Source organism: Diabrotica virgifera, chromosome 2 (assembly GCF_917563875.1).
Source record: "Diabrotica virgifera virgifera chromosome 2, PGI_DIABVI_V3a".
In the NCBI taxonomy this organism is placed as follows: Eukaryota; Metazoa; Arthropoda; class Insecta; order Coleoptera; family Chrysomelidae; genus Diabrotica; species Diabrotica virgifera.
The window spans coordinates 149657719-149729807 of NC_065444.1; the positions used below are offsets into that span (position 1 = coordinate 149657719).

The 72089-nt window shown below is 32.9% G+C and overlaps 1 protein-coding gene across 1 annotated transcript; it reads left to right on the forward strand.

Annotated features, from left to right (window-relative positions):
* The first annotated feature begins 37815 nt into the window (after positions 1 to 37815).
* On the forward strand, positions 37816 to 41245 carry LOC126879672 (uncharacterized). The gene is made up of 2 exons (XM_050642859.1): positions 37816 to 40362; positions 41119 to 41245. Exons 1-2 carry the CDS (start codon positions 38140 to 38142, stop codon positions 41191 to 41193), a joined length of 2298 nt encoding a protein of 765 aa, XP_050498816.1. The 5' UTR covers positions 37816 to 38139; the 3' UTR covers positions 41194 to 41245.
* Positions 41246 to 72089: the final 30844 nt, after the last annotated feature.

The following is a 72089-nucleotide window of genomic DNA, read 5'->3' on the forward strand; positions in this document are numbered from 1 at the left end:
AAATATGATCAAATCTTATGGGAAAAATGACTTTTCAATCTCACTAAATCCTATAATACCTTCAGATATCATAATTGACCTTGAGTGCATCGGTCACTATTTGTCAGAACCATTCAAACTCATGTTTAGTGATCTAAATCGGTGAAATCGTTTTTAAGTTATCGAGCTCCAAAAGTATAATACACTTAAAAGACGCTAAACTTTAGCGGATAATCCGAGTTCATTTGCCAGTAATCCCAATATTTCAATCTTCCAATTTCATCCATTTCAATCTACTACGAGTAGAAAAAAGAATGTGTGTGTACTTGGTACGCACGTAAGAAGTTATACTTCTATTATAATATAATTTCAACGAAATAAATATACCTACTTAACAGTTACAATACAAAAAATTAACAATAATTACCAAAAATGAACCAAAACTTAACAATGCCAAATATTAAAAAAAAAAAGAAAGAAGTATGAATCGTCCGGGATTTGAACCCGTAATCTCGCGATTTTTTGATCTCTGGTCCAATGCTCTACCAACAAGGCCATCAAGCCGCATGCTACTTACCTTTCACATATACATAATTATACATCACGGTGAAAAGTGAAATATACAAATAGATGTTTTATTATTTTACGCCCAAAGAAGACTAATTAAAGACACAAAATTATAATAAAAAACCTTTTAAACCACCTTTTTCAAATTGCGCAAATTGTATTATTAATATTAATGTTAATAAATGAAATATAAATATTTTGACGTTTCACAATTCGACAATTCACTTTTAACTGCAGTGCCTTAAAAATTTTAAAGCACTAGTGCCTTAAAGTAGCATTTTTAACGCTCCTATGGAGTCCTAAAAATTTCATTTTTAACACGTTTGTAGAAAGATATATTTAAAAACACTAATATATTCTTTCCACACCTTTTCTGGACTGATACATACATAAATTAAAACATTTTGAAGTATAACTTCAAAAATATCATATGAAAACTATTTAAAAAGGCAGTATAACTATGAACTAACCTTTGTTGTTTCTCTTCCCACAAATTTTAAAACGCAACAACCATACATAACCAAACCGTCAACCGTCCAAACCACAGCTGCGCTACAGCTGCCATATTGGATAATTTTTGAGATGTCATTTGAACATCTAATCAGAGCCAAGTTATAATGCGCATGCGCCCGGATCGTAGGTTTTAACATATAAAAATTCACCCTCATATCGCGCGTAAAGAAGTATAACTTCAAAAAAAATATATTGTACGTTTGATGGACACAAAGGTTTATATTTTAAAAAAATATATTGTTTAAATGTGGTATCCAGGGTGACCAGACGTGATCGTATAAGAAATGAAGACATACGTGAAAGGTGCTGTGTTGGAAGGACCTTAGACATACTAAACGAAACAGTTATCGTGGTTCGGACATATTGCGAGAATGAGTGAAGGTAGAACTGTAAAGAGGCTATGGAAAGCGGCATCTGACAACAAACGACGAAGAGGCAGGCCAGCAAGAACGTAGAACGCAAATATTGGAAAGGCTTGCGTAAAAAGAAATATTGGTTGGAGAGAAGCAGAAAGACTAGCTACTGACCGAAAGGCATTGAGACGTCTTTCTTCACTTACCTCGACACCGTAATGTACAAGAGGACGGCTTAAGTAAGTAAGTATATTGTTATGGCTGGGATATGAACTCGAAATGCCCTATCACACGTTTAATGTCGTAACCACTAGATCATTTGGGAGATAATGCGACAAAGGCGACCATTTCTATCGCATAATATGTAATCAAGAAATATTAGATTTAAGTTCATATATAATTTATTACAAACTTTGAAGAAACTCCTTATACAAGAATGAATATTATACAAGAATAATTAGTGGCGCACACAAAAAAATAAGTGGTAAAAATTAGTGGCGCACACAATATTCTAGCTACAAAAAAATCTGAGATAAATATAACGTGGCGCAAAAATGTATTTTCATTGTTAGTTCAGAGAAATAAGGAAAAAAATATCATGTTGGTGACACAACCCACATCCAGGCCAAAACCAAATTTTTTGAGTAGTATGGACATCTATATTAATAACTTATATGTTTCCTGCAGCCGATTTTGATGTATACGTGTTATAAACAAATGAAAATCAAAAAACGGTAAATTTTCGCTTTTTTCGTCTATAAACAAAAAGTTAAGTATTTTAAGCAAATTTGAGGGTGAGAAACTCATAAATCGTATAAAAAACTTCAATATGACGTTCGCTGAATATGTCTCTCCTTATTGGTTGCTTAGAAAATTGCAAAATAAATCATAAATTTTGAGTTTTTATAAATATTCATTACTTATGTAAAAATTAACTTATAACGTTCTCATTAAACAGAATGTTAAGACTTCTGGTGCTTAAATCATACCCTAAATTTCAAAGCAATTGGTCAAATAGTTTAAGAGGTATTTAATTTGTTTATCCCAAATTATTTTTTTTGCAACGCTATAAGTCAGAAAATGATGAAGTTACACTAATACTATGGATAGTTTATGAAATAAGAAGATTTATACTATCATTTAATTAAAAAAAATGATAAAAAATAATTCTAAATACCGCAAAATTATTTTGCAAAAACTTGTATATTAAAAACGGGGGGGGGGGGGCTAACTTTGTCCCGAATTGTCCTAGGACAATTATTGTTTTTCTTTCTAAATGTGTAGAAAAATTAAGTCATTCCAAATACGAAAAAATAATTTTTCTACGGGTAACGGTTAAAAATTTATTCTAATTGTTTATAAGTAAGCAAAAATTCGACGTGTTTTTGCAAAATAATTTTACACTGTTTAAAATTACTTTTGTCATTTTTTTTTAATTAAGTCAATAGTATAAATATTCTTCTTCCATAAACTGTCAGAAGTCTTACTCTAACCTCATAATTTTCTGACTTACAGTGTTGCAAAAAAATGAATTTTTGATAAACAAATTAAATAACTTTTAAACTATTTGACCAATTGCTTTGAAATTTAAAATATAATTTAAGAAACAGAAGTCTCAGCAATTCGTGTAATAAGAAGGTTCTAAGTTAATTTTTACATAAGTTATGAATATTTATAAAAACTCAAAATTTATGATTTATTTTGCAATTTTCTAAGCACCCAATAAGGATAGACATATTGAGCGAACGCCATATTCAAATTTTTTAGACGATTTATGAGTTTCTTACTCTTAAATTTGTTTAAAATGCTTTTTGGTTATAGACGAAAATAGCGAAAATTTACTGTTTTTTTGATCTTCATTTGTTTATAACTATGTATATCATCAAAATCGGCTGCAGGAAATATAAAGGTTATTAATATAGATGTCCATACTACTAAAAAAATTTGGTTTCGGTCTGGAGGGGGATGTGTCACGAGAAAAATCTTATTTCTCTGGACTATGTGATGGAAAATAAAATTATAGTTTTATTTGGAATATTCATTTTCTGTATGGTACTTGCTAAATTTGAAGTAAAACACGCCACAAGAGAAAACCTTTGATAAAGTTTGCAGTTTGAGGCTTTTTGTGGCGCGTTTTACTTAAAATTTAGAATACTATGAAAAAATCTTTCAAAAAAAAAATTATAATTTTATTTTCATAAAAATAAAAATACATTTTTGTGCCTCGTAATATTCATATCAGATCTTTTGTAGCTGGATATTGTGTGCGCCACTCATGTTTACCGTGTTTAGCGGTTTTTTATCCTTGTCTATACATATAGACCTGGATCCCGCGTACCAAAAAAAGTTGATTAATAGCAAGCTGAAAATTTGTAAATAGCTTAACGGTGTCTAGTCGGACAAACTTTGATGTATGGGAACACTGGAACAGGGAAAGTTTTGATTGTGGAACAGGTTAAAAATTTGGAATGTCAGACTGGTTAAAAGTTTGGACTGTACGAAAACGTTCCATGTATTTTGTCGGACAGAAGTTCCAATTGATTTGTTACCATTTCATTAAACGCTCATGCAAAAATCAGACTGGTGTTTATCACCAACTAGGCATTTTAATGAGAGTAACACGAAGAACAAGTCAAATGACAGGAATCATGTTGGTTAGTAGTAACAGTCTGATTTTTGCACGAGAGTTTAGTGATAGGGTAGAAAATCAATTGGATGTTCTGTCTGACAAAATACATGGGACGTTTTCGTAATCTGGCTTTCCAAATTTTTAAACTGTTCCACAAAATAAAACTTCCCCTGTTCCAGTATTCCCGTACATCAAAGTTTGTCTGACTAGACACCGATAAGCTACTAACAAATTTCCAGCTTGCTATTGATCAACTTTTTTTGGTACGCGGGGTGCAGGACTAATACATTATTTATACAACTACATAAATGTATATAAATTTCTGTTTGAGATTCGTTTGCTATCAATGACAGGTCAAAATAAATAAAGCCGTTATATCGATAAATGGTGCAAGGTTACTTTCCTTAAGACCTAAAAACAGCTTTCCAATAAATATATAAATTGCACTCCAAATAAAATAGGCATTGGTGTTTATTAATACGACCAGGAAATGCACTCAACCAAATGATATTCTATTAGGGTCAACTCTACGATCTGGTCATGTGTATACTTTATATAAATTAATATTCCAGCAACACGAGTGAATATTGGTTAACGTTTAGCCACTACGTACTACTGAAATAATTTTAGTAATTTATTTTCTATTATGCTTCATAGCAGATTTGATTAAATTTTATGAAAATTAGGCATCAGCCGATATATCGAAATCGATAGTTTTGTTTGTAACTATTATAAAAATTTGGAAAAAGGACTAATGGGTAAAAAAATTATTAAAAGTTATTTATTGGAATCTGGACATCCTACATATAGTAGTAAATTGTTGCAATTAATGTTTTTTTTTTTTTTTTTTTTTTTTTTTTTTTTTTTTTTTATTGAATTAACGTGTCTCGATTACAATGATCATTGACACAGGTACAATTATACATTATTGAACAATACATACATACAATTAATACATAGACACTAGTGATTTACATTACATGAACATTTATATTTTATTGAAAATATTTATGCTTCTTAGGTAGCTTATGGTGTGGAGAATATCAGTTATCGAGTTTAGTGCTTCATTCAGGCTACTCTTTAGTCCATGAAATCGTCGTTCATGTTGATATTTTGGGCAATCGAATAGGATATGTTTCACTGACAGCTGACATTGGCAATATTGGCACATAGGAGGGTCTTCAGAAGCCATTAAATATCCGTGGGTTAGTCTGGTATGCCCAATTCTCAGTCTTCTAAGTACTACGGTTGATTTTCTGCAGAGATTCGGCGGTGTAAATGTACCAATATTCGGTTGAATTTCTTTCAGTTTCGAAGGCAGCCTATCCCAATGGGTTTGCCAGCAATTGCCTGTTAAATGTTTAAAATGACATTTTAAATCTTTGTCTATTTGGATACATTCAGGATCACTGGTTGATGATAGTGCTGATGTGGCTGCGGCGTCTGCTCTTTCATTTCCCTGAATACCTACATGGGAGGGTACCCAGATGATTGTCGGGAAGACTCCTTGAGAGGTCAGTGAGTTAATTGAGTCATGGATGGCTTTAACAATTGGATGTCTTGGGAAAATATTTTTTATGGAATTGATAGATGCTAAGGAGTCAGTGCAAATTGCTGGAGATGCGTAGTTATGTGATAAAGAGTTTATTGCGTGAAGTATTCCTACTAATTCAGCTGTATGAATGCTGCAAAATGATGGGAGGGTCGATGTTTTGATGATTTCTGTTGACGTTGTGACTGCACAACTAACTCTGCCATTATTCTTGGAGCCATCAGTGTAGATTATTAGGTCAGAGTGTAATTGGCTAACAATATTTAGGAACATGTGTTGGAGAATTAACGGATGAGTTTCATGTTTGGGATATTGACTTAAGGTAGTATTTATTTTGGGGATAGTTTTATTCCAAGGAGGAACGGAGGAGATCTTATTGGGGGAAGTAGCTGTCAAGTCTATATTTTGTAAAAGCGGTGAGAGTAGCTGTCGAATCGTGGGTAGTTTGCCCGAAGTAAGAAAAATATTTTCTTGGGGGTTAGCTATCAAAGAATGTACTAAATTACTGGGAGTGGCTGATATCCTAGCAGCGTAGTTAAGTAGTAGCTGCTGGCGTCTGACCCAAAGTGGAGCTTCATCAGCTTCAACGTGTAAACTATCTGAGGGACTGGATCTGAATGCTCCCAAGCATAGCCTCAGAGCACTGTTGTGTATCGGATTCAACTTCTTTAAATCAGATTTTGATGCAGTCATGTACAAAAAACAACCATAATCTAACCTGGAACGAATCAGGGATCTGTATATTATCAGCATCATTTTCTCTTCTGCTCCCCATTGATGATGTGCAAGTGTTTTCAAGATGTTTAGTTTACCAGCACAGTTGTCCTTTAGATTTTTTAAGTGTATTTTCCAATTTAACTTCTGATCGAATACTAGCCCCAAGATTTTATGATGATTTACTGTGGGTAAAGCAACATCGTTTAGATATATTTCCGGGTTATGAGCACTTGATTGCTTTCTGGTAAATCTTAGAATTTTAGATTTTGAGTTGGAAAGTTTGATGCCATGTTGTGTTGACCAGGAATATACGTTGTTTACAGCGTTTTGAATAAGATTTGATGTACTGGATATGCTTGCTCCACTACAGTAAATAAGTAGATCATCAGCGTATAGTAGAGCTTTTACCGGTTGATTAACTTCTTCTGAAATATCATTAATTGTTAAGTTGAACAGAGTTGGACTTAAAACAGAGCCTTGAGGTACACCATTGAGTTGTTCGAGAACATGCGACTCACTTCCATTTATTCTAACTTTAAATTTACGGGCATTTAAAAAGTTATCTATGAATGCGTAAATATTGCCTGTAATATTATTATCGATGAGTTTCTGTAATATTACATTCTTTGGAATATTGTCGAAGGCGCTTTCAATATCGAAGGCTGCCACAACTGTATCATGTTTCTTATTGAAATTCTCGGTTATATGATTTTGTAGTAATACTAAATTGTCCATTGCGCTTCGCTGTGGTCTGAATCCCGATTGAACCGAGCTAATTATGTTATGCTTTTCAGAAAACCAGATAAGTCTATTATTGATTAATTTTTCCATTAATTTGCACATACAACAAGTTAATGAGATGGGTCTATAAGAGGATGGCTCTATTGAATCTTTGTCGGGTTTTTTAATTGGAAGAATGATTGATTGTCTCCATAAGTTAGGAAACTTTCCGTTGATCCAAAGAGAATTATAAAATGAAAGTAATTTTGTAAGTCCATTGATAGCTAAATTTTTGAGGAATATGGATGGTATATTGTCAGTTCCTGCCGCAGAATTTTTTAGCGTGGATATCGCAAAAGTAAGCTCTTGAAAGGTAAAAGGTGAATTTAAAGCGTGAAGGTCATCTGACAGATCTGTTGTAGAAGACATAACTTTATGGGGAATTAGACTATTTTTGTAGTGGTCATTTTTGCTTTTATTATGAAAATGAGTTGCCATGATGTTAGCAATTTGGTCGTCTTCCGTTACTATTGAATTATGAAAACTAAGGGCTGAAATTGACAAGTGTGTTGTTTTCCCATGCATTTGTTTGATTTTCTTCCAAACTTGACCGGAAGGAGCATCGACAGATATGGAAGATATATATTTATTCCAGCAGTCTTTTTTACTTTGTTTTATGACTCGTCGCGCTATAGCTTTTAGTTGTTTGAATTTGATCAGGTTTGCCTCGGTTCTGGTTCTACGATATTTATTTAATGCCGTTTTGCTTTCTCGGATAGCGTTCTTACATTCAGTATTCCACCAGGGTACAGTTTTTCGAGAAGCCGATATTGTGCATGTTCCAATGTGTGTTTCAGCGGCTAGGGAGATTAAACTCACTAAGGAGTCTAGTGCTGTATCAGGATCTTCTGACAGTTGTACCTGGTTGAGCTTGTTTTCAATGAAGTCTGAAAAATTTTTCCAGTTAGCTTGAGATAATTTCCATCTTGAAATTTTTGCTCTGGGTTTGCTGATAGAATTAGAAATCAAGATAGGAAAGTGGTTACTATCATAAAGGCAGTCCATTGTGGTCCAAGTTAGAAGTGGTGTTAACCTTGGATCACATAAGCTGAGATCAATTGAGGAGAAAGTACCACTAGAAATGTTGAAGTGTGTTTTGGATCCAGTATTTAAGATGCAGATGTTCGAGGAGTTTAGAACATTTTCAACGACTTTTCCTCTACCAAATGTTCTTGCCGATCCCCAAAGTGAATTGTGGGCATTAAAATCACCTACTAAAATAAAGGGGGCTGGAAGTTGATTAATTAAATTTATTAGTTCAGATTCAGTAAGATTGTGGGAAGGTGGTATGTAAATGCTACAGATAGTAATTATATTTGGGCACCAAAGAGTAACCGCAATGACTTCTAGTGTGGTAGTTAAGTGTACTTCTTGACAATAGTAGTCTTTAGAAATATATATCGAAGTGCCTCCGCTAGCTCTAATATAATTTGTTCTTAAAAAGTGATGTGCTTCAAAACCATTAAGATAACCCTTGTCCGTTTGCTTGAAGTTTGTTTCTTGTAGGCAGATAATGTCAGCATTGGTGTCCATAATTAATTGTTGAATACGTTCTAGACGGGGGTAAAACCCGTCGCAGTTCCATTGGATTAAATTGAAAATGATTACTTTATATTTCTGATGTGGCTGGACCTTCAGAGAAATGGTCTTCTTCGAAATTGTCCTGTGAGGATACCGAGATTATGCTTTCTGCGTCAGAATTACTTGAGCCTAGTTCCATTTTAATTTTTTTAATAATTCTAGTGAGTCGATTTTTGAGAGATCTATCTGTTAGTGATTTGTGGATCTTGGAAATATCAGAGAGGAGATTTTCTATATTTTTTGTAAACAGAAGTGCTTCACTCAGTGGGCTGGATTTACCGTAACAATTCTCTAAGAAAGCTATGAAGTTATCGACCGGTAACATAAAGAAATCTTTTTGGTAGTGGTATCTGATTGCATTCTTGGATTCCAAAGATATTTTGCAGTCATCGTGAATTGAAGAGTCCCTTTTGACTTTCTTTTTGGGTTGAGTTGCTTTTTTTGTGGCTTGCTCTGGTCTGATAAACTCTGAATTAGTTGGTTGTTCTATTTCTGACGAGTCAGATGACTTTGGTCTCTTTGCACCTTTTGAATCTACATCCATTTTTTGCGTGTCATTGGGAGTTTCCGAATTATGGTCTTGTGGAGCTACCGGTGGTTTGTTTAGACTTGCAGCTTGGGAAATATCAGAAGGAGGGGAAGGTGTTTTGTTCGAATTTTCTGATTGATTAGATTCAGGAGTGGAGCAATTTGATGCAGTGTGGCCAAGTTTTTTACATAAGAAGCAAATCATTTTATCTGTGGATAAAAATATTCTATGATCAAGATTGTCAAATGGAATAATCAGGGATGTTTCAAGTTCAGGATTATCATGGGGTGGCACAAAATATACTTGCCTACGGAAGGACAAAATATGGTTGTATTTATCTCCTGGAATACCAGCTCGTTGAAATGATATTGGAGAAACTAACTGAAGTCCTATATTTTTCAGGGCGGTCTCTAACATTTCATGTGGTATTGAGGGACATATATTAGATATGATCAGTCGTTTTGCTGGTGTGACTAATTTTCTTACTGACAGGATATGGCTTCCGATGTTAATAGTAGGGTTTGTGGAAATAAGCTGCTCAACTAGGTCGGTTTTGGTTAAATAAATACATATTCTGCTGTTTGAGATCCTTGAGGCGAAGCATATATTTCTTGGTCCGATAATGTCTCCTATGGATTTGACGTAGTCGTATAACTTAAGGTCTTCTTCAGAGTGCATCACTACGGCTTGCTGTTTGCTGGGGAAGGATACTTTCGGTGGTATATTTTTCTTTACTGCTGCTGTGTACGAAGTGGAAGGCTGTGAGGTGTTTGTCATTATGGTGGTATCTTCGGTTGGTGGACTCATATTTTTTTATTTAGGGTGCCCTCGTAGTCAAAAGCAACCCTAGAGATGATCTTTTATTTTTGGCTTCTATTTGTGTATATTATATTCAGCAACCAGTAATTACTCATCGTAATTCTGGCTGCCTATCGACAGCTGATTAGTTGTTCCAATAATAGGTTTGTTGTGATTATTGATAAGAGAAGCAAAAAGTTGTTTAGCAAATATGGTGTTGTGAATGTTTATATTTAGTGCCAGTAAGTGCAGTAAAACTAAATTTCACTCACCGAAATATCACCAGCAGGGGCACAACACAATAAATTCACTTCACTGTGACTCCTATCAATTAACATCAACTTTTTCTCCACCAAAACTGCAAAATATTACAGAGGTCGTCCAATGCGAAATAACTCGTTCTAGCTCGATTCCAATTAATGTTTGTTGGCCCAAAGAATCACGAATAAAATTAAAAGAATTAAGTATATAAAATTCTTAAGAAATAATTAATAAAGTATCATATTTCATTATAATGCTTAAATATAGGGTGAAAAATGCAAAATATGCAGGGTGTTCCATTAAAAACAAGATAAAATAGTTCCACCTTGTCAATATGAGTGGCCCTATTATATTTGAAAATATTTTTAAAGTATGATCCCGTATATGCTCCAACTTTTGCTCTAAGAGTTTTTTAATTTTAATTTTTTAATTTTTCAAAACACTCTCATCAGCGTCAATAGCTATTCAATCCATCGTCGGACGTAATCATCCCTTTGGTGTGACCATTCGTTTTTGTTTGTTTTTTTTTGCATTGATTTGTGACCATAAGTCCACCTACATAGCCTGAGGTCTGAGGGTCTTACTACTTCTCTTATTTGCTCTTGGTGGTCGTCATTTAACAGTTCCCCTCATACAACAGTTCTCTTCTATTCATCGTATATGTCCTGTCCAGTTCCATTTTAACAAGCCACTATTGTGAATTAGGTCTGTTACTGTGGATCGTCTTCTTACTTCTTAATTGGATTTGAGATCGCCGAGCTTAATGCTGGGCATTCTCCGTTCTATAGCTCTTTGAGTCACTTGAAGATTGTGAACTATATTGTTATTAAAAGCCCATGTTTCAGTTCCCTATGTCAGTACCGGAAATACGTACTAATTGACAGTTTTTTCCTTTGAAGTATTTCTCTTCTTCTTCTTCTTCCTTCTTGTATGTAGGTTTTAAAGCCTGTTTCTTCTTCAATATTAGCCTCCTAAATTGTTTAAGTTATCGCACCATCTTTTTCTTGGTCTGCCAATACTTCTTCGTCCATTTGGTGACTTATCTTGTGCTATTCGTACTATCCTATTCCCTGCCATTCTGCTAATGTGTTCGTTCCACTCCTGTTTCCGTTTTGTCACACATCCATTTATGTCTTCTACATTGCATGATCTTCTTATGTTGTCGCTTCTCTCCTTGTCCAACAGAATTTCCCTGATATTCGTCGGAGTATTTTCGTCTCTGTTTTTTCTAGTAGTCGTCTCGTTTTAGATGTGTCAGGTCTTGTCTCCACCGTGTATGTCAATATAGGTCTAATTGCTGCTTTATAGATTCTTGCTTTTGTGTTAAGTATTTTTGTAACTGAGATTTAAATACTATTTGTAACCTGCCAAATATTACCTATGCCAAGAAACATAATGTATATTTAAAGCATCCTTTACATTGGTCTGAGACACTTGGATTTTTGTTCAAAGAATATATTATACAACCTGGTCTTTTTGTCTGACCGTCTTCAAGCATAGGTTGAGTCTGAAATTTTTTTTTGTAATATCCTCGGCATGAGAGACAAAATAATGGAAGTCAGACTAATAAACAAAAGAATAGCTTACCTAAGGATTGAAGCTAAACAGGCAAACATATCCCTACTAAATATTTATGCAGCGACAGAAAATGCGAAAGAGGAGGAAAAAGATCATTTCTACCAATATGGAAGAAGAGCTAGAAAAAATACCAAAAGAAGATGTGATATTATTATTGGGCGATTTTAATGCACAAATAGGAAAGGAGGATTATATACAGCAAATAGCAGGCAAACATACAATACATGAGAAAACGAATAACAACGGGCACAGAATATGCAACATGGCGACACGAAATAATATGTCTATCAGCAGTACAATGTTCAAGCATCAAAGAAAACACAAAGACACATGGGTTTCTCCAGACCAAAAAACAGAGTCAGAAATAGACCACATATTAATATCAAAAAGAAGACAATCAAGTATAATGGATGTGAGAACCTACAGAGGTGCATGCGGAGATTCAGACCATTTCCTGGTGGTAGCAAGGCTGAGACAAAAGATGAAAGTAATGAGAAGGCGAAAAGAGAGGAATAAGAGGTGGAATATCAAAAAATTGAAGGTAGCAAAAGAGATACAAAACTATGAAGATGAAATAGGTAAAAGAATTGCCGCACTGAATAAGGAAAGAGAAGATGTCGAAGAAATATGGGGTGATATTAAAAAAGCAATTAACCACACGGTTGAGACTACATTAGGGACGAAGCAAATTACAAGAAAGAAGGACTGGTTCAATACAGAATGTAAAGAAGCAGTTGAAGAAAAGTAAAAGCACGAAATCAGTGGATGCGGACTGACAAAAATGAACATAGAGACATGTACGAGCAAAAAAGAAAGGAAAGCAACAAAGTAATAAGACAAAAAAAGAGAAAATTCATGGAAGGTCAGTTGGATGAAATTGAGGCGGAAAGTAAGACTCAGAACACCAAAAAATTCTACACAAAAATCAGAGAACAGAATAGAGGTTTTAAACCAAAAGTAAATTGAGTTAAAAATAAACAAGGGCAAATAGTAACACAAGATCAACCATATAGGAAAGTCTGGATGGAACACTTCAAGGAGTTACTGGCAGAAAATCAAACAGAAGAGATTACAGAAATGGAGGAAGGGTGGAAAAATAATGGAACGAAGGAGCCAACAGTCGAAGAAGTAATCGAAATAATTAAAAATAACAAAAACGGAAGAGCACCCGGGAAAGATAACATAAACAGCGAACTTATAAAACTAGGAGGAAAACCGTTGCATAGGGAAATACACAAACTGATAGTAAACATCTGGAAAGAATAAAAAATGCCAAAAGAATGGAAAACAGGTCAAATAATAACGATACATAAAAAGGGAAACCAACAAGAATGTCAAAATTACAGGGGAATAACATTACTGAGTACAGTATATAAGGTATTGTCAACCATAATACAAAGAAGATTACAGGAAGCAGCGGACAATAAGATAGGTCAATATCAATGTGGTTTCAGGAAAGGAAAATCCACAATAGATGCGATATACATACTAAAACAGATAATGGAGAAGGCGAACGAAGCTAACATAAACTTAGAAATACTTTTCGTAGATTTTAGACAAGCTTTTGATTCCATCAAACGAAACCAACTATTGGAAATATTAAAAACGCTACAGGTACCGCTTAAATTAAGAAAACTTATAAAAATGACGATGAGCCATACCAGAGCGAGTGTAAAAACGCAAATAGGGGAAACAGAAGAGTTCGAAACAAACAAAGGAGTGAGGCAGGGCGATAGTTTATCCACAACACTATTCAACATGACAATAGAATATATTACCAGAAAAATGAACAAAGGTACACTCAGAAATAAAGGAGGTAAAATTGTAGCATATGCCGATGACGTTGTGATAATGGCAAAAAAAAGAGATATATTTACGCAAATGGTAGAGGAACTCATTCAAGAAGGAAAAACAGTGGGTCTGAGTATTAACGAAAACAAAAAAAAATGTTAATATTAGGAAAAAATCCTACTAATAGAGAGGTTAAAGTAGGAAGATACAAATTTGAAGAAGTAAGTAAATATAAGTACCTAGGAGTCATGCTCTCAAGTGATGGAACAAGAGAAAACGAAATAAAAGAGAAAACATTGGCAATAAATAGAGCATTCCAAGCCAACAAAAAAATGATAAAAACCAAAATATTAACAAAAACTACTAAATTCAGGCTCTATGAAACGTTAATTAGACAGACATTAATGTATGGAGCAGAAGTGATGACAGTGACCAAGACAGACGAAGAAAATTTGAGAAGAACTGAGAGAAAAATAATTCGGGCAATATTAGGACCAATAAAAACAGCAGAGGGTGAATACAGGAGTCGAAGAAATAACGAAATAAATGAGGAATTGAAGGGGCAAGATATAGTCAGGAGAATAAAGAGACAAAGATTGAGATGGATTGGGCATGTATGGAGAGCAGGAGAAGAGGCGATAATAAACATAGTGACAAAGTGGTCTCCGGCCGAAAGGAGACAAAGAGGAAGACCGAGGTCCAAATGGCTGGAAGAGGTGAAGCGAGATCTAGAGGGCATGGGAATTAGAAATGCAGAAGGAAAAGCAAGAGACAGAAGGAGCTGGAACCGGATATGTAATTCAGTTTAAGAAAGAGAAGAATGGAGGACTGATCCACCTCGAAAACATGGATCTAGAGAGCCTGTAAAGGCGGCGCTACCCTCATGGGGGTGTTTTAGCCACTATATATAATATCCTCGGCATTATTTTTTATGTTACTCAATAATTCATATTTCTATTTTGCAGTTGTATATCTAACATAGCCCTTTCCAAATACATGCTTACCTTGTCAAAAACAATAAATGATAAACATTTCAGCTATATCAGTTTAGGATCCCGTTCTTTATTTTTTTTTTTTCTAAATTTGCTAATCTCTAAAATTTTTCACTTTTAAGTTTAGTACCATTGAAAATTTAATTGCGTGTTTGAAGTCGTATATAGTGTCTCGAGTACGAAAATGTGCAAATTTCTATAGATTGAGTGAGTTTGGTACGGCGCAGATAATTGGCCTAAGAGAAGCCGCACTTTTTCTTTTTGGAAAATTGCGAATAGCGTTAACAGAGGATTGGATAATGTGGTTAAATGTAATTGGGACAAGAAGACCAAACAAAAAGATCGAAGGGCACAGGGCGATACGTACTAATTGACAGTTTTTGCCTATGAAGTATTTTTCTTCTTCTTCTTCTTCCTTCTTTTATGTAGGCTTTAAAGCCTGTTTCTTCTTCGATATTAGCCTCCTAATTTGTATAAGATATCGCACCATCTTTTTCTTGGTCTGACTATACTTCTTCATCCATTTGGTGACTTATATCGTGCTATTCGTTTTATCTGCGATTCTGCTAATGTGTTCGTTCCACTCCTGTCTCCGTTTTGTAACACATCCATTTATGTCTTCTACATTGCATGATCTTCTTATGTTGTCGCTTCTCTCCCTATCCAACAGACTTTCCCTGATATTCCTCGGAGTATTTTCATCTCTGTTGTTTCTAGTAGTCGTCTCGTTTTAGATGTATCAGGTCTTGTCTCCGACGTGTATGTCAATATAGGTATAATTGCTGCTTTATAGATTCTTGGTTTTTGTGTGAAGTATTTTGTAACTGAGATTTAAATACTATTTGTAATCTGCCAAATATTACCTATGCTAAGAAACATAATGTATATTTAAATCCTTTTATGTATATTTACATTTGGAACATTAGACTACGAAAACGTTCCATGTATTTTGTCGGACAGAACTTTCAATTGATTTGTTACCCTTTCATTAAACTTGCATGCAAAAATCAGACTGCTTCCTATCACCTGTCATAATTCCTGTCATTTGACATATTCTACGTGTTGGACTTACTGAAATGCCCAGTTGGTGATAAATAATAGTCTGATTTTTGCATGAGAGTTGATTGAAAGGGTAACAAATCAATTGCAAGTTCTGTCCGACCAAATACATTGGACGTTTTCGTAGTCTGACGTTCCAAATTTTTAACCTGTTCCACATTTAAAACTTCTCCTGTTCCAGTATTCCGATACATCAAAGTGTGTCCGGCTAGACACCGTTAAGCTATTAACAAATTTTCAGCTTGCTATTAATCAAATTTTTTTGGTACGCGGGATCCAGGCCTATAAATTTGTGTGAAGTGAAAAAATTTATTTTTTAATTTGTTTAAAAAATTCTTTAAACAATTTTCCGACCGCAGCACCTCCCGACACCATTAGAATTTTTTATAAGGACCTCTTTTTGAGTAAGTTTGTGCAAAAAAAACGAATCGGAATAATAAGTTACCTAATTAGAGCAACGATACAGCCTACTCTAACAGAAAATAATTAACATATTATTAATTCATTTAAGTACCACTAATATACTTACTTACTTACTTACTTACTTACTTACTTACTTACTTACTTACTTACTTAAGCCGTCCTCTTGTACCTTACGGTGTCGAGGTAAGTGGAGAAATCAAACGTCTCCATGCCTTTCGGTCAGTAGCTAGTCTCTCTGCTTCTTTCCACCCAATATTTCTTTTTACGCAAGCCTTTCCAATATTTGCGTTCCACGTTCTTGCTGGCCTGCCTCTTCGTCATTTGTTGTCAGATGCCGCTTTCCATACCATCTTTACAGTTCTACCTTCACTCATTCCAACACCGCACCTTTCACGTATGTCTTCATTTCTTATACGATCACGTCTGGTCACCCCGGATACCGAACGTAAATGTCGAATTTCGCATGCTTGAATTTTACTACGGATGTTGTCGTTCACTGTCCACGTTTCACTACCGTAGAGTAGCACCGGCTCGTATACAGTTTGAAATACTTTCATTTTTGTTTTCAGGGTTACTTCTTTCTTCCTAATAAAACTTTTATTTAGTGCATAGTATAATTTTGTTGCACTCATTACCCTGCTCTTTATTTCTGGTTCTATATTTCCTTGTACATTCATTGTTGATCCTAGATACTCGAAGTCATCTACTTGTGTAGTGGTTCAGCTTTACATTTATATTTTCTTGAGTTTTCGATATTACTAAAGCTTCTGTTTTTTCAATATTTATTTTCGTCCCAAATTTATTAAAGGCTTCACTCCAAACATTCACATTCACTTGCAAGTCTTTTTCTGATTTTGTCACAATTACCAGGTCATCGGCATATATCAACTCTAACACGTAAACTTGTTGAAGCTTATACACCCCAACCCTAGTTCTTTTTAACTTATCCCTGCATTCTTTTGCAATTTCGTCCATTAGAGCGATGAATAATAAAGGACTCAAAACACCACCTTGTCTTATACCTGTCCTTGTGAAGAATTCTAGAGATGAGCGATTGTTCGTTCTTACATTATTACGTGTACATTTATACATAATCTTTATTGCCTGGATTAACTTCGGTTTCACATTTCTGCGGTCTACCACTAATATATTAGTTCTTTACCATAATTTTTCTTGGGTAATTCATAATACTTGGAATTTAAATTTTTATTATAAATATCTGATATGACATGTGTTCATATATTATTATAATAAAAGCTATTTACAACCATTAAGACTAATAGTATAATTCTCATTTTAGTAGTAAACAAATAGATACAACTGTTTATTGTTATAATTTTCACGACCGTTTAACTTATTGCCAGGTACAATGGGTACATAACAAACAAATTACATAAAATACGGCCAAATACTCCACAATCCAGTGAAATTGAACAAACAAATTATCTGACTGTACATTCCAAAATAGGTATTTCTAGAATACCTGTGTCACAGAGTAACTATTTGTATAAAGTACACTGAGAAGCATATTGTATATAGTATAAATAAATGGCATAAGAGCATAATTCGTTAACCTCTCTGTATATGAATCGGTGCCAATAATTTTATGAAAAAAAAAATATTCTTCATAGATTGTTACAATCTAAGATGAAAACATCATAAATCATATTTTATTAATCTTTGGAGGTAGGTATGTCAAAAATAAATTAACTTCAAATTTATAGGCATAAAAGGCAGATTTCGAGCATATAGTTTAATCAAATCTTGCCCAAGTATACTTTCGCTAACTTAGAATTATCAGGGGCATTTCGTCAAAAGAGGAAGATATCGCAGCAAAATATAGATAACATTTGTATGGCAAAAACGTAATTTAAAGAATTTTGCAACTAATAAATAACATTAATCACACACTGGACGAAGGACAAACAGATCAAAATTAATTAAAATTTGCCGGATACTATATCTTGGCAAGAGAAATGTAAGAACATTTTTCTTACATTGTATTTCTTACATTGTTCTTACATGATATTTGTTTTGACGAAATGTCCCTGATGATGCTAAGTTAGCGGAAGTATACTTGGGCAAGATTTGATTAAACTATATGCTCGAAATCTGCCTTTTATCCCTATAAATTCCATATATTCGAGCATTCAACCTACCTCTATTTTAAATTAATTTCGGTCAGTCATATCTCCAAATATCAAAAATGGTGATTATCGAATGGTTTTGTCAGCACTGACAGCTACACTGAAGCGAAACAATGGCTTCAAAAGTTGGAAACACCACAAAAAAAAGTATTTATAGTTATAAAATTCAGCAGTCTAACTTAAACCTAAATAAATTAATTTATATTCTGAGAACAAAAAAATAACATTCAACAGCAGACACCAAAAAAGATACCACCACCCTACTAGATACATAGGAACATTGAGCTGTTACAGTCCTGGACCCTTAACTTGTTGCAATGTTTATTTTTATGTCTAGTGACGTTTAGAGGTCAGAAAATGTATAGAAACCGAATAGGGCTTTTCATCGATTGTCATTTGTTTCGAGCTTCTGTCATATGTTGTATAATCTGTGTATAATATTAATATGCACGGATTATACGACATATGACAGAAGCTCGAAACAAATGACTGTGAATGAAAAGCCCTGTATTAATGTATTACCAGAGAACAGCAGTTTTGCCAGTGGCGCACAACCACCTTTAAATGCGACAGTATATTATAAAAGAAATTTTCGATTTTCTAAATCTGACTCAATTGAAAATTGGGCCAAATTCCATCTTAAAGGTTAGGAAAATACTCGCGCATCCATATGTCAACCATCCATTTTGGTCCAAGAGTGTGGATTTTACGGCCCTTACGGCAAAAATTTTGAAAAAATAAGTCCGACTTTGCGGCTTCTGATAGTAGTAATAATTATCTTTCAAACGAATGTCTAATTTTGAAAATCAGTTATACTATTCAAAAGTTACATAGCTCAGAAATATGACTCAATTTCTATTTAAAAAATGGAAAATGCTTGTGGATATGTGTGTGTTGAGTCCCTGAATCTTTACCCGTGCGTCATTATTTAAAGCATACGAAATAAGTGGATGATAAATCGGAAATTAAAATTTACTAAAAGAAACAGCAAGTCACTTACTGTCACTTGCTGTTGCGTTTAGTAAATTTCAATTTCCGACTTATCATCGACTTATTTCTTATGCTTTAAATGATGATGCACGGGTAAAGATTCAGGGACTCAACTGTATGTATGTATGTATGTGTATGGAAAAGTTTAACCGATCTGATTTTTTTCTATGTTTCAAGGTGGTATCAGGGCCGATTCAGAACCGGTTTAGTTTGTGACTTTTGACCACCCTTAAGCCAGCTATAGTACTGGTTAAGTACAAAACGGCATATTTTTTGGGGGTATATATCTTAAGTTCCAGAAGAGACAGAAAAACCGCAAATACACCAAATCAATACCGTTGAGTTAAGTTTTCGAATGCTGCCTAAGCGGTCAGGATCAGACATACACACAGCTCAGTATATCTGAAAAACTGAAAAACTAAACTTTGAAAATTTTGGTTTTTTGACAATTACTCAAAATTTCAACCTACAAATTTTGTCAATGACTGAGAGTTTGTAGGACGATTCTAGATGCTTCTAACGGTGTATACTTCATATCTGGGTAAATTCGAATTTTTAAGTTATAGGCTTTATAATTATGATCAAATCTATTTCCTATGGGAAAAAATGGGTTTTCAAGCTCAATAATTCCTGTAATACCTTCAGTTATCATACTTGACCTTGGATACATCAGATACTACTAGTCAATTCGTTTCAAACTCATGTTTAGTGATCAAAATGGGTTAAGCCGTTTAGAAATTATCGAGCCCCAAACTATAATCCTTTTAACAGTTATCGCCAAAATGGTTTGTGTAGTTGTAGTTGTTATGGCGCTAAAATTGGTTTAGTAATCCGAGTTTATTTGCCGACCATCCCAATATTTTTTTTCAATCTATTTCGAATAGAAAAAAATCTAGTGTACATTCGATGGATACATACAACTAAAGTGTTTACTTCATTCCGCGCTGTGACAAAGAATTATATTAAAAAAAATATTAGGATGGCTGGTATGTGAACTCGGATTACCATATCAAAAGGTTAGTGTCATAACCACTAGATCATTTGGGAGATAATGCGACAAAGGTGACCATTTATAACGCTTACCGTTTAATCGAGAAACAGTACATTCAACTTCGTACATTTAATTTATAAAAAAAAACTTTCAAAAATTCCTGATACAAGAATAAAAAACAGCTAAACGCCGTAAAAATGAGTGGCGTATACAATATTCCAGCTACAAAAGAGCTGATATGAATATTCCGTGGCGCGAAAATGTATTTTTATTTTGATGGAAAATAAAATTCCAGTTCTATTTTGCAAGATTTTTCCATAATATTTGTAAATTTGTAGTAAAGTAAAACGCGTCACAAAAGAGTAACTTTGATACAGTTTGCATTTTGAAGCTCTTTTACGTTTTGGTTGTCAGTTTGTTGCAGATTTTGTGTAGTTTTTAGTTGTAGAAGTACTTGACTGAGTGTGTTTAGTTTTAAGCAGTAAATAAATAAATATGAGTGCATGTAAAGTTGTTGGTAGACAATACTAATGTTGCTAGTAGGTACCTAGACGCACAGTGATAGGTAAAAACAAAAGATTGTCAAAATAAATAATGTAGGTCCACTTTCCCTTAAGGGGCCTGAGTTAACTTACAGTTTAGACGTTTTCCAAGCGTAAGTAACATGGACATAGTTAGTTATTTTGTATTTTTATAGGATGTTTTATAACATTTAACCATTGTTTTTGTCTCTCAAATAATAACTTATTTAGTTGTTTTTATATTTTTGTCTTTCAGATCATAACTTTTTAAGTAATTTTATGCTTAAAATGTAGCCAGAATGGTAACCAAAAAACTGAACTTTGTCATAAATACTTCGCATTCCACACTTCAAAACACAACAGAAATGAGGCATATTAACTTTTTAGATTAATTATTTTTGTAGTGAGATTGTTAAATTCTTGTACACAACGCAAAACGCAAAAAGTGCAACGAAACGGAACTAAAATGATCTAAAACACATTAAGAACTGATAGAATATCCACCACCTGCACCATCTTTTTACAAATTCCGTAAACTGACAAAAGCCTACCTGTCTGAAAGACCATATTATTCAGTAGAAGATTTTTTTAGTCAATAACTAAGAAATTACAGTACCCTTTGCACAAGTAGTATTTTTATTATTTTTTATCTATATTTATTTGGGTGTCATATGCAGCAGCTTAACTTTTTAACTTTTAAACATTTTTTATTAATTATTAGGTACACTATGCATTTGCAATTTATTTAAATTTTTGCAATTGATTATTTCTGTTTTAACTTCATTATTATTATTATTATTTAAATATATTGACGATTTATGTAATTTTAGTAAATTGGATTGTTACTGTTTTGTTTTTTTTTTTTTGACTATTTATAAGCTTTGTCGATAAAATTGTAAAATTTTTCATGGCAATAAAGCATATTTCTATTCTATTCTATTCTATTCTATTCTATTCTATTCTATTCTATTCTATTCTATTCTATTCTATTCTATTCTATTCTATTCTATTCTATTCTATTCTATTCTATTCTATTCTATTCTATTCTATTCTATTCTATTCTATTCTATTCTATTCTATTCTATTCTATTCTATTCTATTCTATTCGATTCTATTCTATTCTATTCTATTCTATAGAATAACATTTAAGTTTGCCTCCCGGCTGTCAGATTTGATTTAATTTTGACAGCATGTTGGAATGCCACAAGACCGACAAGAATATGATATATTGATATTAACTTTTTCTACGAGCGTGCAAAAATGTCTACTTTCGCGCATGCATTTTAGTTTAGAAAGTTTCACTTTTCCGCACGCGTGTTACTTTTCCGCACGCGTGTTACTTTTCCGCACGCGGTTTTTACTTTTCCGCACGCGTGTTAATTTAGATATGTTAATATGGTTTTAAAGTAATTATAATACATGCAATAAACTAATATTTAGATATTATTTACTAATTTATTTCAAATACATCTTATTGTGTTCCTGTTTTAATGAAATTAACGCGACAATTCGATGAAATAAAATTATTTTGACATAATATTCGAAAGTCAAATCGGTAGACAATAACAGTCGTTTTGAATCATCGTCATGGAAAGTTTGGTTTTGACAACCCTGTCAAAGAATTAATTTGTGTATGTATTTTCATATTAATTAAATTAATTGATTAAGATTTTGTAATTTTTTAAAGACTCTTAAAAAAAATATTTTTCCTAACTCTTGCAGAAAGTCTCTTTTCCGCACCTGACTGCTTGTCGAACTCCCGCTTCACGTCGTTCGGCAAACTGCAGTCGCGTGCGGAAAAGAATGACTTACTGCACTTGTTAGGAAAATAACTATTTTCTACGGCCGTGATAAATCTGCCACTTTACCGCACGCATTTCGTTTCCGAAAGTTGCACTTTTCCGCACGGCGTGCGGGAAAGTAGAATACCTTGTAATATGGCATTATAATATATTATAATACGTGCAATAAATTTATCTTATTTGGTTCATGTTTTGATGAAATTAACGCGACAATTCGTTGAAATAGAATTATTTTGACATCATATTAATAAGTCAAATCTGTAGAAAATAACAATGGTTTTGAATCGTCGTCATGGAAACCAATATCGTCGTTATAGTAAGCAATTATATTGAAAGTTTGGTTTTGACAAAGAATTAATTTGTGTTTTTCACTCCTACATAAAAATTGATATAACTCTATTTGTTTTGGCTTTTTTCCAAACGTACGGCCCTAGAAATAATATTATTCCTAACTCATGCGGAAAGTGCCTTCCCCGCACTCGACTGCTTGCCCGAACTCCGCTGCCGCGTCGTTCGGTTCAACGGCAGTCTCGTGCGTGAAAGTATCACTTTCGGCACTAGTTAGGCAAAGAACTATTTCAAGCTTTAAACATCCGTGAAAACACTCTTTATAGTATGTAGTACAACATAGTATCTCCTAAATGCTATATTTTTGTCAGTGTAGAAAATTCAAAATGCTTTTCGTTACAACTTATCTATTTAAACATGCAAATACAGCCATTTAAGCACGAACAAAAATATGAACAACGCATAGAATTTGCAATCGACGCGATGCACCGTGCTAAATTGTAGCACATCTATTCATTTCGGTAAAATATTGGAGAGAGACATTCAATTCTGTTAGCCAGAATTACACTAAACGTTATTGTGTAATGTGGACAAAAATGCCAATGATGATATTTTTTGATTGGCTATTATGTTTTAAAAACTAAAAAGCAAAGATTAAAATAATTTATTAAATACCTGTACCAACTATAATCAAGGGGATAGTTGAGCCCTAATAATAGTGCATGACCATCTACTTCATTCTTTATCTATTGTTTAGTTTAATATTATTATTCATAGACGAGAAGCTTGGATACTAAATTTGCCGTTACTAAAGATTCTTGCGGACCTATGGGGTTGTGAAGATTAGGTCCTTAATCCTTAAACCAAAAAAAGTTAAGTTTTAAATTTTAGTGGGAATATTCCATTTTTTATTCAATTTGCCATTTCCAAAAATCGGTTTTTCAAATTATAACGCCGTCGATCTATTATTCGAAAAATGACTAAAATAAAAGATTCGAATAAGAGTTTCTTATTTTTACGTAAGGAATTCAAATTTGTAATAGAAAATGGGGGCCGCTATTATTTAAGATTTTAAAGTAACCCGTAAGTTTACCCTCATCTTCGAAAGGAGGGGGTCGTGTTTGGTCATTCGATAGATCTTTGAAAAATATTTAAACGTATTTTTCAGTTTTGCGATCTGATGTTCATTTCGCGAAATATCGCGGGGTTCCTATTTAAAATTAACCCCCACTTTCCTTCGTAGTGACTCATATTTTGTGTCATTCGATAGATTTTTCAAAAATATTGAACAGCTATTGTTCAGTTTTTGGATCTGATGCTCATTTCGCGAAATATTCGCTTTCTTGTTAAACTTTGCGACTCTCCTATTTCCTTACGCCCTGTTCATATCGTCACATTATTGAAATATACACTGTTCTTCATGTAGGTAAAGTTTGTTTAGCAGTAAATGGTTGACTTTAATTAGTACGGTCGTAAATATTATTAAATTTATTTGACTTGGCCCATTGTTAAGACCGGTCCGGAACGATAAGTAAACGAGGTAGACAGACTTGATCTGTTGACAATAATTAACATTGACTTGACGGTACTCCTATAATAAAGCAAAGGATCCATAAAATTTACAATAATTACTCCGACAAAAACAAAAAAAAACGCAATGCCTTATATACCCGATATTAGTGTTTTCAAATGAGTTTTAAAATAATTTAAATCTATTTTAATTGCTAAGATTATAGAAAAACAAACATTAAAACATATTTAAATTTTACCTGAAACCGGGCCTTTTATACTATTATTGGTTAAGCCAGGATGTTTATAGTCGGCACTATTTGAAGTCAACCATTTACTGCTAAACAAACTTTACTTAACTTACCTTGTCTTATTCTGACGTTTTTGAGTTTTTCTAAGAATATTTTTTTGCGCAGAACTCCAGAGCACGCCCCTATATTAAGAGTCCATATATGGTAGGGGTACATTTACAGGGTCGATCGGTTTCTAATTTCTGAAGCGTTGGAGTAACGCGCAATATCCCCGCTTGGGCTTCCCTTCCATAATATTTACTGGCAATTAAATGTGTGGCAGTTACGGAATTTCTGACAGATGTCCCAAAGTTACAAGTAATATATAAGTGGTGAACGATATAAGTATTTTGTAATAGAAGAGAGAGGGACACGCAACACGGATACTCATACATGGAACTATTGGTGTCGGATACGAATTAGGTATATTACATTATAATTTTATAATTTGAAATGGTTGTTTAATACCAAATAATCTTTATTCGCAAATACTTACCTTCAGCAGTATTGAATAACACCAACAAACATATTTCAACCAACAGTTAGTATGAGAATTACCCATAAATTTAACCACTGCAGAATCTAACACAACACCTAAGGTAACAGCCTATGGAAAATAATTAATGTTAAAACATTTTTGAACACCCACCGTTTTAAAATTTAGCAATATCGCATATTTATATAGCAGGAAAAATTAAAAAAAAAGAATGTGTACTTTATACGCACGTAAGAAGTTATACTTCTATTATATGATTTCAACGAAATCAATATACTTTAAACAGTTTCTCTACTACTTTCCAAAAATTTTTATTAAAACAATACTAAAAATTAAAAAAATAAAAGAATAAAACACACACAAACACATTGAAAAATGCCACAAATGATTTCTGAACAATAATTGTTGCCAAAAATTTTAATTAAATACGGATTTTCTGAAAAAATTATATAATAATATACTTACAATTATAAAACCTATAAAAAAATTTAAAAAATAACAACTTGCTTGGGGATTGAACCCACTTCACGTATATCCCGCCGTACGAAAGTTGAAGCGATTTAAAACTGCACCACCTTTGCTTATACGTCATGTGGGAATATACACAAACTAAACGTTTACGCCATAAACTTTTTGACATTTTGTTTATTTATATGAATTTAATGAAATTATTAGTTTGATCTTTGTCGAATTAAAATACAACAAAACATAGAGTAAGAAAACGATATATTAGATAAAGATTTGTAGAAAGTTTGTTCGTAATCAGATTATGTAAATTAAAGCATTGCCTACTAATACAAATATATAGGTATGAAGATAATTTTTTATTGGAATACAACTGAAACATTTAGAATTACGTACCTGTGGCTTTTCAAAACTATTTAAAAAGTCACTCTAATTATAAATTTGATTTTATTTATGTCCTCACAACAATAAAAACTAATATATATACAATACTTTTGTTTACCGATAACCTCCATATTGAACAATTATTGGCAGATCATTTCAACACCCAATCAGAGCCCGTATAACGACTAATACCATACTGTCGGTGTACGCATGCGCGCAGATCAATAAAATTTCACCCTCAATGAAATCGCGCCTAAAGAAGTATAACTTCAAAAACAGCATACATCGATACAGTTCAATAAAATCTTATGAACAACGAACAACAAACAACCTAATAAAAAATATGTTTAAAAAATCATCACATTATTTCACTAGCTTCAGAGTACCAACCATTATCGAACACTGTAGAGGTGTTCGAAAATTCAAACCAATACTCCGCGCCGCCATCTATAGAAACTAGACGTCTAGAGTATTCGACGGAACACTAGAATTATTCGAATAGATAGGCCAAGGTATGTAAAAAAAGAACGATTTTTATTTATATTTTCGGATCAGTGAAAAATACAAAATTTCTAAGTTTTTTAAGGGTTAGTTTATATTAATTAAAATAATATTAAAAGAACTGTAAAAATTAAAGACTAAAAAATTTAAAAATAAAATCAGAGAATTTGCGTCCGGAAGTAGGATATTTAATAAATTCTGTGCAAAATGGCTATGGGAATCTACGAGTTAACGGTAATCGGTTTACGAAGGAAACGGAAAGAAGGCGAACTTAATTCTGCTGGGAAAAAGTTTGAACTAATACAATGACTAAAGCACACCTTTAAAGAAGAAGGTTTTGATTCAGAGACTTTCATTTTTGAAGACAGGAATTCTGCTGCGACTTCATCGATTACATCGCGTCGTTAGAAAATAAAGTTATATCTCCAAAGTTTCGTATAACAATAAAACACTGAAAACGTTTGTTTTCTATACCTCCACAAAATTTTTTACAACTATGTGACTACAGCTGTTTCGACAAAGTGCCTTTCTCAAGTGATTTAGATTACTATGGGTTTGTCTTTTTAAAGTCTTTAACTGAAGAGGTTGAGGAGTGGGGAGCTGTTTGTCTCGAGTTGGTAAATAAATTGAAAAATACAGATATAATTCTGAATGACCAACTCGAGACAAACAGCTCCCCACTCCTCAACCTCTTCAGTTAAAGACTTTAAAAAGACAGACCCATAGTAATCTAAATCACTTGAGAAAGGCACTCTGCCGAAACAGCTGTAGTCACATAGTTGTAATAAATTTTGTGGAAGTATAGAAAACAAACGTTTTCAGTGTTTTATTGTTATATAAAATGAACTTCCATAAAGTAACGGTCGAATCCGTCAATTATATAAGGTTTCGATATCGCATTTCTGGAAAGCAAAGTTGCTGCTAGCTCTACTTATTTAGATTGCCGTTTATAACCAAGTTGTAAACACTGCCGATGTTTTGTATTTTATGAATTTAATATTTTGACTGAAATTAAAGATTGAAAAGAAGATGGAGGAATTGGCAACATCAGTCAGACGCATTCGATAAATTATGAGACAAAAGACGATGAGGCACTTGGAGTCCCGGCAGATCTTTGAAGGAAGTGGAGATCCTGCTTGAGTTAAGTTTTCAACTTTTGACGGATACTCGCCATGAAATAGTTCGTATTGGCTGCAAGAATTAATGGAGGGCCTGGAAAAGAAAAAGTTGTAAATCTGACTATTGCTCTTCGAGGAGATACCTTGGATGTGCTTCAGAACATAGATGTAGAAGAGATACAATTTAGAACAAATTAAAAAGAGGCTATGTGATATAACCACGAACATATAGAGCATGTCTACAAGATGCAACTTCTTCTTCTTCCTTCTCATAATCCTTGGTGCCATTCAGGGCGTCGGATGTAGAGTTCCGCCTCTTATTCATTTCTTCATACACTTCTATCGGTGGCCAAATGCAGTTTAAAAAGCGAAAACGAAAGATAGATGAAGCTCTTCAATAATATGAGGTAGATATTGCCAGGTTAACATTATATGCCCAACCCTAGAGGAGGAGTCCTGCACGAAATCTTGAATATGCAATTAAAAAAATGTCAATTGTAGTCAATTCGTTTAGTTAAAAAATATCCTATCTTCTAGGTTGTACCAAATTTCACAAAATTTTATCGAAATGATTAGCGCAAACCGAAATAGTGGCACGAGTTACTAGGTTTATATATATATAATATATTAGGTATTTATGTATATATATATATATATATATATATACATCCCGCTATCATATTGACACCTTTTCACGTTGCAGTCATTTGGCATCACCAAGAAATGCTATCATTTTCTAGATATAAACCGTGAATGTTCGCTTAATACACTGCTTTAGGCTTGGCACCGTTGTCGGATTTTGAGTAATCCGATTTATTTATATATTTTATTCCTTACACTATACAGACAATTTGACTCCCTTAGGTCAAAAACATTGCTTAAACATCATTTTGGTAACAACAGGACGTTGCCAAGATATATATTTTTACGGAAAAGTCAGTACCTAGTTAGATACATAATAACGATCGTTTCACGTTACAAGTATTCCACTCGCACTCAGGTAAAAAAACCATTGTAGGCTCTTGGGTCTGAACGGGTACCTGAACGAGTTTAATAATTCACTTGGCATTTTATTTCATTTAGTTGAAATATATCAGATTTTGTTTGTAACGAATTTCATAATAGCTATTTAAATTATTTTTTTTTAACAAAAACAAATTTTAAAGTTTGACATTTGAAAAATTAATTTTATATTGCCATTTTCATGACATAGTGAATGGTTAATTGCATTTATAATAATTGAATGGGTCATTGCGAAACAATATACAGTGCGTCCATAAAGTAACGCATAAATTCATTATTTCATAAACCGGAGACTTTAAGGAAAAATACCGAAACAGGTCGATTTTTATTTTTAAATTACAATTTTTTGGCATACATATCATACTAGTGACGTCATCCATCTGGGCGTGATGACGTAATCGTTGATTTTTTTAAATAAGATTAGGGGTCATGTAATATCTCATTTGAAAGGGTATGTAATTCTCTATTCAATAATATAAACGTTAATATAATTATTTATACAGGGTTTACGAAATAATGAATTTATGCTTTACTTTATGGACGCACTATATGTTACAATGTGTAAATTTTTCAGGAAACGTAAAAATATTTCCATTAGCAGTTAAAGATTCTGATAGTAATACTATATTTTATATAAGTATTATGGGTTATAAATGCATCTATCTGAAAGACCAAAAAAGTCTAAATGTTGCGTATTTTTTTGATATTATGTTTTAAAGTTTGTGAACGTATGTTGTTTTCGAAATGAAACCATAATTGGTAAAGTTTTTGCTTTATTTTCAACAAGAAACAGGGTAGAAATTTGCGTTAAATGCAACTAGGAGCACTCCCGAATCATAATTATTTACAATGTATATACATTGTAAATTCCAAGTCATGATTTCCAAAGTTTACACATTGTAAATTATTATTCGGGGGTGCTCCTAGTATCATTTAGCGTGTCTTGGTTTGTTTATTTCTACTGCATCTTTACTGTTTCTGTTAACTAATCTAAACGTAGAGATATTTTTTGAGATTCTTTAACTCTTTTATTGCTGGGGTTTGTCACACCCCACCTGTCTGTTAGTGGCAAAGAAGTTCATCTGTCGGATGCCGGGGTAAAACATGACAAATTAGACGTCGAATGAAAGCTTATAACCCAAAGATGGTACTAAAGGTGAGAAATTTGGCCTCCGACTTCAGGATAAAGAGTTGCAACCCGAAGTATTGTTCTAAATTCGCATAAATAGTACAAACTATCTATTATTCGACGCGCCTTAGAAAGACGAGAACAAATATATACTTCCGGTTTTATGCCTGTCTCCGTCCGTCTGTCAGATATAATGACATGATGAGGTCGAATGAAAGATTATAACCCATAGATGGTACTAGCGATTAGAAATTTACCGCGCATTAGAAAAATGAGAAAAAGAAACACTTTTTTTAGTTTTTATACCACTTCCGGTTAAAATGGTGTACCCGGAAGTGACACACATAGTCACAGAAAAATATACTTGATCAATTTACGTGTATTAAGAAGTCGAAACCGAATTTTTAATTCTGGTTTTGATGTCATATGCGGTTAAAAAATTGTCTGGAAGTTGGGCAAACCTTACTCAAAATTAGTCAAATCTTATAGACCTGGTATAGTACCAAAAAAAGTTGATTAATAGCAAGCTGAAAATTTGTTAATAGCTTAACGGTGTCTAGTGGGACAAACTTTGATCTACGGGAACACTGGAACAGGGGAAGTTTTAATTGTGGAACAGGTTAAAAATTTGAAACGTAAGACTACGAAAATATTCCATGTATTTTGTCAGACAGAACTTCCAATTTATTTGTTACCCTTTCATTAAACTCTCGTGCAAAAATCATTGCTGCATGTGGATAATTAAAAATTGCGAGGAAAAGCGCCAGAAAATGTAAGGAAAATAAATGTCTGTAATAATAAATCAATTTAAAAATATTTCGTCTTAAATTTAGAAATTTCTTCTTTGTATAAAAACAAGAGAAATACTGCATATTTTTTATAATAAATGATTTAAAATCGAGTAGTGAAGACAAAACAAAAACTTAATGTGTCAAATTATTGATTAGTTACTGCAGAACTACAAATGTTATGTGGAGCTAGTAGTACGGGATCCGAATATAGGTCGACCTGTACCCATCTGCTTGCAGGATGAAACATTTTTATTAAATTTCATACATAGACAAATATTTCTAGCATGGGTTGCCTATCAAAATCGTGCCATAGATATCCTTAAGGGGGCCGAAGGGGTTGAAACCAATATTCCAAACACCATTTTTTTAAGTATGGTAGATTTATTTTATTTCTAAATTAAATAGGCATATTCAGTATAATTCGTAGATTACTCAAGAAGAAATCCAAAGAGTAGGTACTACTGAAAAATAAGCCAACGGCGGCAAATTTGTAAAAGACACCTCAAAATATAATGAATTTTGCGGTGGATATCAAAACTCATCGTTAGATCATGGTAAACCAAAAATTCAAAAAATTTTATTAGGTTATGAGTTTCTCGAGGTAACGCTGTCGAGTTTTTTAGTTTTATCTAATTTTGACTTTTTGATATCAATCAGAAGTCTAAACAAAGAATTGTTTTGCAAAAAAGGGTGAAAATTCAACATATTTATTATTGTTAAACAAAAAATAAGCATAAAACAAAAATATCTTGACAGCGTTAGCTTAAGGAATGTCTGAAGAAACTATAAACAAAATTCTAAATTAGTTGAGGTGGTCAAGTAACTTTTGTGTTAATACAATGTCGGATTGTATCATTTAACGATCGGTCTGCTTTTCGAGCTGGTCATGTATTTTGTTAAACTAGTTTAATAGTTCACTTCGAGTAGCGAAAAATAAACAATACTTTGTAAAAACATTCAACATTGGTTCATATTCGGCTGTTTTCATATTACACACATCGGCAAAATTATTAGCCGAACACCTTAAAAATGGGACATGTTTGATGTCTCAAATTTCCTAAACCTGTTGTTCGATTTGTGTGATCCTTTTAGTATGTTATAGCCTTATTATTTAAGAATATCGTTGTAATAATATTGTTGCTAGACAGGTAAATATCATTTTATACCGGGTGTATCACTCATACTGTGTTTTTTTTTTTAAGTTCGGAACAACTTGTGGAATATTCTAGCATATATAAAATATTAAAATTAAAACTCAATTATAGACTTAAACTTTCTTAACATTTTCCTTTTTGATACATTTGCTTAAGTTAGAAAATAAAAAAGTTATGTGCTTTAACAGCTAGCCATGTTTTTCATCAATAAATCCTCATAGTAGGGAGGAAAGTATGCTAAATTTGCAGTTACTCGAGCGTTATGGGGACCTATTGGATTGTGAAGAGATTGGTTCTTGATACAGGGGAGTTCGTTAAGGTGTGTCCGAAGAAAATCTATCATTAGAAAAATTCGAAATCATCAGATTAAAATAAAGTAAGTTAAGAATAGGCAAAATAGTGTATATTTCAAAAATCTGACGATTTGAGCGGGGCCTAAGAAAATGGGCGAGTCACAAAGTTTCACAAAAAAAGCGAATATTTCGCGAAATGAACGTCAGATCGAAAAACTAAAAAATACGTGTTCAATATTTTTCAAAAGTCTATCGAATGATACCAAAAACGAATCCCCACGGAAAGGAGTGAGGGGTAAATTAAAAATTTTAAATACGAACCCTGCGATATTTCGCGAAATGAACATCAGATCGAAAAACTGCAAAATACACGTATTCAATATTTTTGAAAAATCTATCGAATGGCACCAAACACGAGCTCCGGTGGAGGTGGGGTGGGGGATTTAATTTAAAATCTTAAATAGGAGCCCCAAATTTTTATTGCAGATTTGAATTCTTTACGTAAAAATAAGCAACTTTTATTCGACACATTTTTTCGAATTATGGATAAATAGCGCTATAATCCCCACAATTAAAACCCCCACTTTATGGAAAACCTAACTAAACCTTTTTCTGGTTTTATTACATACTCTTCACAATGCAATAGGTTCCCATAACGCTCGAGTAACTGCAAATTTAGCATACCTCCTTCTTACTACTATGAGGATTTATTGATGAAAATCATGGATAGTTCTTAACGCACATAACTTTTTTAGTATCCCACAAAAGTAAATGAATCAAAAAGGAAAATGTTAAGAACACCTAAATCTACAATTGAGCGTTAATTTTAATATTTTCCATATGCTAAAATATTCCACAGGGTGACCCAAACTTTAAGAAAAAAACACAGTATGATTGGTACACCCTGTATGAAATGATATTTACCTGTCTAGGAATAATATTATTACAACGATATTCTTAAATAATAAGTCTATAACATACTAAAAGAATCATTTAAATCGGATCACTGGTTTAGGAAATTCGAGACATCAAACATGTCCCATTTTTAAGGTGTTCGGCTAATTTTGCCGGTGTGTGTATTTATTGACCTAAATTTTTGTAAAATGCACTAGTCTTTTTTTAAAGATATCATTGGACAATTTACTCACTGTTTTTTTTTGGATTTTACAAAATCGCTTGGATTGGCATGAAATTTGGCATAAGCATAGCTAACATGTCAAAGAAAAAAGTGATATTGTGCCAGTGTGTGCTTTTTTTCTGGGGATGAGTACCACCCCCTTCTCGAGTGTGAAAAAATATAGGTCCAAATAAGGCCCTAAGTGGATAAACTAATTAAATTCCTTGTAACTTTTGTTTTTAGATGGTTTTTCGCAAATAAATCAATAAGTAAGTATTTGATCGAAAAACTATTCTTAGCAAATATGAAGCTTATAAAACAGTAAAAAAAATTATGTATGTATGAAGTCTGGACACACAATAAAAACAGAGTTGGAGCTGATCAAAAGTTGGTTCTTATTCGTCAAATTCCAAATCGACTAGTTCAACGTAAAATATCTAAAAAATAACGCACTTTTCGGGGAAAACCCGCCACAAATTTTTTAAAGTGTTTAAAAAAAGTTTTATTTTTGTTATTTAAAAAGTATCTATTCTATCACCAACAGCCTCAAAAGTAGACCGGGCAGTATCGTCGCCCCCGCTAGCGAAATTATTCCGATTCGATTTTTTTGCACAAACTTACTCAAAAAGAGGTCCTTATAACATATCCACAGGGTGCCGGGCGGTGCCTTGGTCGAAAAATTGGTTAAACATTTTTTTTTAAACAAATTCACAAAAATAATTTTTTCATTTCGAGCAATTTTTTTAGATAACTTGTGTCATTCTGGGCAAAAAAGGTCTCTTGCCATTTTTGTTTAAAATTTATTGTTGTCGAGTTACATGCGATTAAAAATTTGAAAAATGCGAAAATGGCCATTTTCAAGTCTTAATAACTCGATTAACAGTTATTATTATGAAATTAAAAAAGTGAGCAGATCAAGTTTCAAACCCCTGCTTCAAGGTCCTGAAGAGATTTTTGTCATTATTTTATTACAAAGCTGTTATTTTTAATTATTAATAATTAGCGCTATAGTCCCGGATTTATCGTCGCCCCCGTTAGTGAAATTATTCCGATTCGATTTTTTTTCACAAAATTACTCAAAAAGAGGTCCTTATAACATATTCACAAGGTGCCGTGGTCGAAAAATTGATTAAACAATTTTTTAAACAAATCCACAAAAATAATTTTTTCACTTTGAACAAATTTTTTTTAGATAACTTTGGACATTCTGAACAAAAAAGGTCTCTTGTCAATTTTCTCTAAAATTGATTGTTGTCGAGTTATACGCGATTTAAAACCTGAAAAATGCGAAAATGGCCATATAACTCGACAACAATCAATTTTAGAGAAAAATCACAAGATACCTTTCTTGCTCAGAATAACCCAACTTATCTAAAAAAATCGTTCGTAATGAAAAAATTATTTTTGTGAATTTGTTTAAAAAATTGTTTAAGGTGATACAGTAGCGATCAACAGGTAGCCAAAACGCGTTCCAAGATTGCGGCTGCAATTTTGAATATTTTTTCGAGATATTCGGTACACGTATCCGTAATATAATAAAGAATGGCGGCACAGAGCCCAATTTGAAAAATATATTAATATGTGAAAATTATTATGTAATTAAATACAATATTAAAAAAACGAGCCTGTACCGCCATTAAGAAGAACAAAAAATACACTTTCTTCGAATAAACTTTTTTATCCGATGCATAGATTTTGTGTCATTTTGGAACTACTAAAATTTTTTATTTCATTAATCCAAAACAAAATTTAAATTTTTTAATTCGACAAAATATTTCCCCGCACAGGCTGTCGTCTCTATTAATTCGAGAACCAAGAGAGACAGCTCATTCACTGCCTTTCATTTTTTCTTAGAAAATACCCGATCCTTACACAAAGTACTTATTTATAGGATAGTACGCCTTAAATGATTGTAGGATGTTAAAATGACGAAGGATGGTCGGAAATCCGAATTTTATTTACTTTTGTTATATTAGTAGGTACCTATAATTCTGGTGATTCTTTTAAATCCTCTATTGTTAAGAGAATTTACACTAGCCATACATTTACGATTTTCTAACGGAAATTAACAAGTTATTTTAAATACGCACCAATTATTGATGTTGAAAGGAGTTTTTCAAGTTATAAAAATATTTTATCTGATCAAAGAATATGTTTCCTCGTAAAGAATTTGAAAAAACACATTGTAGTGAATTATAATCGAAGATAATAATATTTATAGTGATATTGTTGTTTTATTTTAAATAGGTAACTATTGGTAGCAGTTTTTGTAAAAACTGTGAATAAATTGCATATATAAAAAAAGATTTTATTTGAAAGATAATAAATAAGATTGCTAAATAAGACAGAAAATTTGTGGTTTCCCGAAATGCGCATTTTTTGAATTTTTGTGCATATCTTGCGCATATTTCGTAATTTTTTACCGCATATATATGCGCATATTTCATCAAAATTGATCCCATATAAATCCGCTCCCTAGTCATTGTATTCTATTGGCTGGTTCCAATGATTTGAGCCGCCGTACGACACGTTTGGACCAATGGGAGTGAAGATACGTAACTAATACCTAACAAGAGGTTAAACATTTGCACAACTGTGTAAATACTAAAGAAAAATCTAAAATATTAAAAAAATATATGGAATCCGTTAATGTGTTCTCGAAAAAATTAGCTATGAAAATGAGCATAACTTTCTATATCCCTAACTTTTGACGAGCACTTTAGCTTAAATGGGGAAAAGCGGTAAGCTTAGACCAAACACCAGTAGGAGGCATTCAATTAATTGAGGAAAAAAATTAAATGGATAACAATATTCATTTCAATTACAGAAAAGGCATTGCCCCGCTAGAATGGTTGAAATCACAATTAACAATTAATAGTCCTACAAAAAAGACAGGCGCTTGAAAGTGATAAGACCATTGAACAATAAGCCTGCGAGCTACCTTTTAAACACATTCTTAAAAATAATCCATAACACAATTAAAAAAAGGTTTGTTAAGAAATTCTTTTATAGACTTCAGAAATTCAACAACTTCTCCTGATTATGTTTAAAAAACGTACGGAATGCACTAAATGAAAAAAAAAAAAGAAAAAGACTTATCATACCGTTATACTATAATATATTCTTACGTTGAATATTTGATGCTTCCCTGTAGAGTATAAAACGGACAGTTGTGTTTTTCCCGTGAGTTGCCTTGTTTAGTCTTCTTTGTCGTTCTATTCGTTAAATCCTATCCTCTCAAGTCACAGCGTCAGAAAGCAGCGGGTATATGCAGTGAACGGGAGGCCTATGTCGAGCAGTGAACGTTGGGGCCCTTTCGCGTTTATCATATGTAGAGAAGTCGCTTGTCAAAAACTGGACGTATGTAATCGTATTCTATGTGTTAAATACTCTCACATAATATGTCATACCATGTGCGTTAATCCATTTTATTTCTACAATTTTAAAGTGTTATTACATGCCGTCATTTTTATTTGTCTACACCATCTTATTCTGCCAGTTAAATCCCATCGTTTCAGACGCTGTACGTCACGATTGGACCAATAGAACCGTAGATACAAGACTAAGTCCCTTTTGACATGCTGCTGTAATTGATTTTCATACGTCATTGTATTATATTAGTCAACTCCAGTTATTTTAGGTGCTGTACGCCACGATTGGACCAATAGGAGCGAAGATACGTAAATAAGGCCCTTTTGACATATTGCTGTATTTAATTTTTCTGTATCATTGTATTCTGTTCATTAAACCCTACCATTTGAGCTGCTGTACGTCACGATTGGACCAATAGGACTAGATATACATATCTAGGGCCCTTTTGACTTGTTGCTGTATTTGATTTTTCTGTGTCATTGTATTATATTTGTCAAGTCCTATTATTTGAGATGCCGTACGTCACGATTGGTCTAATAGGACCGAAGATACGCGACTAAGGCCCTTTTGACATGTTGTTGTATTTGATTTTTCTCTCATTGTATTCTGTTTATCAAATCCTATCATTTGAGGTGCTATACATCACGATTGGACCAACAGGACCGAAGATACATAACTAAGGCCCTTTTGACATATTGCTTGTTTGATTTTTCTGTGTCATTGTCTTCTATGATGCCTAAGGCATATCTCTGATATGCCCTATTTTTAAATAAAACATGATGCCAGAATGATTTCTTTATGAAAACAATATATACATTCTCAAATTGTCTATTTTTCGTTGCGAATAATATTGTATTCAACAGTGATGCCAAATTTCTGATGCCAAAATGATTGATAATGAAAGTGGGATATACGTTTTCATGTATATAACGGCAGCGACAAAACGGTAAAACACTGAACTAAATGTATATAATATTTTCACTGTACGATCATTTTGGCCTCAAACATTTTATGGAATAAACTTATATAACTTAGTAAGAGGTAAACAAAGAAAGCTGATATATTAAAGTAACATCAAGGAATCAAATCTCTAACTACCGAGCTGATTAGACTTCTGGTAGCAAGTACAGGAATAAAGTTATTAAGGTAGTGTAAAGTGGCATCGATATACAGATGCCACTTTGCAAGACGATGCCAAATCGATGGTAAATGCATAATGTATCGATGCCAAATTGATAGTAGGATGTATATATATATATATATATATATATATATATATATATATATATATATATATATATATATATATATATATATATATTAGGGTGGTCCTTATTTTCGAAAGTTCATATTTTTTCAAAATTATTTGTAATTTTGTTCAGTTACACCAAAACATTAAAAATACAAAATTTCAGCTCAATCCGATAATATTAACACGTGCCGCATTGGCCTTGAAGTTTCATGCATCTGACTGTCTAACATGCTACGACGAGTCGGCGCCAAGTGCGTTCGAATTCGCTACAAGCGCGACTACAAGTCTCGACAAGTCAATTTTGTTTTTACATATTATTTGTTCAATGCTACATTCGTTTTAGTTTCGTACTTGAAGTGCATAAGAAAAGACGTGCTATATAAGTAATTGATAAAAGTGCTGAAATGTCCACTTTGCGGAACAATATTTATCTAGTTGGAGTGATGAAAAATCAAATCTGCGGTAGTAAATTACCATGTAAACGAGATGTTTTGAGTGTACTTTTTTATAACATGAGAGTGGTAAATTTAAATCTTAATGACAGCAGTGCTTTAGTTATTGATGAAGTGGTCGTTTTTTGGAAAAAAGCAAGAATCCCAGTTCAAAACCGTTCAAACTGTATTTTGAAATTAAAATCTTTGTACGATAATGTCAGAAATTTAGAAAAATCTAAAAATAGAGATACTGAACGGCAGAGAGAAAAAGAAAATGATTTTAAAGAAGCTTTAGACAACCTTTTCGATATTGCCACCTTAAATGCGTTAAATGAGATTAAAATCGCCGAAGATAGAGAATTTTTAATTAAGCAAAGGGAGAAAGGTAGAGTAGGTTGTATGTTGGGAGTAGATATCAAATTATTACGTAAGGAAAAGCGGAAAGAAGAACGCACAGCTGCAGAGTTGAAAAGAAAAGAAGATTTGTTGGAAAATTCTAGTTGTTCGATTGGACATTTTGAAATGGAAGATAAAGAACACGAAGATTCACAGAAAAAAGTGATAAATCAAGACAACAGTGAAGATGACATATATTTCATATCGGAATCTCAACAGGGTCCATCTTCAAACAAGAGAGGACGAAAGACGTTAATGACACCTCGCCTGGCCGCTGCCTTGGACAAATGTAAAGTGAGTGACAGGGATGCAATGCATATTATTTCTGCCGTCCTAGAAGCTCTTAATATAGATATCACCGAGTTTGTTCTCAATAGATCGTCTATCAAAAGAAATAGAGAGATTTTGCGGAAAATAAAATATTCATCAATAAAATCGGTAGGAAATGATGCAAATTTTATTGAAGTGCATTGGGATTCCAAATTATTGCCTGATATCACAAAAAATGAGAAAATTGATCGGCTTCCTGTGATCGCGGTTGGTTTAGATTTTGAACAATTATTAGGAGTACCTGGAATTGCATCATCAGCAGGATCGGAAGTTTGCTCTGCTGTGTTCCATATCACTGATGAATGGAATTTAACCGAAAAAATTCAAGCCTTTTGTTTTGATACTACAGCATCAAACACTGGACGTATAAAAGGAGCTGCAGTTCTGCTTCAACAAAGGTTAGGGCGAGATATTTTGTGGCTTCCATGCCGACACCATATATTTGAGGTCGTTTTGGCTGGTGTATTCACGAGGACAAAAGCAATTGTAACATCCGGCCCTGAAATTGCTCAATTCAAAGCACTTAAAGAAAACTGGAAGAATATTGATAAAATGAAATTTTTAGATTATACCAGCGATGAAGCCGTTTATAATGCACTGAAAGATGTAGCGCCCGAAATTATTTATTTTGTGAAACAGAAACTTGCAGAAGAGCAACCACGTGATGACTACAAAGAGTTTTTGCAATTGACGCTCATTTTTTTGGGAGATAAAACAAATGTGAGTTTTAGGGCCCCCGGTGCATATCATTTAGCGAGATGGATGGCTAAAGCGATTTATTGTTTAAAACTTTTTTTATTTCGCGATCAAATGAAAATGAGAAAGGATAATTCCAAACTGAATGCAGAAATTTGCGTTTTCGTTGTATACTGTTATGTAGAGGCCTGGTTTTCAGCAACGAATACTACAGGAGCTCCCCTAAATGATATATATTTTTTGAGAAAATTGGTTATATTTAAAAATATTAATGAAAACATTGCAACCATTGCAATAACAAAATTTTTAAACCATTTATGGTATCTAAGTGAAGAGTGTGCTGCCATGGCAATATTTGACGATAGAATTGAGAGAGTTGAAAAAATTAGAATGGCTCAAAAAATTATGGAATGTGCAAGTAAAAACATAGAGACTGTGAATGAAAAAGAAGAAGAAAATGAAGAGACAGAAGTCATTGAGAAAAAACTATCGTTGCAAATCCGAGATGTCCAAAATTTTGTTCAAAAAGATCTACCAACTGAATTATTGTCCGCCAATTCACTTCAGTTATTTAAACGATTCGGTATTTGTGTTGAATTTCTTCAGGACGATCCGCTGAATTGGGAAAACAGAGAGGATTATCGCACAGGAAAAAATATCATTTCAACCTTAAAATGTACAAATGATATTGCAGAAAGAGGAGTCAAGTTGATTGAGGATTACAATGAAAAAATGACGAAAAATGAACATCAAAAACAATTTTTGATACAGGTATGTAGTATGTATAAACAATAGTTATTTATGAAACAGTTCGTGAAGTATGCTTTTTGCGAACGCACGCGATACTTAGAGTACGAGCGATAGCGAGTGCTCTACATCGCGTAAGTTCGCAAAAAGTACTTCACGCACAGTTTCATACAATATTTTATCTACTCTACGATAAATAAATAAAAAAACTGTAACTCTTCGTCACTGGAATTCATTTCAATTCTATTTACAATTTTTAGAACTTTGACATTTAAAAATTCTAATTTCTTTCAAACCACAAAACTGTCAAAATTTTTGTTGTAATTTATTGCTCATTATGTCATCACCATGACAACGCGAAAGTTAAGGATATTTGATTATATGAAAGTGTGTGAAAAACCCATTGAAAGTGTGTGAAAAAGTTAGTCCCATTTAAAATACACAGGTACTTCACGCACACTTTAAATCCTTCACGAACTGCTATCTATAATGACAGTTTTCACAAACTAAAAACTGATACATAATATGACGTAGAGTAGATAAATTTAATTTTTTGTTATTTTTTTCTTAGCAGTTAGTCCCATTTAAAATACACAGGTACTTCACGCACACTTTAAATCCTTCACGAACTGCTATCTATAATGACAGTTTTCACAAACTAAAAACTGATACATAATATGACGTAGAGTAGATAAATTTAATTTTTTGTTATTTTTTTCTTGAACACATTATATAGGCTAGGTTCAGAAAACACATTCAATATTATTTTTTTTTATTCAGGTTGTTCAGGAGTACCGGAGAGAGTTCCCAGTCGCCACAAAAGGAGGCTTACTTAAATCCAAAATATGTATCTGAAGTGGATGTATCATTTCAATAAATAAAAAATATAGTATTAGGATAAACTATATCTTTATTTTACGTTTTCATTTTAATTAGTATGTTTTTATACTAAAGTTTAAAAAAAATGCGTAATTTTATGTTTACAGTCGAGCGTACGCGTACATTGTCGTTCTTATAGGTAATAACTGCCTTACATTGAATCTCACAACTTTAGCGTCGATGCGGCACGTGTTAATATTAACCGATTGAGCTGAAATTTGTTATATTTTCATGTCTTATATAAAGGTACATTCTGGCAAATAATTTCTAAAAAATTCGAAAAAAAATTTTTTTCCTTATAAATAAGGACCACCCTAATATATATATATATATATACAACTTATTAAAGTTTAATTACTTACAACTTATTACCAACAAATTAATTATCTTATATAAAGCATTTTACCTAAAGGGATTCTTGTGTTTGGGATGTAGCAATCCACTCGTCTACATGTAACTTGTTAATAATATGTAAGCCAAACAAACCAACAATAATGCGTTTTCATTGTTCACCCTACTGTAATAGTTGCATTATATCTTCGAACATATTCTCGATGAATGGATAGATAGCTGGAGGCCAATTTTATACTCAGAGGTGCATTTTCCGGCTTTACAACTTGTTACTCCAAATCTCTATTGGTTTGAAAGTGCGACTTGTAAAGTTTGTCAATTACAATATATTTAACTAAAATTGAAATCCATTATGAAAGCACACTGGTTTCTGTACATTTAAAATTGTTGTTTTCAGTACTATAGAATGAAGGAAAAGTTTTTGTTAATACTTTGTAGATATACAATACTACAGATTTAATTATAGTGGTAGACTCTATAAATATCTTGTGTGGACTGTATTATTGTCGTGGTTCTAATAAATGGATTTATTTTTACTGTACTATATTTCTTATTCTTCTAAAGTACAAATGCTTTTCGAAGGTGTACGTAATGAAATTAAATTATTGAATCTTGTCATTCTGACAATCGGCAACTTACAAAATAATAGCAAATATTTCATTGCCGCCTTATTCAGGATTTAACAGATTATGTATTATGTTTTAACATAGCCCCCACCTTGAAGGGAACCTTCAAATAATAATAATATTAATGTAATATAAAACACAACAAAATTATCTACATTACACATGTGAGTCCTGTAATGGTAGTAAACAGATCTCTACTAGATCGTTTTAAAACACCATTGGACATCCGAACTTCCGCTACCCTAGAGATATTGTCTTTTCCAGGAAAAAATTTTAACACTCGTCCACTGTTTCATCGGAAAGACGGTAACTGGCTATTCTTGATGAGGACAAGACTGTCCACCATTATTGGAGATGCAGGTTCGTTCCATTTATACTTCTTGTGTAGTTGAGTGACATAGTATTTTAAAAACCGATTACAGAATTGTTGCTTCAGTTGTTGCACAAATTGAAGTCTAGATAGTCGGTTAGATGGAACTTGTTTAAAATCAGCTTCAGAAGAGTCTGTGATGATTCGTCCAATAAGAAAATGTGAAGAAGTTAGAGGATTTAGGTCATGAGGATCATTGGATAATGCAAATAAAGGTCTGCAATTTAATATTTCTTCAATTTGAATTAATAGTGTATTTAACTTTTCATATGTCAATATTTCATCTATTAAAATTCTATCTATTAAAATTCTAAAAATCTATTAAAATTCTTTCAAAATGAAATTTTGTATTTTTGACAGCAGCCTTCCATAGGCCACCAAAATTGGGAGAGTAGGTACCTATTGATGTATGAAATGCCAGATAAAACCTTGATTTGCTGCAAAATCTAAAACAACACCTTGATGTTATTGTAAAATTGACCTAATTCCTTAAGTTCACTGTAGGCACCTATAAAAGTAGTACCATTTGTAACAAAATGCTACTTTGCAGTAGTATTTGTAAAAAAAAATGGTGAAATGGGTGAAGGAGGACAGGTGATGAACTGATAATAGAAGTATGGGGAGACAGAGGCAAACTAAATAGAATTGGCTAGCAAGAAATGCAAGAGAACGACTTGACACTCAAGGATGTGTACGGCTCGTTTGCATGCCTGTCGAAGAACAGTAGCTTAAACTAAAGAGGGATGATGACTAGAACCAGAAATATGAATATAAAAAGAGAGGCTTATAAAATAGATAGAATAAATAATAATATAATAAAAATAGAAAAATATAAGAGATAAATAAAATAGACTAAATTGCGGGCGCCAGAAGATCGGGATTGACCAACCTCCCAGGTATCTTACACTGCTGTAAAATATTCAATAAATTAAATCAATAAAGTCAAAAGTGAGGGAAAAGAAACAAAAAATAATTGATATGCAAAAACAAATAAATATTTATTAAATATAACTACTTAGATTTTAACAACCTCTGAGTTAGAAAAAATACAAACTATGTAACTCTAAAATGACAATGGGAAATAATTACCTACCTGAAGATAAATATGAAAATATAATCTGAAAACTATGATTACATTAGTACTGGAGTAGCTCTTATATGGAGCGTACCCCCAACTTACATTTAGGTTAAACAACAACCTTCACCAAATAATCGTACGATTGTAATATGTACAGCAATGTTAAATATTACAGGAAAATGACTAATCAAAATACCTACCTAAAATAAACAATATAAATATATAACTCAATGAGTTGGATGGCCAACCAGCCTATTTGAACCGACGTAGTCCTGGATGCAAAGATCCTTTTTCTGACTCGTGGTTCCTAAATTGAAAGAGTGAAACTAACAGCTATCCTGAGGGGATAGTGATTAGGGATTGAATTTAATTTAATATGCAAATGAAGTTAAGTTACGCAAGCAAATTTATGAATTTAAATTACAAAGAACAAACTAATAATATTAAAATATATGGTTATCAAAAGAGAAAAAAAAATGAGGACAAGCCTAATAATAATGCTAAAAAAACAATAAATATAAGGAACTACTGTATGGGAAAAAGAGTTATTTGGGCCCAAATTATCTTCTTTTACATATAGTCATACAGGTGTAGGAACGGTATGAAATTATATGTAGGTGATATTAAGAGATATAAAAAATGAATACAAAATAAATATAGTCACGGTATATGACAGTGAATCAGGTAAATGTTCTGGATATTAATAAAAATGTGTAAAATGGTATCGGCGAATAACTATTGCACTGTAAATATATATGTTCCCCAAACAAACCCACTAGACCAGATATGGCTCCCAAGAGTGTTCCTCACAGCGTACACCGAAAACCCTTATCGGTGAAGTTACTACAAAGGTGGTGCTAACTGCCAGCTAAGTTGCCCTCCTGGAGGTGCAAAAACTTCCTTATAAAAACTGGAGACTGGAGACTGGAGACCTTAGGCTTGCCTTTTGTGACTTCAGAGGGTTGGAGGTGGTTCCTCTCGGTGTTCTGAGAGTCTTATTTAAGCTTCATGGAAGGGCTAAAACATAATCCCGGTTTTACTTCCTTGAAATAATATAGGGAAAAGTCATAGAAGAAGAATCCCAGGATGTTTTTCTTTAGAATAAAGAAGAATGAGAAAAAGCTACCTCATTAGAAGAAAAAAAACTCATTGTGAGTTGGCCTTATCATAAGATGAAACCAATATAATGACCTTGACTTCCTAATAGCAAGTAAACTGACAATTTAAATGAGAAATGTGATATTTATCTGAAAGAATATGATATTAACATAATATAATAATTATAAGTACAGAAAGTATATAAACAGGATGATGCGAAGCCGGCCAGGAATATTTATTTGACAATTTATAAAATATTGAACTTAGGAAAGAATAAGTATATTCAAAAGTAATGATAGATAATAATTTCTGATTTTAATTCAGGACTTCAAATGTTTGGTTATGTACAACCAAAAAGAATATAGTAATTTTCTAAAAGGAATCTTAAATAACCGTCGAATAATCTACATAAACTCTAAATAGAAGTTAATTTGCATCTAATAATGAGAAAAACCTTACAAAAAAAAACAGTAAAAGCGGCATATAAAAAAATGACTAAGTATATAAAAAATTGAATAGTTACCGAAGAATCCTCATAAACATATCTGTAATTTTAGTCTCCTTGGTTCACCAAACTTTCAATAATGTAATTATCATATATTTAAATATATACAAAATATTGAACACTGAAACTTTTTAAAACGTAAATCATACGAGGAACTTTGCCCTTTCCTTAACCACACTCCAACCTTAAGTGCCAATTTCCAATCCTTTTCCGCTAGACAAAAGCCAGACGTCAAGTTATTTCTTAGGTTCACCGCTAGAGCGCTACCAACTTTACGCCATTAAAGTTCCCAATATGATATATTGTTCCCAATATATCCCCAAAAGATATATAATATATTAATTAGATATTGTTTTTAAGTATACTTCGATAAAACGGGTTTAAAAGTAAAAATAAAATAACTATAAAGATAATTGGAAGTTAACGGAACGTTACACATTATCTGAGTATATATTTGAAGGCATACCTCCTCTTGAAATAAATCTACGTAAACATGCCACAAAATTTTCACTCATTAAATTTGAAACTAATTCAAGATATATTGACTTGATTGAAAGTCATACAAAAACACATAATATATAGCATTTGGTAATTAGTTTACCTCTTCCCTTTCTATCTGCAATTGAAAATGGGCCAGCATAATCTATAACATTATGCTGAAAGGGAAATCATTGCAAAACACGTTTGTCAGGTAAGTTAGACATGAGCGCTGTACAGAGAGTAGGCTTTTCCTTAAAGCATGTCATATAGTCTTTTATAAACTATTTAGCTAAATTTTTTGCTCCTCTTATCCAATATTTTTGTCTAATAGAAGAAGACAAAAGTGATTGAGTTCCTGCACGTAAGAGTGTATTTTGTTTGTGTTTAATTATGAGGTGTGATAATGGATGCTTTGAACATAATAATTTTGGATGTTTTATGTCAAAGTTAAGCAAAGTAAAACGTAACCTGCCTCCTACACGCATGACACCAACCTCATCAAAAAAAAGTTGCAATGGACGTATTTTATAATGCTTTAGTAATTGTTTATTGGTATTTAGAATGTGAATAACATCATGAAATGACTCAATTTCGACTGATTTAATAAGTTTCATTGTAGCACTATTGAGTTTACTTGCAGTAAGCACTATTGCACTATTGCAGTAGCACTATTGAGTTCCTTTATTTATAGAAATATTTTGCAGTTTGTTAAGGTTTTGTAATTGAACATAAAATTCATGCTAAGTTTTCCACAAGTTTTTAGGAATATGTTCATCCCGTAGTAATTTTTTAGACCATAACTCTTGAATAATAATTCTTGCTATTATAATACATGAACTAAGCAATCCTAATCGATCATAAATTTTGGACATATAAGATAGAATAATTAATTGTTCTTTTTGTAGCATGGTCTGAAGGTGTAATAAACAAATCTGGTTGACTAAGCCGAATGCCTAAAGTTTTAGATGATTCATTTTCTCCTAACATGAGAATTGAGTTGGAAACATTGTTGTCTGCAAGTTCATTTAACAAAGACTGTGAATTAGAAATCCACTTTCGAAGTTGAAAATGGCCCGAATTTAAATAGAAGAAATTTGTTGACACAAGAGTTTAAGTGTTTGAAGGTCATTGGCATCAGTTAATAGATCGTCTACATAGAAGTCCTTTAAAACAGTTTTGGAACCAAGTGGGTATTTATTTGAATGATCAATACCTAACTGATTTAAACATCGTATGGCTAGATATAGTAGGGGAGCAAAGTATGCTAAATGTGCAGTCACTCGAGCGTTATAGAGACCTATTGGGTTGTGAAGAGTAGGTCCTAAAACCAAAAGAAATTAAGTCAAGTTTTCCATTTTAGTGGGCGCTTGCCATTTTTTAATTTAATTTTCTATTTCCAACAATGGTTAGATTTATGGAATGGTTTCCGATTATAACGACATCTATCCATAATTCGAAAAAATGTTTCGAATAAAAGTTACTTATTTTTACGTAAGGAATAAAAATCTATAATACAAAATGGGGGCTCCTATTTAAGATTTTAGAGTAACCCCCACCCCACCTCCGTGGTGGGTCGTGTTTGGTGCCATTCTATAGATTTTTCAAAAATATTGAACAACTGTATTTTACAGTTTTTCGACCTGATGTTCATTTCGCGAAATATTGCGGAATTCGTATTTAAAATATTAAATTTACCCCCCACCCCTCTCCGTGGGAAGTCCTGTTTGGTATCATTGGATAGATTTTTAAAAAATATTAAGCAAATATTTTTTTTAGTTTTTCGATCTGTCATTCATTTCGCAAAATATTCGCCTTTTTCTTGTGAAATTTTGGGACTCATCCATTTCCTTACGCCTGGCTCAAATCGTCAGATTTTTGAAATATACACTCTTTTGCATGTACTTAACTTACCTTATCTTAATCTGACAATTTCGAGTTTTTTTAAGAATAGATTTATTTTTCGGGCCCCCCTTAACAAATTCCCCTGTGTTAAGAGCCAATATATGGTAAAGGTACATCTGCAGGGTACCAGGTCTCTCCCATATGCTAATCTGACGCGCTCGAGTAACTGCAAAAATCCCCGCTTGGGCTCCGCTACCAATATGGATCAGCTAAAGTGCCATATGTGACTGTAAAACCTGAAGTTCTCTCTCTGGATCATCTCTCCAGATAATTCTTTGTAGTGATTGATGTTCAGGGTGCATTTGAATTTGTCTATACATTTTGCTGATATCTGCTGAAACTGCGTAAATGTATTGTCTGAATTTGATTAAAATAGGAAATAAATTATTATGGATCTTAGGACCCACATATTGTATATCATTAAGAAACAAACCCCTAGTAGTTTTAGAGCTTCCATCGAAAATTAATCTTAGTTTAGTATTGCTTGTATAAGTATTTTAACTTTGGATTGGTTGTGAGTTTTTTTCGAGAGAATAGAAGCGTCTTACCGCAGTATCAATGGAATTGCCTAATATTTCTGGAGGATATTTAAATGACAATTTCAATGAATTGTCCATTGGAAGCTTTAGATGTAGTATTTAATAATAATTGTTCACATTTTATATCATCTTGTGATAAAAAGTTACTTTCAGGAATTTTTGAAGTTATACATCTTTAGGCGCGATTGAGAGTAAAATTTCATAATAGGGCGTTTCATCAATTGTCATTTGTTTCGAGCTTCTGTCATATGTCACATAATATTAATATACCTACGTCATACGTCTTCGGTTTTTATCATTGGTAATACCAATAACGACGTAGATATATTAATATTATATGACACACGACAGAAGCTCGAAACAAATGACTGAATGAAAAGCCCTATACTGCGCACATGCGCACACAGACAGTATGGTATAAATGTTATACGGGATCTGATTGGGTGTTAAAATCATCTGCCAATAATTGTTCAATATGGAGATTTTGGATAAACAAATTAATGTTGTGTATATTAGTGTTTATTGTTGTGATGGCAGAGAAAAAAGTTTTTAATATTGTAGTGAGTTTTTAAATAGTTTTTAAAAGCGACAGGTAGGTAATAATTGTAAATGTTTCAGTATCCTAATAAAAAATTTCATAGGTACCTACCTACCTATTTGGAAAATTTAAAAAAAACCTACCAAAATAGTATGTAATGCTTTGATTTACATAATTTGATTACCATCCAAATTTCTATCAATATTCACCTAATATATTGTTCTCTTACTCTATGTTTTGTTGTATGGTAAGATTTCTTTCAATTCTAAATAATTTCAATTCAAAATCAAAATAATTTGGTTAAATTCAGAACCGTCAAAAGTTTAATCCGTTTAGTTAGTTGATCTTCGCACATGATGACACATGGTCTCCGTGGGTAAAAGTTTAAGGTGAACGAATTTCAATACTAACTGCGCTGATACGCGGGTTCGAACCCCAATGGAAACTTTTATTTTTTTAGTTTTCTTATACATTTTATGATTGTAAGTTTATTTATTGTATAATTTTTTTTGAACATACGTATTTAGTTAAAAAATTTTCCTATATTGTTCAGAAATCATTTGTGGCATTTTTCAATGTGTTTGTTTGTGTGTGTTTTATTCTTTTATTATTTTATTTTTGATAATGTTTTATTATAAAAATTTGAGAAGTAGTAAGTATTAAAATTAGAATAATATTTAAATAAAATATAAATAAACTGTTTAAAATATATTAATTTCATTGAAACCATATAATAGAAGTATAACTTCTTACGTGCGTACAAAGTACACACACATTCTTTCATTTTAATTCCCAAAACCTTTTTAATTGCTCATCCAAACTTTCAATAACAGAAAAATTGAAAATGTGTTGACTTGAAATGGGTTTTGATATTGGGGCTAAGCCTGCTACTGCCCAACATAGCATTGTATTTTGTAAAATTGGTTTTTTCCTAATTTTATTTGGCCTTCTGATGGCAAAAACCAAAATTCATTAGCTCCAATTAGTATATCTATGCATCCTGGCTCATAGAAGGATGGATCTATTTTTCAGGATTTAACAGATTATGTCAGTTTTAACATAGAGTAATAATAGTATAAGTACTTACGTACTTATATATGTAAATATTAGTAGAAGATACTGATAGGCTAGATAATATATACATAAATGTTGCAAGAATAAGCAGTTATTGGGAAAAAATCATAATACAATAAATTCAACTCTAAAAAATAGTACTGTTCATAAATTATTCTAATCAACTATTAACTTTATAGTATAGTATACATGTGATAGTATGATAGATATGTAGTTCTAAATAAATCTAAAACAAGTAATTGGACTTCCTGAGTCCTAGGTTTTCACCCAAAAGTAATCGAAAGTAGAACTGGAACACTGGACGTCGATATTTGAACTCTTCGTGTAACTTTGAGTCGACAGATAAACGATTTTACTAATTTTGAGTCATTTTTACTCAATTTTGGGTCATTATTGTTTAAAGAGAATTGACTTCAAAACCAGAACTAATGATTCAAACTTAACTTTTTAATACGCTTCGATTGATGTGTTACATGTACTATTTCTGCGACTATAATGGCACTTATGGTTATAACTTTTTAACCGCAAATGATATAAAAACCAAAATTTCACATCTGTTCTCATCTTGCTAAGCACGTTGAATGATATATCGCTTATACTATTTCGATGACTTTAAAACAGTACTTACGATTGCAACTCTAAAACGGAAGTCCGATGTCAAATTTCTCATCTTTAATACTATCCTTAGGTTATAAACTTTCATCTACACCTCATTTGTCATTCTATCTGTATTAATAACGGCTGACAGACGCGCAGATAGTCATAAAACCGGAAGTATATATTTGTTCTCTTCTTGCGAAGGCGTGTCGAATAATATATCACTTGTACTATTCTGGTGACTTTAAAACAGTACTTCTGGTCGCATTTCTAAAACCGGAAGTCCTTGGTCAAAAATTATAAGCTGTCATTCGACACCTCATTTGTCATTCTACCTGGTATAATGACGGAGAAGATATATTCGCGGCCGGACGGACAGACAGTCTAGGTCAAATTTCTTACCTTCTATACCATCCTTAGATTAAAAGTTTTTATTTGACACCTCATTTGTCATTCTACCTGGTATAATGACGGAGGAGATATATTCGCCGTCGAACGGACAGATAGCCTAGGTCAAATTTCTTACCTTTAGTGCCATCCTTGAATTATAAGCTTTCATTTGACCTTAAGTTTCATTCTACCTGGTATAATTGTGGAGAAATTATATTCCCGGTCGGACGGACGACTGACAGCCTAGGTCAAATTTCTCACCTTTAGTACCATCCTTGGATTATAAGCTTTGATTTGACCTGGTATAATGACGAAGGAGTTGTGTTGACAGATAGACGGACAGACGAACGTGGATAATTCAAAGTTTTCACATTTTTGAAAATTGGGTGAAAACCATAAGACAAAAGGGAAATATCTGAAACTTCAGTAGTACTCTGGGCTAATTAGCAAAATTCATGGAAAAGTTATTTACCAGCAATTTTATTGCTGAAATCGAATTATAAGATCCTATATATTAATAATATAGGTATGCAAAGTCCGCAGATAGTGTGCTACTTTTTTTATAAACAAAATGGCGCCGACAAATCGTATTTTTTTCAATTATTGCTCTATAACTCCGAAGATTTTAACCCTACAACAAAAATACTCAAATAAAAATTCACCGCAATTAAATGCTGCATAGAGATGTGTTTTTCACGATTTCCTCCGACGAAAATTTTCCTCGGAAAATGCGGGTTTTCCTAACAAAAACTCTAATTTTCAAATAAAGTTTTAGGTAAGTAATTATTAATCAATAATTAAATAACTTAGTGACATCAAAGATTTCTTGGTATAGATTGAAATTCCAGAAGCCGGTGAAAATTAAACGAATATTTTAGCAACAATTCAATTGTTAATTAACAATTTACGATCGCAATAATAACCAAAATAATAATGATACGTTGATCAAACTTATAAAGATTATAAAGATGAGATGCTTATTTAATATTTTATCGACAAAATATAAATTTTTCTTTTTTTTTGCATAATCTTTAAAATTTGAAAAAAAAATAGTTATAATACGCTGGTCTAATTAGTAAAGTACAAAGAAAGGTTATTTACCAGCAATTTTATTGCTGGAATCGAATTATAAGATCCTATGTATTATTAATATAGGTATGCAAAGTCCGCAGATAGTGTGCTACTTTTTTTATAAACAAAATGGCGCCGACAAATCGTATTTTTCTCAATTATTCCTCTATAACTCCGAAGATTTTAACTTTACACCAAAAACACTCAAATAAAAATTCACTCCAATTTAATTCTACATAGAAGTGTGTTTTTTCCGATTTGATCCGACGAAAATTTTCCTCGGAAAATGTGGGTTTTCCCAACAAAATCTCTAATTTTCAAATAAATTTTTTGGGCCAGTAATTATTTATCAATTATTATATAGCTTGGTGAAATAAAAGCTTTCTTGGTATAGATTATAAATACAGAAGCCAGTGAAAATGAAACGAATATTTTAGCAACAATTCAATTGTTAGTTAACAATTTACAGTCGCAATAGCAACCAAAAAAATCATGAGACATTGATCAAACGTAGAAAGATTATAAAGGTGTGATGCATATTTAATATTTTGTCGACAAAATATAAATGTTTCATTTTTTTGCATAATCTTTAAATGTTTAAAAAAATTGTTATAAAAAAATTAACATTTCTCAGAAATTATCTATTATATTCTAATTTTATAAAATACTTAAAATGCGTATTTCATAGGTCTTGAAAATGAATGCTTTAAAAAATTTTTCCAACCATTTGCAAAAAAATTATGAAACAGCAAAGTAAATATACGATTTCTCCGTTATTTATAATTTGTTTTAATTGTTTCAAAGCTTAAAAGTGAGTCTATGGTACAATCTATTTACTTACAAGGTATGTCAAAAATTTGTGCAATGGTTATATTTTAATCAAAGGTTAAAAATACTTTTTTTGTAATTTTTAGCGCAAAAGTAGGCCTGATACAGAGTCGGAGCTAAAATGTTCACTCGAAGCGACTGACACGCAGCATACATTATTTATAAAAGTGTACGTCTCGCGCGGCCGGTCGTCGCTCCGAGTGAAAATTTTAGCTACAGTACTGTATTATTCTAGTTTCGCGCGTGTAAATTGCAAAAAAAATATATTTATAATCTTTAATTAAAATATAACCATTAAACTGATAATCGATATTTTTGTAAATAATTAGCTTGTACTTTAAACTCACTTCTACGCTTTGAAAGAATTAAAAAAATTATAAACACCGTAGTAATCGTATGTTAATTTTGCTGTTTCATAACTTTTTTGCAAATGGTTGCAAAAAAGTTTTAAAGCATAATAAAAACTTTCTGAGAAACGTTAATTTGTTTATAACTATTTTTTTAAACATTCAAAGATTATGCAAAAAAAAACAAAAAATTTATATTTTGTCGACAAAATGTTAAATAGGCATCTCATCTTTATAAGATTTCAAAGTTTGATCGGTGTATCATAATTATTTTGGTTATTATTGCGATCGTAAATTATTAATTAACAATTGAATTGTTGCTAAACTATTCGTTTAATTTTCATCGGATTCTGGAACTATGATCTAAACCAAGAAGGCTTTTAAGTCATCAAATTATTTAATTATTGGTAAATAATTACTTATCTAAAACTTTATTTGAAAATTAAAGATTTTGTTAAGAAAACCGGCATTTTCCGAGGAAAATTTTCATCGGAGCAGATCGGAAAAAACAAGTCTCTATGCAGAATTTAATCACGGTGAATTTTTATTTGGATGTTTTTGTTGTAAAATTAAAATCTTCGGAGTTATAGAGCAATAATTGAAAAAGCACTGTTTTCGGGCGCCATTTTGTTTATAAAAAAAGTAGCACACTATCTGAGGACTTTGCATACCTATATTATTAATATATAGGATCTTATAATTCGATTCCAGCAATAAAATTGCTGGTAAATAACTTTTCCCAAAAATGGCCTATTCTCCGATAATCAGCCAAGACTATTATAGTACCAAGTATTTTCTGGGCACCACTGTTTTATTCGCTTATATATTTACATAAATTACATGAATTTCGTTGGAGTGTATTTATGTGTAACTAATCACAATTAATACGCAGTTGTATATTTGTTAAATAACTTATAGTCTCAGGACAAATTAAAATAATATTTAAACATAATATCTTGTTTAGTCGTCGTACATGTTCGTGCATGACTGTTGAAGCCGTCATTTTATAAATCTTGGGGACGATGGCAGATAGTCAATAATATTGAATGTGAATGTCAAATGGACGGATAGTAGGTACAGTCACTGAAGGTTTTAACCTCCGATTTCCTTGTTCCTTCATCGACTTTAATGAAAATTTTCGAGCTATTAGAGGATACCTCAAGAAACAAAAGTGATATGACGTAACTTACGCTTTCACCCTGGGGATAGACGCCACCGCTTCTCGGGGGTGAAAATTATTGTATTAAAAATAACCTCATAAATCGATAGAGGGACAAATTTTAAGCAAAATTTGTTATATCAAGTTATTAAAATAAATCAATATTTTCTATGAGTTAATGAAGATTAAAAATTTAATTTTTTTGTGAAAAAAGTGCATGTTTTAAAGCAGTTTTTTACCAATAACTCAAAAACTGTTTGTTTATAAAATTAAATGTTCAAACTACCAAAAGGAAGGTTGGTGGATGCTTGAACATTGAATTTAAGCGAAAGCCAATGTTTGTTCTTCAAATAAACATTTTTTATATTTACTATCAGAAGCAAAATGTATTTTGAGTTAAATAAATTACATATGTTCTTCTTTTTGTGTCAACTAATTTAATTAAAAAATATTTTTTGGATACCTTGCATACATAATTAGATATGTTAATGTTTATAGTACTGAATAGAGAATTGTATAATCTTTCAAATGAGCTAGCAGGCCACCCATATCCCCATAAAAAAGAATCATCTATTACGGCATCACGCCCAGATGGATGACGTCACTAGTATGATATACATATATGCAAAAAAATCTCAATTTAAAAATAAAAATTGACCGGGGTCTGGGATTTTTTTCAAAATCGCTCATTCACGAAATAATGGATTTATTCTATTTTGCTTTGTCACACTGTACAGTCTACCTGCCAACTGTGCGGAATTAAAATTAATAAAATTTAAGCCCCATATTTACAGTCAGTACTCAAGACCGATCTCGAGATCGGTCTCAGCCAAGACGATCTTACATCGACGTCGTGCTTAAGACCACGTTCTGTTTTATAAACGAGTCTTCGGCTATTCTCGGTCAAGATTGATCTCGAGGTTGGAAAATTGGGGATTTTAAGCGATTTTGACATAGAACACCAACTAAAAACGATATTCTGTCAATCGTCAAGCAAATATATTTGCAATGTTTTTATAGATGTAATTTGTTTTTTGAAAATAAATTATTACAATGTTTTGAGTTAAATAAATTTATTTTATTGGTGGAAACTTTACATTTTTATTTTTCTAAATCAATAACATGCTATTTTTTCAAAGGTTAATGGCCTCTCATATGAATAATTTCTTTTTATTATGAGGTAAAGGATTTTTTTTCTTTGTGGTAAAGGATTGCATATTAAAGGAAAGTATAAATATATTCTTTGATATTACCCCAGTATAACAGAATACTGTGATATTATTACTTTATTCTTGGTTGGGAGTAATGGGTTTTAATGAAATATTCAAAGTACCTACTAAGAGAAAACACTGGGAGATATGCTTTATTTCTTATTGAGAGAAAGCAAATAAAACTCTGGTACTTCCTAGTAATACATGCCTTTTTATTAATGGTGTAAGCTTTCTTCTATGCTTATAGACTTCATCTGACTTAAAACAAAGAAGAAACCATGACAGGTGGAACTTATGTAAAATGCAATTTACTATTTTCATGGGAATAAGCCGCAATTTAAGTTTGAAATTAAATTTATTTAATGTTTAAATTCTTAAACTCAAATTCTTGAGTTAAAGTTGATTTTATGTAATTGAATTAACAATCTTTCAATAAAATCGTTCCATGAATGCAACTCATAAATATTAGCGATATTGTTTTAAAGTCATCTACTCTAAAATGTATAAATATATGTCTGAATTGTCAATATGAATGAGTCAGATAAAATTAAATTATTAGAAGAAGTTTCTATCAAGCAACAACAATATTGATATAAAATATTAACAATATTACCCAAATAACAGCACAAAAGTAAATATATCCTACCCATTTCTACTGGACATTAACGCTCCCCCTCCAATTCTACACTTCTATATCATCCAAATCTCCTTACTGCTTTGAACAACTTTTTTCATGGTCTTTCTCTTTTTTTTTTCTCCAAAAATATTGTCTTACATGTCGCTCTTACATTCAAGTAATGTTGACCTAGCCACCTGACTTTCCATATCTATTATTTTTTGCCAGTCCTAACTCTAGAACTAGAAGTCTACCAGAACTAGATGTCTGTTTTCATTTCATCTTTCTTATTTATTGTTTCAAGTGTCACAAGCATACAATGCCACTAGTCAAATAACTGCTTCATATACATATTTGCATTATAGCTGTCCTACATACATTTTTGACTTGAATCATATACCATCGATCTGCTTTCTCTTAGTAGTATCTTTTCTTTTTCTTCTTCCCATTTATCAATTATTGCCACTCCTAAATACTTGAATTGGCTGACATTTTCAATTTTGTATGCCTTTGTTCCTGTATTTATTGTGAAAAATTTATTCTATTTTATCTCTCCACACATTTCAATACACTTTATATTTTGATTTTGTTCCATTTATAGACATGCAATTTTCTTGCTTCACCTCTCAAGTTTCTAAACAACTTCAGTTTTTTTTTTCTTGTTAAGAGGACTAGGTATGTCATCTGCATAAATAATAGTACACAGTGATGAGTGTGCTAATAACTGGCAAAATGACGAAAGATGGAAAACGCCATATGTTGTGAAATAAAAGGAGATGAAACCAGTAGAGGTATACAATTATCAATAGGAACCTATAAATTTACATTATATTAAATAATTTCCCAACTTTATACGTCTGTGACAGTTGTCATACTCCTCCAATACGTCTAAAGGTGGCAAACTATGTAATGTTTCCTATCGATAATTTTACATCTCTTTTTATTTCACAACATATGTTTTCCATTTTTTGCGCTATTTTGCTGGTTATTAGAGTGCTCATCACAGTATTGCTGTTTACATGCCTGGACCTCGGAGGTAATCTACACTATGTCGACATGGTGTTTTTTTGAATAAGTTTCTTTAATCCACTTATTTTATTAGTTGGATTATACAAATTGGTTATATATTATCATTAAAATATAGTCATATTGTCTTTCAACTAATTATGGGATATATCAGATTTTTATTAACATTCTAAGTGGTCTAAACTTTATATTTGGTAAGGAAAGGTTTTTCAAATAAGTACTTATTTAAAAAGAGGGAAACTCATACTCATTTATTTTAAAATAAAATATAAAAATACATATTAGGAAATAAAATAAAAAATAATATATCTAACATAATACATATTCAAAAATGTATTATTAGAATAAATAAACAAATTCCAGTTGAATGTAGAACAAGAGAAAGACAGAAGATAACTATATACTTATATTCCAAAAATATATGGTGAAAGTACAATAGTAGAGTACCTTTGACTTACATCACTTTTGCTCTCAGGGGCTCATTTATATCTATTGAGTAACCTACTATTTATTTAGCAATTATCAATAAATATCTGGCTGTAATAGTGGGGTAAGTAGATAGTGTATGCATGCATACCCACTGTCATAATATATTCCTATTAATAATCCTGGATTCCAAGAGCTAAAATTCCATTTTAGCTCTTAATGCTCTTAGAATATTGAATGACTTGATAACCTTGTTGAACAACAATATACATAATCTCTCTTCTAGTATCTGCAATTATTCATTTACATAGTAAGGGCCTAAATATCAAATATGTCTTTACAGTATCTGTACATTTGGAAAATGGGCAACCTCATAAAAACTGGTTATATTCCTATAAGTAGCATAAAATCTTTGTTGTTTAAGTTAATGCCCTGATGAACTTCAATATTGTAATACTCCATTGGATTTTAGATATAATTTTTATCACGAATTTGTGTACTTTCCGGGCGATTTTCATCTTCAATATAATCAACAAACTCTAAAAATTATTCATACATCTTTTATTGTAATTAGAAAAACAAAAAATATACATTGGAACTGAATTTCAAAAAATTATTATTCAAAATTCAAACCAAAACAAACAAAGTTAGGTTAGAAACGCAGTCTCGAGGTAGGTCGATCGAGGACTTGAGATTCGGCTGTCATTTTACATTTCCCAAGACAGCATCGGGTCTCGAGATCGGTTTATAAAACACAAATTTGGTTCAAGGTCGGTCTTGAGCATCGACGCTGTCTTGAGACTCGACTATAAATACTGGCCTAAGTGTTTCAGTTTGTCTGTGTGTTATAGAAAATAATGATTTTGTTCTATATTTTACGCACACCGATAATATTTTACAAAAATTTTTTGTAGTAAATATATACAGAGTATAGGGTGTATCAGAAAGGCAGGTCATAAATTAAATCACATATTTCTGGATCAAAAATAGTTCGACTGGTCCTAACTAACTTACGTTAGTACAAATGTGCACATAAAAAACTTACAGTCCTTTGAAGTTACAAAATGAAAATTTATTTTCTCCAACATATCGAAAGCTATTAGAGATTTTTTATTGAAATTGGACATGTGGCATAGTTATGGCATCAACATTTAAAAAAAATAACAGTGAAATTTGTGAACTCCATAAACACTTTATGGGGGGTGTGTTTCCTTAAACCCCCCCAAACTTTGTGTACTTTCCCATTAAATTATTATCGTGGTACCATTAGTTAAACACAATACTTTTAAAACTGTTTTGCCTCTTAGTGCTTTTAGTGCTGTCGCCAGGGGGGGGGGGTACAACGGCATCCTTTATTTAGATGGACTTACCCAAGATTTTTTATTTATTTTTACCCTTAGAACACGAATTTTTGGATGACAGTTGATCGGGATGTCGATAAGATTGTTATAAACAAAGAACTTGAGGAATTACATAAAAGCTATTTTTCGCAAAATATGTAATTTTTAAAATAGCAATTCTGCTTACATAATTTAAAAGTTGAAATTACATTATACTGGTATTGATTGTATGCATTGCTAAAAATTCATTTTTTTATTGGTGAACAAAGCTATAGACACATAGTGCTTGGGTGATATTTTAAATGCATCTCTCATTTAACGAATAAAAAAATGAATTTTTAGCAATCGCAAATAATCAAAAATTGAATAATATTACTGGGACTTTGAAATGATGTAAGCAGAAATGCTATTTTATTTTTTAATCAAAATTTATTCTGGTTAAAAAATTGCAATTTATAAATTTTTGCATCCTACGAAAAAACTTGTAGGAACATTATTTGCTTGGAGTGATTCAAAAATTACAAAACTTTTTTTGTTTTGCGAAAAATCGCTGTCATGTAATTCCTCAAGATCTTTGTTTATAACAATCTTATCGACATCCAGATCAACTTTTACCCAAACATTCGTCTACCACGGATCAAAATAAATAAAAAAACTTGGGTAAATCGATCTAAATAAAGGACGCCGTTATACTCCCCTGGGGTACAACGTACAGCACTATTTTCGAAGAGGCAGTTTTCATCGAGATATTTTGAACATTTGTAAAATCCGTCACATATTTTATAAATGGTTAAATAATATTATAGAGACCTGGTAATAATATGAAAATTTGTTTTTAATTTATATTTTTTATGTATATTTCGAAACATAAGTATTAAAAGTAAGCTGCATGTCGATAAAAACTTGCTTATCGAAAAAATAGTAAGGGGCCAAAATGTTTTAAAAATATTGTGTTTAACTAATGGTACCAAAATAATAATTTAATTGGAAGGTACACAAATTGGTGAGTTAAAAGGAATAAAACCACCATAAAATTTTCATATAAACATATTAAAAAAGAAGCCGCGTCTTGATAAAATCTGGCGTATCGAAAAAATACTAAGAGGCAAAAAATGTTTAGAAATATTGTGTTTTACTTTATCGTAGTACATACGTATATGCATACTAAGTACGTATAGATAAAGTTATAAATTTGCAAAAAAATTCAGATTTCAACTTTTTTCGACGTTTTGAGTCGCCCCGAGTCTAGAAAACAAAAAAAAAGGAAACATGTCGGAAGTATGTATGTATGTATGTAAGTACGTATGTATGTATGCATGTCGCCACCGCCCAGCAAAAGCTACTGGACCGATTTCGATGAAATTCGGTATGAGTAAGTTAAAATTTTGTCGAGAAACAAAGCTTTTAAAATAAATCTCCCACGGGGGGGGGGCTAAAATAGGGGGTTATTTTTTGCCCATTTTCGTAAATTTTGACCTAAACGAATTAAACTTGGTGCGTTACCTCGTCGATAGGCGAATGGAAATACGGAATTTGACATTTTCAAATTTAAAATGCAAAGACTAAGTAACTATTAAAACTAACACAAAAAATAATATAACAAAACAGATTATCACAAGAATGGAGACCAAGCATCCTAATATCTCTCTTCAAAAAAGGAAAAAAAATCGGACACGGAGAATTACAGAGGAATTAACTTATTATTTATTTAAATTTATCAAACACAAAATTAAAATTAACAACCAAAGTGATAACAAACACACTGAATAAAATTATAATTTTAGCAAAAAACAACAATGTTTTAGGTCGGGAAGCTCAGGCACTGATACCGGCATATGTATGTTTCGAGGACCTTAAGAACGCATTTGATAGGGTCAAATTAAAGGACATTATCCATTTGTTATACTCAAGAGAGATACCTCTCGTAATAATTAAAACGATCGAAAACATCCACCAGAACAACACAATAAAAGTAAAAGTAGAAGATGAACTAACTGATCCAACTGAAGCTGGCACTAGGATAAGACAGGGGAATTCCTTGAATCCTTTATTGTTCAACTTGATCGTGGATGTAGGGCTTACAATACCGAACTAAAATCTGAATACCGGTATTTGATATTTGAAATCTGAAATATCGGAATACCGGTATTAAAACCGGTATTATTAATAAAAAATTTACTAGATATATTTTTACTTACCTCAGTTATAATATTGACTTTTAACAAAAATAATATATGAAATCCTGAAACAAGCTGTTTAAAAATAAAACTTGATCCCAATTTTTGGGCGATAAACGATTTCTCCTTAGGTTTGTATACTGCCCAGACTTTGAAAATACTCTTTCGGAAGGTACTGATGTGACAGGTATCGACAAATATTTTATAGGCAAACATAATAAAGCTCAGGGAAAGTGAATTTTTATTTTTTCCCAAAATCCGTCGGGTGGTTTTTTCTTGCGAAATGTGGCATTTCGTAAGAAAATGTGGCATTTGGGTAGTAGACGTAAAACATAAACAATCTCGACGGTGCCATACTCGGCTCGGTATGTGTAATAAATATGCCTGATATAGATTTTAATACAACGAAATTGTTTGTTTATTTTCAAAAAAATTTATTGTAATTTATTAATATTATTTTAAATTATATTTATATTGCGCATAAATTCAATTTTTATCAACTAATATAATACCAAAATACCGGTATTTTTACATAAATACCGGTTTTTAATAACGGAAAAAATCGTCCGGGATTCCGGTATTCGGGATCCCGGAATCCCGGTATTGTAAGCCCTACGTGGATGAAATAATAAAAAAAGTAGGAACTAAAAAGGATACAAAAGGAGAAAAACAACTTAAAATATTCTGTTATGTAGACGATGCAATACTAATCTCTCTCAAAGTGATGATTATTTAAAATGTATGCTCCACCAATTTAACATTTAACACAACCTCCATAAAATTTATCATGTTAATTTTCCCAAAAAAAAAGACAATATGCATGGTTATAACAGCAAATCCAATAAGATGTAAATTAGCCAGATTTCTTACCTCCTCATAGCAGGGGAGTTATGAATTTTTATAAAAAAATATTTGAGTGTCCGTAACTCCTTCTGTAATAGAAACTAAAATTTGAGATTTGGCGGACATTTATTATAGTATTATTAGTATTTATTATAGTATTATAGTATTTTACCCAAAACATGGCCTCGAGTTTAACCGGAAATAAAAAAAATCTTAATTTCTTAGACACGGTCGCTCTTCAATATTCGAACGAGATCAGTCATTATCGGCTATCAATTGCAAAAACTTGATTTCGATACTAGATGTTTTAAATTATAAACAAAACCATCGTTTTAAATTAATTTATCGTTCATTAAAGTGAAAGTGATTAACAACGTAAAAATAAACCCTAATGATAGTTTAATTGCTTGTCCAAATCAACAAAACAGTGTTATTTCTTTGACTTATAGTCCAGGAACTAAGATCTATTTTGCGACATGAATCTACGAGACCAAGTGACCTACAAAATTGTGAGACCAAGTGACCACAACGTTACAGGTGCCAACACTCCATTCTTCTTCTTTACGTGCCATCTTCGCGACGAAGGTTGGCAATCATGATTGCTATTCTCACTTTTGACACTACAGTCCGACAGAGTTCAGTTGAGCTGCATCCAAACCATTCGCTGAGATTTATCAGCCAGGACATTTTTCTCCCACCTATGCTGCGCCTTCCTTGAATCTTTCCCTGCATAATTAATTTTAGGAGATCATATCTGTCACCACGTGTTATATGACCCAAGTATTGAAGTTTCCTTATTTTTATGGAATCCAGTATCTCCCTGCTGTTCTGTATTTCTCCTTAGTACTTCCTCATTGGTTATTCTGTCTGTCCAGGAGATTCTCAGCATCCTTCGATATGTCCACATCTCAAATGCTTCCAATCTATTGAAGCATTGTTTATTGAGATTCCATGTCTCCACAAGATAAGAAAGAACAGGAAATACATAACATTTTAGTACTCGCTTTCTAAGATTTAGGGTGAGGTCTCTACTACATAATATTTGTTTCATATTAGTGAATGCACTTCTAGCCTTTTTAATTCTAATTCGGATTTATTTGGTATAATCGTTTGTTTCACTAATGTTTGTCCCCAAATAGTTATAATTCTGAACTCGTTATATCGTCCTATTATTTACGTGTAACACTCCATTGATCTACAGTAAAATACCAGGGCAAATGTCATGCTTCTCTCAAGGTATGTTAGCAACAAACACAGTCTATTCCAAAATTCAACAACAATTATCCTAACCTTTAAATAATTATCAAAATCAACCTAACCCAATTATAGCACCTGAATCAATACAACACAGCACTCCAAAAGATCAAGAAGTATGGAAGACAATACAGTACAAAAAGCGTCAACGAAACAATGAAAGTTCTGAAAATAGAATTAAAAATCAGGCAATGCTAACAGACTACTGGCTAAAAGAGCCAGCTGGGACAGAAAACAGATTCTCAGCTCTGGACAAAGAGCCGGAAGAAGACTCTAACAAAGAGTCTGAATAAGAGGCTAACAAAGAGCCGGAAGAGGAGGCTAATAGCGGAACAACTGACAGGGAATCAAGGAGGCCTCCTCCAATATTCATTAAACAATATTCAGCATCTAACATTTATTAAACCTCTGCAAGAGTTACTAGACAAAGCAGTATCCAAACAGTGCACCTCAAAAAGTCTGAATAACAATCAAGTTAAAGTACAGCTAGACACAGCAGAACAGTACAAAGACTGTTAAAACACTAACCGAAACAAAAAAAAGCAATTCCACACTTATCAGCTAAAACAAAACCGAGGTTTTCGAGTTGTGGTTAGAAACCTGCACCCCTTGACTGATCTGGAAGACATAGAAACGGCATTCACAGAGCTCGGCCACTCAGTCATAAATATCTCGAACATAAGGCAAAGAGGCACCAAAGAATGCCTTCCTCTGTTTAATATCGAATTTGAAACAAATTTAAACAATAAAGATGTGTACCAAATAACTAAAATACTTAACACCGTAGCTAAAATAAAACCTCCCCACCCGAAAAGAGAGATACCACAATGTCAAAGATATGTCAGCATTTTGGACATACTCGTCAATACTGTCATAGAAACCTCCATTGTGTCAAATGCACAGGCGCTCACTCAACCAAAGAATGTCCAAGGAAAATAAGAAATAATGAAGTTTAATGCGTAAACTGCCAAGAAAATCAACCTGCAAACTGCAGAGGTTGTTCAGTTTACAAAGAATTACGAAAACGTAAATTTCCACCACTACGCGCAAAAGCACCACAGAGACCAACAAAAGATGTAAGTAAGCAAAATCCCCAACAAACATTCAGCTATGCTCAAGTTACCGGAACTCCAATTTCCAATACTCAATAATTTAACCCACCTCAACAACAACAAGGTTTACCACCTACGTCATTTCAACCATCAAACAACTTAGAACATATCGTCTCAAAACTGATGGAGAGAATGGACAAAATGTTCGACATCCTAATGACGCTGGTCACAAAGTTTAGCCTTCAATACTAAACTAAAAATTGGTACATGGTACGCCAATGGTCTGACTAGTCATAGTCTGGAAGTCAAAGCCTTTATATCAGAATATGATCTTGACGTTATGTTAATATCTAAGGCACAAATGACAGACAAAAGTTACTTCAATATACCCAAATTCTCAACATATATAACTCAACACCCTCTAGCAATAGCCCATGGAATCACTGCTATAATTATAAAAAACAGCTTTAGACACCATGCAATAATCAAGCATAGCGAAGTAAAGTAAACGTAACTAGGTCATTATGTTATAAGAGGCAGGCAACTCAGTAGTAGTTGCCTGCCACCCCTTATAACATAATGACCTAGTTACCTTTCGACCCACTTACAACGTGTGGGAGTCATACGTTGCCCTAGGGCCGCATCCTTAGGAATTTTATCCTTCCTTTGGATTTTTCGATGTATTCATTTATATAAGACTTTTGTCTATTTTTTGAAAGGCTTTGACCTTTGTATTTTTTGGTTTGCTCACCATGTTCTTGTAGCATTGATGATGCTCTTGTTACAGAGCGAAAACGTTTTGTTTATATGTTTGTAGCCCTTAAGGGCTTTTTAAACTAATATACCTTTTACCAAGAAGAAATGTTTTATTAAATTTCACTTGTAATTAATGGTATACAGCCAACTACAGGAAGTCTTCCTTGTGGATTTTTAAGAAATAAATTATTTTCTAGATAATGTGTCTAGCTCTCAAGAAAACTACTCGTTATTGAAATTGTCTAAAAAAGTCAAAACACAATCACAAACTAAAGCACCGATAAAAAAAATGATGGCACCTGATCTCGAAGTGACGAAGAGAGGGCTAACACCTTCGCTGAACATCTTCAGACAGTTTTCCAATCGCACAAGAAAGAGGTTTCAGAAAACGAAGAAAAATGTATTACATATATAGCAGATGAACCCACCAGCTGTGTCTTCCCACCAGAAAACTTAAAATTACCGAAATGGAAGAAGTAATCAAAAACTTGAATACAAAAATATCACCTGGATACGACCTGATAACAGGACTTATATTCAAAGAACTACCTAAAGAAGCAATAAAGCTATTAATGTACATATACAATGCTGTCCTAAGATTGTGCTACTTCCCATCTCAATGGAAGGTAGCACAAATCATTTTAATTTATAAACTAAACCTTCATCCTATCGTCCTATTAGCCTTCTACCTTTACCCTCCAAAGTGTTTGAAAGGCTTTTTCTGAAAAGAATAGACACTGTCATTACAGAAAAAAACCTAATACCTCATTAACCAATTCGGATTTTGACAACAACATGGCACAATCGAACAGGTTCATAGGGTAGTCAGAACCGCAAGAGATGGTAAAAGTACCTACACATCTATGTAAATTATTAAAAACACGCAAACACAAACCTAAGCAAACGAAAGCAAACAATACAAGACTGTACTACACACAATATAGTCACAATTTGAACGATGTTATGAACAGTGAAAAGTAAGACCATTGTTTAAAAAAGAATTTTTAAATGGTCTTTTAGTCTTTTTTAAATAATGCTAAGACAGTTTAAAAACTCCGCCATTGCCTGGACCCAAGTCCAGGATGAGAAAGGAGGAGGGTTGGGCGTTGAGCTAACAACCCAACCACGTAAAAAATATTTTGTTATGGAATCGTCAAGATGCCTCGGAACTGGACTGAATAAAACGATGACGACAAATGCTATGGAAATGGATACGAGAAAGGTTATATGTTATATATATATATATATATATATATGGGCTGCTAAAATGTAAGAACTATGTATGAGATAGGCAAAACTAATCAGGTAGCTGCTGAAATGGACAAAAACAAAATAGAAATCCTAGGAATAAGCGAGGTAAGGTGGAAAGGATGTGGAAAAACGAGACTACAAAATGGGAAAACAATCTTATTCTCGGGACATACACAGGAAACTGCCAAACATGAGGGCGGAGTGGCCATAATGCTGGGAAAAAAACGCAGCACGAGCATTGATAGATTGGAAGGGTGTGACAGATAGGATTATACTAGCAAGGTTTAAAACAAGATTTCGCAACCTCTCAATAATAAATGTTTATGCTCCCACCAACGACAAAGAATAGGTAGTGAAAGAAGAATTTTACGAGCAACTGCAAGCTGTATATGATAGAATGGAGGCAAATAATAAAAGTGATATCTTAATAGTGATGGGGGATATGAACGCCAAAATAGGTGGAGAAAATGAGGGAAAAGAGTTTGTAATGGGTAGGGAAGGCTTAGGGGAGAAATTAATGAAAATGGTGAAATGTTTACTGACTTCTGTGCCCAAAACAACTTAATGATTGGCGGAAGTATCTTTCCACACAAGCGCATACACAAGATAACGTGGATTTCTCCAGGAGGTGAAGTACAAAACCAAATAGACCACTTACAATAAATAGACGATGGAGGAAATCACTACTGCATGTAAGATCTATGAGAGGGGCAGATGTAGGTTCCGATCATGTATTATTGAGAGCGAAATTTACAGTTATGCTGCGAGCAGCAGCAAAGAGAACGCTGAATTGAGAAAAATACAATGTCCACTGGATCAAAGATGGAAATGATGTACAGAATGAATTCAGAGAGCGAATGCAGATTAATTGGAGAACGGCCGGCGACATAGAGGAAGCCACTGTTGAGGAACTCTGGAGCAAGTATAAACAGACGATAAAGAAAACGGCAGTGGAGACAGTTGGCTACAAGGAAAACAGCAACAAACCCTGGATGACAAAAACAATATGGGACAAGATACAAGAACGTAAACAAATTAAAGTCAAGTTACTAGGAATGAAAGACGACGATGAGAAGCTACGATTAGAACAGAAATACTGGAAAAAAAAACAAAGAAGACAAAAGAAGCGCAAGAAGTTACAAAAGATCATATCACAACGGACTGAAGATAAAAATGCGTCGAGAGAAAACGACCTAAAAAAACTGTATGACACCACAAGAACCTTGACAAAAACAAGCCGAAATGGTACCACTAAAATAAAAGATAAAGATGGTGTCGTACTGAAAACAGAAAAACAAATTCTTACTAGATGGATGGAATATTTCAAAGAAATGTATGAAGAACAGAATATAATAAACGAAATAGAAGAGGAACCTAACAGACAACCGATGAACGTGAACACCGAAGAATTCACCCATGAAGAGATAAAAGATGCAAATAAACAATTAAAAAGAGGAAAAGCTGCCGGAATAGACAATATCCCTGCTGAGTTAATCAAAGCAGCCATCGCTAAAGCTATATTGTAAAGACTCAAAGCTATATTGTAGGTACACACTATTAAATAAAATTTGGAGAACCGAAGAGCTACCCAGAGAATGGACGCAAGGCTTAATTGTAAAAACTCCTAAGAAGGGCGACACATTAAAATGTGAAAATTGGAGGCCGATCACCCTGCTATGCACAACAAGCAAAATAACGACCCGAATCATGCTTGAAAGAACGAAGAAGGAATTTAATAAAGACATAAGAGAAAACCAAGCTGGATTCAGGGCACGAAGATCCTGCATTGACCACATTTGTACGATGAGAACGATTATAGAGCAATCATTAGAGTGACAGAATAAGCTATATGTGAACTTTATAGACTTCGAGAAAGCGTTTGATCGTGCAGATCGCAAAGCTTTATGGAAATTGCTAGAGGAATACGGAATGCCTCCTAAGTATATCAGAATTATAAAACTGTTCTACGAGGGGTCCACAGCACGCAGAGCCCACGAAGGCAAGTTAACAGAACAAATAGATATTGGTACAGGAGTAAGGCAAGGCTGTGTGCTCTCTCCAACCTTATTCCTGATAGTAATCGACTGGATCATGTCTAAGGCTACTAGTAATAAGACTGGAATAAGATGGAATGTTTTTAGCCAACTTGAGGACTTGGAATTTGCAGATGACATATGTCTTTTAACAGAAAAAAGACAACAAATACAACGCAAAACTGAAAAATTAGCAGAGGCAGGGAAGAAGGTCGGACTTAACATAAACATCAGAAAAACTAAAATAATGAAAATAAATACACAAGAGAAATGGGAATATCACTGGGAGGCACGGAATTAGAAACGGTAACAACAAATGAGGGACGGAGGACGTAAAACGGAGAATAGAAATAGCTCAAAACGCATTCAACATACTAAGGAAAATGTGGTCTTCACGTCAGATGACAAGTAAAGCCAAGATAAGATTATTCAACAGCAACGTGAAGACTGTGTTATTATACGGAGCAGAAACTTGGAAAGTGTCAAGAAAATGTATCGGACAGATTCAAGTGTTTATAAATAAATGCCTAGGGAAGATTCTTAACAGGGAAGATTCTTAACATTTACTGGCCAAACCGCATATCAAACCAAGAGTTATGGACAAGAACTAACCAGGTAGCTATATCTAAGACAATATGCAAAAGGAAATGGAGATGGATGGGGCACACACTAAGAAGACCTGATAAAGACATAGCGAGACAAGCCCTAGCATACACACCACATGGCAAGAGAAGACCAGGTAGACCCGTAGAAACGTGGAAAAGTAGTGTGGAGAAAGAAATTAATGCTATTGGGAAAACCTGGGCAGAAATAAAGATTAGTGCAAAGGATAGGACAGAATGGAGGCAGACAGTTGACGCCCTATGCTCAGCATTGAGTGAATAGGAATAAGTAAGAAAGACAGTTTGAAATAAATAAAGGAATAACACGTGCCTGTTGTTTCCGATAAATCCGAGACAATGACCGTCGCTCTGCCGCCGCCGCCGGGAGCAATGAGTCATTTTTACTATCGTATACATAGTTCAAATTACACAAATACACATTATCTCTCAAATATTATATTACATACTATCCCTTGCAAGATAATTCGGATGGAATTCCTCAGATTAAGAGACTGGGCCGATATCAAGCACAAAATAATCTGGGAAATTCCATCCGAATTATCTTGCAAAGGATAGTACATTTTAATTGTTGAAATGTTTGTCTGATGAAAATCGGTCCAGGTTAGCCGGACTTCCGGGTTAACGGGGGCCGACTTATCGGGGTTCCAGTGTATGTGATTTAATTTAGGACCTGCCCTTTTTTTACACACTGTATAATATAATACTGAATACCTATACCTATATTATGTATAAATAAAAATTACATGTTTCTCGAAAATGAAAATTTCAACAATGTACCTATTATTACGGAAAACTTAAAATTATACTTAAAACGACTAATTCTCTAAATAGTCCAGAAAGCCACTGCGCATCCGCTAGGGAAAATATTCTAATTCGTATTTTTTGCACAATCTTACTCAAAAAGAACTCCTTTTAACAAATTTGCATGATGCCAGGACCAAAAGGTGGTCAATAATTTTTTAAACGTTTTTTTTTTCCTAAAATTATTTTTTTTGCATGGAAAAAAGTTTTTTTAGATTTTTGGATCATTCCAAACAGAAAAGGTCTTTAGTGACTTTTCTCTAAAAATGATAGTTTTTGTCATATAAGCGAATAAAAATTGAAAAATTGCGAAATCGGCCATTTTTTGTCCTCAAAAACTATGTGAAAAACTGAAAATCTGAATGTTGCCAAGGTAGGTAGATATTCTTTAAACATCGATTGATGAAATCCCTAAGAGTTTTTTGCAATACAATATTAATAATAATAATAATAATAATAATAATAATATCGTCTTTATGCAGTGCCTAGATACATTAAAACAAAGACTCTCAGTTTATTCAGGACGACTAAGAAGGTACAAAGTGAGTAACAACCGAAAATCCGACAATGCCCTTTTTGAGACTGCTGAGAAGGCGTTCTATCGAAAACTCAATACCACCGTAGAAAATCTCGATAAATCTTACCCAAGCCAAGAAGAAATTCATGAGTTTTGGGGAAATCAACTTTCCACACCAGCTGCTCTTAACAACAATGCTGGATGGATAGAAGATACGGCACAGAACTGCCAACACTACACTACTACTCTCTACGAACCCTTCACCACTGAAGAAGTCTCAACTATCATCAAAGAGCTTCATAACTGGAAATCTCCTGGACCAGACGGAGTCCAGAACTTCTGGCTTAAAAAGTTTTGGAGTATTCATGAGTGCTTATCAACATTAATTAATCATGTTATTTCTAATCCGCAGGAATTACCATCATTTCTAACTCAGGGAACTACTTATTTAATACCCAAGGATCAAAATAACACCCAAGATCCATCCAAGTACCGCCCAATTACTTGTCTTCCAACTTTGTATAAATTGGTCACATCCTGTGTAACCCGGCGTATCTACCAACATTGTGCTCTAAACAATATCATAGAGCCTCAACAGAAAGGATGCGCTAAGGGTTCCATGGGTTGCAAAGAACAGCTTATCATCGACTCAGTCATTTCTAACCAGGCATTCACTAAAAAAAGGAACCTTTTTACTGCTTTTATTGACTATAAAAAGGCCTTTGATTCAGTACCGCATGAATGGCTAATAGATATATTGAAAATATACAAAGTCGATGATAACATAGTGACCTTTTTAAGGCATATAATGAGAGATTGGAAGACTAAAATTCACCTCCAAATACCTGGTGAAAACAATATCGAAACCGAAAATATCGCAATCAACCGGGGCCTGTTTCAAGGAGACTCGTTGAGTCCACTGTGGTTCTGTTTAGCTTTGAACCCCCTTTCCCAGCTATTAAACTCCACTGACTCAGGTTTTAGCATTAAAAGCAATAATACTGTGGTAGCGAAGCTCAATCATCTGTTGTATATGGATGATTTGAAATTAATGGCTTCCACTCGAGAACACCTAGAAGAGATGCTAAAAACTGTAGAAACATTCTCTAATGATATTAGTATGCAGTTCGGTCTAGACAAGTGCCGTGTTTTGAATATAGTCAGAGGAAAGGTACAGCCCGGTGGATTCGATATGCAAAATGGCCAGAACATCGAGGCCATGGGCGACAACGATATGTACAAATATCTTGGAGTAAAGCAGGCGCGGAAAATTGACCATAAGCAAATGAAAACTGAGATAACTACTGAGTTTATAAGAAGGGTAAAACAGCTACTTCGTTCACAGCTTAACAGTAAAAATTTGTTTAAGGCACTGAACACCTACGCTTGTTCCGCGCTTAGCTATTCATTTGGTATTGTTAAGTGGACAAAAACGGATATAGAAAATCTTCAGCGAAAAGTACGAACACACCTCACAAAGGCACAAAAACACCACCCTAAAAGTGCAGTAGAACGAACGACATTACCCCGGTATTTAGGAGGAAGAGGACTTATGGATATAGGTGAGCAATTAGATAAACAGATTGCTAATTTAAGAACTTATTTTCAGATGCAGGCTGAGACATCTACTCTACACCGCGCAATTTGCGCAGTAGATGACACAACACCGGTCAAATTGAGGGAACCAGAAATGCGCATAAACCACCTTACTAAGGACGAAAAACTGCGCACCTGGATGGGTAAACCTCTGCACGGGCGACATCCCAATGAAGTTAGCCAAGACTATGTCGACAATATAGCGTCGAACTACTGGTTGACATCAGGAAAGATGTTCCCTGAGACGGAGGGTTCATTACTGGCCATTCAGGATCAGGTTATACCAACAAGAAATTACCTGAAATATATCATCAAAGACCCTCAGGTTCAAAACGACAGATGCCGATATGGATGTCAAGCCCAAGAAACCATCCAACATCTTACAGGTGGCTGCCAG

Excerpts from the sequence above, each read along its gene's own strand:
- LOC126879672 (XM_050642859.1), top strand. The coding sequence starts at position 38,140 with ATGTCCACTTTGCGGAACAATATTTATCTAGTTGGAGTGATGAAAAAT. Across the intron at positions 40,363-41,118 it reads AAAAACAATTTTTGATACAG|GTTGTTCAGGAGTACCGGAG; the intron begins GTATGTAGTATG and ends TTTTTTATTCAG.